This window comes from Acipenser ruthenus, chromosome 19, assembly GCF_902713425.1.
Source record: "Acipenser ruthenus chromosome 19, fAciRut3.2 maternal haplotype, whole genome shotgun sequence".
Taxonomy (NCBI): domain Eukaryota; kingdom Metazoa; phylum Chordata; class Actinopteri; order Acipenseriformes; family Acipenseridae; genus Acipenser; species Acipenser ruthenus.
In genome coordinates, this window is record NC_081207.1 from 13,989,794 (window position 1) to 14,050,876 (window position 61,083).

General features: G+C 43.2%; 1 protein-coding gene across 4 annotated transcripts; it reads right to left on the bottom strand.

Moving 5' to 3' along the window:
- Window positions 1–219: 219 nt before the first annotated feature.
- Window positions 220–57,005, bottom strand: LOC117424267 (zinc finger protein 362-like). Of its 4 annotated transcripts, XM_058992510.1 has the most exons (12): window positions 56,672–57,005; window positions 54,678–54,730; window positions 42,839–42,900; window positions 42,383–42,638; window positions 41,926–42,012; window positions 38,343–38,504; window positions 25,117–25,346; window positions 17,251–17,330; window positions 16,648–16,872; window positions 9,084–9,162; window positions 8,817–8,975; window positions 220–1,189 (listed from the first exon to the last, which is right to left on the bottom strand). In XM_058992510.1, the coding sequence occupies exons 3-12, from the start codon at window positions 42,893–42,895 to the stop codon at window positions 896–898; spliced, it is 1,629 nt and encodes a 542-aa protein (XP_058848493.1). In that variant the 5' UTR covers window positions 42,896–42,900; window positions 54,678–54,730; window positions 56,672–57,005; the 3' UTR covers window positions 220–895. The 4 variants fall into 4 exon arrangements, with proteins under 4 accessions (XP_058848493.1, XP_034784215.1, XP_058848494.1 ...); XM_034928324.2 differs by lacking the exon at window positions 54,678–54,730; XM_058992511.1 differs by lacking the exon at window positions 56,672–57,005 and having other exon boundaries at window positions 54,678–55,713.
- Between the last annotated feature and the right edge of the window lie 4,078 nt (window positions 57,006–61,083).

Below are 61,083 nucleotides of genomic sequence, written 5' to 3' on the forward strand. Positions count from 1 at the left end.
ATTACAAATTTCCATTGGGGTATGTAAACTTTTGACTACAACTGTGTGTGTATATCTATATCTATATCTATATCTATATCTATATATATATATATATATATAGATATATATATATATATATACAGATATATATATATATATATATATATAGATATATATATATATATAGATATATATATATATATATATATATATATATATATATATATATATACATATACACACACACACACACACACACACACATACTGTAATCAATAGGTATCTATATATTAGACAGTCCTCTCAGCACTTTTGTATGAGCAGGTTATACAAATAATATACAATGGGATTACAAGTTATTACACAGAAAATAGCACCCCCTGTGGTTGAGAGACAGAGAGAGAGAGTGATGAGGTTATAATAAGTAGCTCTAATATAATATACAGCTAATAACAATGAAAGAGATCAGTGGGATTGTAAATCATTAAATACCAACTCACATACCCTTTCAAACCAATGCCATGCCTCTACCCAGCCAGTCTGCTGTATGACGTGTGCTATGAGGCCCCTCCCTCTCCGCTCAGCATGTCTACACTCATTATGAATGACTTCCAATTCTGTTGTTGTGATATTGACATTTTAAAATCAGTTTTGTTATCTAATTGACTAATTATAAAATATCTTAATATTAGAGCACACCTACTGGAACCATCCATAATGGTTGCAAACAAAGGGAAGGATTACAAATATGTTTCAATGGCATTTGAAGCCATATGTATTTTAAAATCATGATTTTGTGTGGAAATCTTTGTGTTCACTGCCTTACCCTCTCATCCCCCTCCTTTCATCCTCACTCCTCTCCACCTCACTCCTCTCCTCTCTCCCTGTCTATCTCCATTCTCTATCCTCTGTCTTAAGAATTCAAATGCTCCACCACTTGGATAGCAGAGGTAGAAACAGTCAGACACAGGTCTTTATGTTGTTGGTGGTCTGACTGGTTCTGTACTGGTTTGTACTGTAGCTCAGTGGACGATACTGGTTTGTACTGGTGCAGGTCGAAAGGGCACTGGCCTGGGATGGGCTCAGACTGGTTTGTGTAGTGGGGTTGGTTCTGCTGGGAGCTACTGGACTGGGCAGACTGGTTTTGCTGCACTGGGTTACTGGGATCAGGGTTGTGCTTCCGCATGTGTTTCATCAGATACGTTTCCTGAAAAAAATTTAAAAAAGAAAATGATAAACAGCTGATACTCCCAGGATCCCCAGGTACAATCCCTCACTTACCCTCCCTCCCAGAGTCGTAACAATCCCACATTCTCCATGCCAGAGTGATAACAAACCCACTCACCCTCATTCCCAGAGTGATAACAATCCCACAGTCACCCTCCCAGAGTGATAACAATCCCACACTCACCCTCCCAGAGTGATAACAATCCCACAGTCACCCTCCCAGAGTGATAACAATCCCACACTCACCCTCCCTCCCAGATTGATAACAATCCCACACTCACCCTCCCTCCCAGAGTGATAACAATCCCACACTCACTCTCCCTCCCAAAGCGAGAACAATCCCACACTCACCCTCCCTCCGAGTGAGAACAATCCCACACTCACCCTCCCTCCCAGAGTGATAACAATCCCACTCACTCTCCCTCCCAAAGCGAGAACAATCCCACCCCCTCCCTCCCAGAGTGATAACAATACAACAATCACCCTCCCAGAGTGATAACAATCCCACACTCACCCTCCCTCCCAGAGTGAGAACAATCCCACCCCCTCCCTCCCAGAGTGATAAGAATACAACAATCAAACGGGGCTCCCGAGTGGCGCATCCAGTAAAGGCGCTCCTCGCAGGATGTGCCCTATAGCCTGGAGATCGCAGGTTCGAATCCAGGCTATGTCACAGCTGACCGTGACCGAGAGTTCCTAGGGGGCGGCGCACAATTGGCTGAGCGCTGCCCGGGTAGGGAGGGCTTAGGTCGGCAGGGGAATCCATGGCTCACCGCGCATCAGCGACACCTGTGGCCGATAGGGCGCCTGTGGCTCTGCAGCGGAGCCGCCAGATCTGTGTTGTCCTCCGGCACTATAGGTCTGGTGGCATTGCTGTGGATCTGCAGTGCGAAAAATGACGGCTTGGAAGGAGAACGTTTCGGAGGACGTGTGTTCCAGCCTCCGTTTCCCGAGTCGGCGGGGGGGTTGCGAGCGGTGAGCCAGGGATACAGATAATAATTGGGCATGCTAAATTGGGGTGAAAACCGGGGTAAAAATAATTGGCGACGACTAAATTAAAAAAAAAAAAAAAAAAAAAAAAAAAAAAGAATACAACAATCACCCTCCCAGAGTGATAACAATCCCACATTCACCCTCCCAGAGTGATAATATTAACTGATGGTTAATATTTCTATTTCAGAGAACCAGGGTTATGATAATAACCTAACATTAACCATCACTAACGGATACGTATACCCAATCTGTCGTGAGGACAGGCGCAAGACTCTTCCGAGCTAACCACGCTAGCAGTCCTACAAGGTAACAAGTTACTTACCAATCAATCCTTAGTTGAGGGGATGGCCTCAGAGGCAGCCCTCAACACTCTTGATCCAAACCCAGGACACAGCAGATCCACGATGTTCATCCTGTAGAACCTTGTGAACGTGTGGGGGGTCGCCCACACCTCTGCATTGCATATGTCCATGACAGATGCACCCTGGAACATTGCCCAAGAAGTGGCCTGCTCTCTAGTGGAATGGCCAGTGATCTTCTCCGGCAGGGGCAACTTCGCAAGTTGATACGCCATCTTCACGGTCTGCGTTAGCCACCTAGACAGGCGCTGTTTAGACAGAGCCTGACCTTAGGACTGAGAACCATAGCAAACAAAGAGTTGCTCCGACTGGCACCAACATTTTGTCCTCTCCACATAGTACGCCAGCACTCTCACAGGGCATAGCGTGTGGAGCATTCTGTCTCCGTCGGACTGGAAAGGAGGAGGGTGAAAAGCCTCCAACTCCACCGACTGATTGACATGGAAAGCCGAAATAGTCTTCAGCAAAAACGCAGGGTTGGTCCGGAGTGTCACTCGTGACCGCCCCTTCGCAAAATATAAACAGGCTTTGGCGACGGATAGTGCCTGCAGCTCACTTATTTGCTTAACAGAAGTGACTGCCACCAACAAAGCTGTCTTAAAAGACAAAAGCTTTAGCTCTGCGGAATTCATGGGTTCAAAAGGTGGTTTCGTCAGTGCATTCAGCACGACATTCAACCGCCAGTGAGGAACAACGTCCTTCCTCGGAAGACGGAGTCTCCTAGCTCCCTTCAAAAACTGTCCCTCCTGGGGAGACTGAGTCTATCTTCACATGGCAAGCTGAAATAGCTGGCAGGTAGACTTTTAGAGTAGAAGGGCTCTTCCCATCGTCCAGCAGGTCTTGCAAAAACTGCAAGATCACTGCCATCGGGCATGTCGTGGGATCCTCTCCCTTTGACAGACACCATGTCTGAAAAACGCCCCACTTGTAGCCATACTGGGAACGAGTGGAGGCAGCCCTAGCATTCTGTAAGGTGTCAATCACCCTATTAGACAAACCCAGATGGCTCAAATGGAGCCGCTCAGGGGCCAAACCCAGAGCTGTAGGCTCGATGGGTCATGATGCCACAGACCGCCCTGCGCCTGGCTGAGCAGGTCGTGGCGACTGGGCAACTGCCAAGGCTGTCCGCACAGGAGCTGTATCAGTGAGGCAAACCAGGATCTCTTGGGCCAGTGAGGTGCTACTAGGAGGACCGTGGCCCTGTCCTGTCTGATCTTCTCCAGACACAGCGGTAGCAAAGCTATCAGCGGAAATGCATACAGTGGGAGCACTGGCCACTGGTGAGCCAATGTGTCGACCCCTAGACACCCTTCGTCTCTCCTTATGGAGAACCACAGGGTGCAATGTGTCGACTCCCGGGAGGCAAAGAGGTCGATCTCTGCTCTCCCAAACCATTCCCATATGAGGCTCACAACCTCGGGATGGAGTCTCCAATTTGCGCTGTCCAGAACCTGCCTTGAGAGGAAGTCTGCGGCAATGTTTGAGTAGGTGTACCGTTCGGAGTGAGAGGAGGTGGGTGTGTGCCCAGACCAGAAGCCTGTTGACCACCTTGTTGAGACTGGGTGATCTTGTACCACCCTGGTGGTTGATGTAAGCCACCACTGCCGTGTTGTCCGTCCGGACAAGCACGTGTCTCCCCCCGATTTCCTCTAGAAAGAACTGAAGAGTGAGAAACACTGCTTGCAGTTCTAGAAGATTTATGTGTCGGCCCAGTCACGGAGACCGCCACACCCCTTGTGCACCCCGACCGTTCCACACTCCACCCCAACCATGGTTGGAGGCGTCGGTGGTGACGACTTCTCTTCTTGTGACCGCTCCCAGCCTGACGCCTAGGCATAGGTGGGTCAGCTGTTTCCACCAAGAGAGAGTCTGGAGACAATATCTGGACACTGTCACCAAACGGTTGCGGTTCAGCATTGGGTGAGGGACCATCCTGTTGAACCAGGCCTGGAGGGGCCGCATATGCAGGAGGCCCAGGGGAAGGGATTGAGAAGCTGCTGCCATCAGGCCCAGAAGTTTCTGGAATGTCACCACTGGTAAAGCTCTGCCTAACCAGAATAGGTCTAGGCAGGCTGATATGCTTAACACCCTGTCGTCCGACAGCGCTGCTGTCACGGACTGGGAGTCCAGACTCAGACCCAAGTAGTGTGCTACTTGAGCTGGCGTCAGTTGACTTTTCGCATGATTCACCTTCAGACCTAGTCTGGATAGGTGATCGGTGACAAGTTCCGTGTGTTGCTGCGCCTGACCTGGCAACTCCACACAAATGAGCCAGTCGTCCAGGTAGTTTAGAACTCTGATACCCTTCAGTCTCAGACTGGCCAGGATAGCGTCCATGCATTTCGTGAAAACATGTGGCGCTAGGGATAGGCCGAACGGCAGTACACGGAACTCGTAGCCTTTCCCTTGAAAGGCGAACCGAAGATACTTCTGGTGCCCTGGTTTTATGGGAATGTGGAAGTTGGCTGAATTGTAAGGAGTACCCCCGACGTATAGGCAGCAGTGTGGAGTAGTGGTTAGGGCTCTGGACTCTTGACCGGAGAGTGGGGACACTGCTGCTGTACCCTTGAGCAAGGTACTTTGCCTAGATTGCTCCAGTAAAAACCCAACTGTATAAATGGGTAATTGTATGTAAAAAATAATGTGATATCTTGTAACAAATGTAAGTCGCCCTGGATAAGGGCGTCAGCTAAGAAATAAATAATAAATAAATAATATAGTGGTGAGCACCCACAAATCGCGGGTGCACTGGCCCCAGTACTCCAGATGGGCTTTGGAGAAGGGGCCCTGGGCCTGTGGCAGCAAATTCCTAGGGCTGCTTCTTCGGTTTAGGCGCCTGCGGTTTCTTATCAGGCGCATTGCACTGGAACCGCCTTTGCCTACTGCGCCCTCGGGCCGACCTACCAGCGGCTGATGGAGAGTCCCGTGGACCGCCCTAAGACTGCCATTGTGGCCGAGGCGGTGGTCTCTGATACCACTGCTTCTTAGGCGGTAGTGCCGGCTTAGGGGCAAGGTCACTGAACGCCTTTGTTGCTTCCCTTGCCGCTTCAACAGCAACAAGTCGTCCACTGCAGGGCCGAATATATGCCCTGGTGTGATGGGCGCATCCAGTAGAGCAGCTTTGTTATTCTCCGTCAGCCTGGCTTGAGAAAGCCACAGCTGATGGCACACAGCCACCAATGCTGCCATACTCCGTCCTGTTGCTTGGCCCAGAAGCTTAGCTAGCCGTAGCAACATTTGGGAGATCAGCCGCAGCTCCTCTGTCTGATCGAGGGTAAGTTCCCCCTCAGCAGCGAGCTCCAAATGTGGCTCTGGTAAGCCACCAAACATGTATTGTAGTTGCCCAACCGGGCAACGAAGGCATCAGCGGAGTAAGCCCTCTTCAGAAGGACTTCCGTTACCTGACATTGCTTGTTCGGGCAAGCTGCATCTTTGGATAGAAGCGCAAGGTTCGCTGGCTGTGCCAAGGCTGAAATAGTTGACCCGACAGGGGGAAAGTGGACCAAACCCATTTTATCCCCCTCGTGAACCCTATAGGTCGTACCCGACCTAGGGACCGCAGGGGCTGTGGCCGGGTGTTGCCACGATGAGGTCAGTTCCTGCCAAAAATCTGGGTGGATGGGCGGGGCCTCAGAGGGTATCTCCTTACGCTCGTCATAAACAGAGAACCTCTCAACTGTCGCGCTCGGCCATGGCACCCTAAGTGCGTCATTGGCTCGGCGCATCAGGGGTATGAGCTCCCTAGGCAAGGGAATCAGAGGCAGCGAGTCCAGGGGGGGAGAGAGAAGCCATTTGTGAAGGTGGAGCAACAGGTGCTCGCATCACAACAGGTGCTTGCACCACAGCAGGTGCCTGCACTGGCAGAGACCGCTCCAGCAACAACTGGATCAGAGTTGACTGCTGTTGCTGGAACATCTCACACATATCCCGCCAGTGGTCCAATGATCGGGACCTGTGCCTCCTCCTCTTACTCCTCGGGGAAGAAGAAGCAGGAGAGGAAGCGGGTGAGGAGGAAGAAGAGGGACTCCTCCTCCTGTGCTTCCTGGAGGCGGACTCTTTGGAGCCACGTGCCCTGGCACCGCGCACCGGGGAGCGATGCCTCTGGCTAAACTCCCTGGAATGGTGCTCCCTGGAGCAGCGCTCTCCAGAACTGCACTCCCTAGAGCGCCCCCTACTGCTACCAGCTGCCTCCGTAGAAGGTAACTGTGCAGGGGTAATGGAGCTATCGCTCGACTGGCGCATAAACCTGGACCGTAGTGATCGCTTGCTGAAAACAGCGCACTGCGCGCAAAAGGCAGGGTCCTCCTCTGCGTGTTCCTGACCTAAGCAGCGTACACATCTTTCGTAGCCATCAGCTGCTGGCAGCTTGGCGCCACAGTCAACGCAACTGTGAAACATAGTAGTGTAGGTACCGAGGCGTTGGTACCAACATACTTAGTATAAAATAGTCTGGGTACCCAATGTAAAGTATTACTAGTATCAAGGCTAACCGTTAGCTTGGTACCGAACCTGGTACTGAGCGTTTGTTCTAGGTACTGAGGGAGTTGGTACTGACAGACTTAGTATAACTAGTCTGGGTACCAATAAAAATATTACGGGTATCAAGTCTAACCAAGTTAGCTTGGTACCGAACCTGGTACCGAACGTTAGTTCTGGGTATCGTTGGTATCAACAGACCTGCTATGAACCAGTCTGGGTACCGAGTACAAACACCTACTGCCGGTACTAAAAGATAGCGAAAAAACGCAGTAGCGTCAGTACTGAAGCATATGAAAAAAATGCGGTAACGTCAGTACCGAAGCGTATGCAAATGCGGTAGCGTCAGTACCAAGCGTATGAAAACGCAGTTGTGTGGCGCGGTACTGTCTCAATATAGAGTTAATAACAACTCAAAGGTTGCGTCAACTCTGGTACCAAGGTACAAAGAAGAAAAAAAAACCGCTAACCTTGTGCTAATGCACAACAGCAGCCAGCAATCCCACAAAAAGCAGGAGATCTCACGAAGAGATGCACGCCAGCTAACTGTACAGTCAAGAAGACTGTGTAACTGTGGAATGAGCAGCACGAGTACTACACTCAGTAGATCCACAGTTACAGGTTATCTCCAAGCCTGAAGATAACCCCTGTACTACAGCCGTAATACAGTATCCTGTGAGCCCAAAGAACTTGATCCCGTTTTCTGTAAAATAAAGAAAAACAAGGGCAAGGGTATACAGTAATGTAAAGCAGCACTCAATATACAAAAAATAATAATACAACAACAAAACTATCCCAGCCGGGATAGAACTTTTTTTTTTTTTACTGGAACAGAGCCCTGTCCAGATGAGAGTTCTTTGCCGTAATAGTGAACTAGACCCGGGGGAGGGCAAACGCAAGTCGCAGGCTCCCGCTGGCGCAAGGCCAGTTCGGGCTGACTAGATCAAAACTCGGCAGAATAATAATTATTTTAAACAACAGTAGCGACCGTGAGTAAAACACTGCAAAAAACCAGGTTAACAAGGCATATACTACTAAGTAATAAGAAGTACTTAGCTCAGATGCTTTCACTCTTAGTAAAAAAGGAAAAAGAGAATTTGCAAATGGCTGCAATGTGCTTTTGTCGGGGCAACTCACATTGCGTCATGTACTCTCGCAAGAGTTTGTTGGCATAATGCTTTTCAGTTCTTGGGTTCTTAAAGGGGAATAACCCATTAGTGATGGTTAATATTTCGTAATTGAAAGAGAACAATCCCACATTCACCCTCTCACTGTGATAACAATCCCACACTCACCCTCCCTCCCAGTGATAACAATTTCACACTCACCCTCCCTCCCAGAGTGATAACAATCCCACATTCACCCTCTCACTGTGATAACAATCCCACACTCACCCTCCCTCCCAGTGATAACAATCCCACACTCACCGTCTCTCCCAGAGTGATAACAATCCCACACTCACCCTCCCTCCCAGTGATAACAATCCCACACTCACCGTCCCTCCCAGTGATAACAATCCCACACTCACCCTCCCTCCCAGTGATAACAATCCCACACTCACCCTCCCTACCAGAGTGATAACAATCCCACACTCATGCCTGCCCTGTCTCTCATCCTTTACAGCTGCCGGAGCCACTCCTCACAGGAACTGATTACAGACCTTCAGACTACTGAAGCATTACTGTATGAGCGCCAGAGTGAGGCTTGCAGCATCACCATTTTAATAAGAGCTCATTGCTCTGGGTTGATAGAGGCTGCCTGACAAACATGCAGACTCACCGAGGTGTAGGCGCGGTTGCACATGCCGCAGGAGTACACCTTGGCATGTTTAACCGTGTGAGTGCTGAGATGCACCTCTAACGAGGCAGAGTCTGTGTACGCACGGTGGCAGTGATGACACTTGTAGGGCTTGTCTTTATTGTGCTGCCTTCTGTGGGACTGCAGAAAAATAACACAAAGAGAAAGCATTAGCCATCTTGGCTCCAGCCGCCCTATAGTTTCTGCAGGAGGTGTCAGAGTTTATGAGCAGGCTGAGAAGAGTCTTACCTGCAGGTTTGAGAGCTGGGTGAAGGCTTTCTCACAGCCGGGATGTGCACATTTATACGGTCTATCTCCAGTGTGGATTCTGAATAAAAAACAAGACAGCAACACGAAAAGAAATACTTAGGAGATAATAAATAACAATGACACTAAATGAAAGATACCTCATGTTTCAATATGCACAGAAGAGAGGTTCCCTATCAAGTACGAAATGTAACCATTACCGAATGAGTGTTTACCTATAAAAGATCCCAAACCTGAATAGTATATCAAAGCTGCGCACAAGCACCCATGACACAGTCATGCTCGCCCCAGAGAGCATAAGAGGACTGAAGACACAGATTCTAGTAATCATTTTTCTTTCAGATCCTGATGGAGAGAACATACAGATAAGTACCTGTTACTTTTATCTGCATATATTTTGCTACTAACGCGATAATTATTTTTGAAACATTGTATTTTTACTAATTACACATCATTTTGCACACAACCTGTTGCTTGTTATTTCCCAACATGTTGCAGTATGTCTCCATTGGGGAGAATAAATCGGTATTATCGGAAGTTATCTGCATGTTCCTCAGGGTTTTATTTTAGGCCCCTGTGACAGAAAGACAATGACCTGTGAGGGCGCTAAGCAGTGTGAAAAGAGTTCTTTGGACGGGCTGGTCTGACAGTTCTTTCCCAGGGTCGGGAAGTCAGCCAGTCTGGATGAAGGCGAGACTCTGTTGCAAGAACGCATGACCCAGAAGGGAAACGATGTGGCAGCCGCAGATTGGAGAGGCGGTTGCAGTCGTTTACCAAGGGGTCATGTGTGACAGCATAAAAGGGGACGGAGAATTGTAATCTGTTCCTTTGTTTTTGGTTATTAATAAGTGACGCTCCCCGTACTCTCCTCTGTACACTCCACCCCGCAGCACGGGCAGCTGCAGGTTCTTATACTCTGGCCAAGGGGTTAACTAGTTGTTAATTATCTTATTACCCCTCGGCCAGAGTCTGCACGCGTTTGGTAAGGATGCATGACTGTCAGCTAGTTAAATAATCAGTAGCTGATCAGTCATGCATCCTCACAGGGTTTTAAATTATAAATAATAAAAGACGTGGCGCTTTTAACTGCGCCGCAAACAAAAATACAAATAATAATAAATAAATACATAGGGGCGGGACACTCCGCCACACCCCCCTAGTTAACTCAACCCAATTAAAAGGGATAATTAGGGTCAGCTGTTTGAGTACTTTGGTTAACAACCAGGCCTGATTTGGGCCAGCCCTGCCCAATATAAATCTGACTAACTTTGGCCCTTACCATCAGAGTGAAGTTGTCAGCACACAGGTTCTAGAGGCACATCATGCCACGAACAAAAGAAATTCCTGAAGACCTCCGGAAAAAAGTTGTTGATGCCTATCAGTCTGGAAAGGGTTACAAGCCATTTCTAAGGCTCTGGGGCTCCACCGAACCACAGAGCCATATTGTCCAAATGGGGAAAGTTTGGGACAGTAGTGAATCTTCCCAGGAGTGGCCGTCCTGCCAAAATCTCTCCAAGAGCAAGGCGTAAAATCGTCCAGGAAGTCACAAAGAACCCTAGAAAAACATCCAGGGACCTGCAGGCCTCTTTTGCCTCGGCTAAGGTCAGTGTTCATGACTCCACCATCAGAAAGACACTGGGCAAAAATGGGATTCATGGCCGAGTAGCAAGGCGGAAACCATTGCTCACTAAGAAGAACATGGATGCTTGTCTCAAGTTTGCCCAAAAGCATCTGGATGATTCTCAAGAGTTCTGGAACAATGTTCTATGCACAGATGAGTCAAAAGTGGAACTTTATGGCCGACATGGGCCCTGTTATGTCTGGCGAAAACCAAACACTGCATTCCATAGTAAGAAACTCATACCAATGGTAAAGCATGGTGGTGGTAGTGTCATGGTTTGGGGATGCTTTGCTGCGTCAGGACCTGGACGCCTTGCCATCATTGAAGGAACCATGAATTCTTCTCTGTATCAGAGAATTCTACAGGAGAATGTCAAGCCATCCGTCCGTGAGCTGAAGCGCAGCTGGGTCATGCAGCAAGACAATTATCCGAAACACACAAGCAAGTCTGCATCAGAATGGTTGAAGAACAAGAAATTTAAAGTTTTGGAATGGCCTAGTCAAAGTCCAGACCTAAAACCCCATTGAGATGTTGTGGCAGGACCTGAAACAAGCAGTTCATGCTCAAAAACCCACAAATGTCACTGAGTTGAAGCAGTTCTCATGGAGGAGTGGGCCAAAATTCCTCCACGGTGCTGTGAGAAACTAATCAATAACTACAGGCAGTGTTTGGTTGCAGTTATTGCTGCTAAAGGTGGCTAACCAGTTATTGAGTCTAAGGGGGCGATTACTTTTTCACACGGGGGCATTGGGTGTTGCATAACTTTCTTTAATAAATAAATGAAATATGTATCAAATTTTTGTGTTATTTGTTCACTCAGGGTCCCTTTTATCTGTTATCTGTCAAAAATATGCAAAAATGCAGAAAATCAGACAGGGGGCAAATACTTTTTCACGGCACTGTACCTTCATTACTGTTTACTGTTTGTTTCGCTGTCAGGCACTGGACAAAATCAAATAAAACAAACCTTTGCACCCACTTGTTATTTTCTTCCATTTTTACACCAATGACACACAACTGTACTTGTCTGTAAATCCAGGCAAGCCCTCTATTGGGGCGCTATTAGTTGCATGCCTTGCTGATATAAAGTGTTGGATGTCTCAATTTTTTAATGTTGAATTCAGACAAAACAGAGGTTATGTTTTTGGGCAGTCAGAACCAAATAAAAAGCATTGACTTACAGGAGTTAGGGTTCAGCAGTTTTTCATCAAATCTAAAACTGGAAATGAGGAATTTGGGGGTCACTTTTGATCCAAATTTATCATTTGAGTAATATTAAAAAAATTACAAAAGTTTATTTTTATAATTTGAGGAATATAGAAACTTTGACCCATTGTCTCTGTACCTGACTCTGAAAAGCTAATGCATGCCTTTGTTTCACCCAGAACAGACTATTGTAATGCTCGGTTTACTAGTATTCCTAAACATGTGGTGTCTCGTTTGCAGCTAGTTCAAAACACTGCTACCAGTATTCTAACTAAAACCAAAAAAAATGAGCTTATTACCTCTGTCTTAGCTTCTTTGCACTGGCTCCCTTTGCATTTTAGAATTGATTATAAGATTTTGCTTTTAACTTATAAAGCCCTAAATAGATTAGCACCAAGTTATTTACAGGAATTGTTGACCCCTTACAATCCCAAGTCGTACTCTAAGATCACAGGATGTGGGGCTGTTGGTTGTTCCGAGAGTGAATAAAGATGGTGCAGCAGGGAGGGCCTTCTCTTGTAAAGCCCCAATGTTGTGGAATGCTCTACAATCTTCAGTCAAAAAAGCAGGGAATCTTTCTACTTTTAAAATAGCATTGGAAACCCATTTTTATAAAAATGGCTTTTTTACCATAATTTTAGCACTGCCTGTATCGATAATTCATATAAAACAGTGTATCGTCTTTTAAACTGTTTTATAGGAATTATCTTTGCTTTTTAAATTTTGTATATTGTAAAATGTTGCAAAAGCGCCTTGAGGTCCTTGTGATGAAAGGTGCTATATAAATGTAAATAAAAAAATAAACTAAATAAATAGCAGGCTTTTGCTGCCCCTTCCAGGGATCAAGCAGCTTAAAATCGGCTGACTTGTGCTCTCCTACAGGCTGCTAATAACTCCGGCTGGATTTAAAATAAAAAGAAATAAAACATTTAATTTTGGGAACGATATTATTATTTCTGAACTATAATTGTTTATTACTGTGTTTGTTAGAAAATATTTTATCGGGTGTTGTGTTTTTCTGTCTTGCGCAGAAGACGAGCGTAGCTGCTGGGCTCAGGAGCTCTGCATTGACTAATTAAAAATAAAACTTTGTTTGTGTACGGGTTTATTATTATTTGAATTATTATTGTGATTACTGTACTGTGAGAGTTTCTCTTGTGTGTGTATTTTTGGTTTAAAATAAATCAATAAAAAACAACATGTTGATATGCTTTGGGTAGATAGATTGTTGTCTGCCACAGTATATCACTACCGTCTTGGTGGCTGCTTGCAGCACCATTATGAAGACTGTTTAAGCTAACAGCAGGCTTCCCTCAGTTTGCAACTGTAGGTTTGTCAGAAGCTATACAGTTCCTGTATACTGCTTCTTGCGGTAACGTAGGCCGAGGTTATCGCACAAGTACTGTACTGACCCAGTGCAAGTCACCACACGTGCACAGTACTGAGGCCACAGGTACCGTACCGACCCGGTGCAAGTCACCGCACGTGTACAGTACTGAGGCCGTGGGTACCGTACCGACCCGGTGCAAGTCACCACACGTGTACAGTACTGAGGCTGCGGGTACCGTACCAACCCTATGCAAGTCACCACACATGTACTGGACTGAGGCTGGGTAACTATAATAGTATATTAGTAGCCTACCAGACCTGTTTATTGAACTTTAACAAGTTCCACCGCCAGTCACAGAAGCAAAGACCTCAGGCTAAGCCACAAACCCGGCAGCGGCCCTAGGGCCTTGCTATTATTTATTATTATTATTATTTATTTCTTAGCAGACGCCCTTATCTAGGGCGACATACAATTGTTACAAGACATCACATTATTTTTACATACAATTACCCATTTATACAGTTGGGTTTTTACTGGAGCAATCTAGGTAAAGTACCTTGCTCAAGGGTACAGCAGCAGTGTCCCCCACTTGGAATTGAACCCACGACCCTCTGGTCAAGAGTACAGAGCCATAACCACTACTCCACATTGCTGCCCTACTACTCCACACTGTTGCTACCACAAGCCCAGGGTTTCTTTTCAGGGAACCACCAGACTGGCTATTCTCTCCAATTCCAAGTCCCAACATTAGTCCCAGACCCACGAGATGTTGCAGTACTGTCTCGGGAGGTGACAGCTCTGCTGCAAAAGCGAGCTATGTGCACGGTACGTTCCCTACACTTGATGGAAGGGTTCTAATCCAGGTACTTCCTGGTGCCCAAGCGGGATGGTGGCCTCAGACCAGTCCTCTACCTCAGGCAGGTCAACCTGTATCTGAGTCGATGGAGGTTCAAAATGTTGACCATGCGACAACTGTTGCAGTTTATCAGGCCAGGCAACTGGTTCGCCACGGTGGACTTAAAGGACGCATATTTCCACATCCCCATAAAACCATGGCACAGGAAGTACCTGTGGTTCGCTTTCTGAGGAACAGCGTACGAGTTCCGTGTACTACCATTTGGCCTCTCCTTAGCTCCCTGTGTCTTTTCAAAATGCATGGATGCTGTCCTGGCAACACTGAGACTCAGAGGCATCACAGTGCTCAATTACCTGGACGACTGGCTCATTTGTGCCCAGTCTCCAGCACAGGCAGAGGCCCAAACAGAACGCGTCACCGGCCACATTCATCGGTTGGGCCTAACAGTGAATCATGCAAAGAGCCAGCTCACACCTGTGCAGATAGCCTCCTATCTAGGACTGCAATTTGACTGTAGGTCTATGCTGTCCACTCTATCGGACAACAGAGTGCAGACAATAGCCGTCTGTTTGAAGCTTTTTCAGCTCAATACAGCACTTACAGTAGTGACGTTCCAGAGACTTCTGGGCTTGATGGCAGCAGCTTCCCAGAATCCCAGACCCTTCCTTTGAGTCTCCTACAGATGTGCCCTCTCAAGCCTGATTCAACAACAGGGTTTTTCAGCCCATGTTGAACCCGGGCCACCTAGTGACAGTGTCTCGCCACTGTCTAAAGGAGCTCTCTTGGTGGACACAGCCTGACCATCTACATCTCGGCGTAACACTGGGCAGCATCACCAGAAGAGAGGTCATCACCACGGACGCGTCCAGCCACGGCTGGGGCGCTGTGTGGAACGGCAGGAGTGCACGGGGGCTGTGGAAATCCCCGTGGCAGGGTCGCCACATAAATCTTTTGGAACTGCAGGCAGTTTATCTGGCCCTGCAGAATTTTTTACAGGAGGTTCAAGGGAGACAAGTGCTTGTCCGGACAGACAACACTACCATGGTGGCTTACATAAACCACCAGGGCGGCGTCAGGTCTCCCAGTCTCCACTGTGTGCCTCACTGCGAGCGGTACACCTGCCCGGGGTGGTAAACTGAGCGGTGGACATCCTTTCCAGGAGAGTTCCTAGCGCCTTAGTGGAAGCTTCATCTCGAGGTGGTGAGCCTCATTTGGGACAGGTTCGGGAGAGCAGAGCTCGATCTCTTTGCCTCCCAAGAATCGACCCACTGCCCCCTTGGTTCTCCATAACAGGAGACGGGGCCCCTCTGGCGATAGATGCCTTGGCACACCAGTGGCCAAGGCAACTGCTGTATGCCTTCCCACCACTCGCCATGCTCCCACTGTGTCTAGAAAATAGGCAGGACCAGGCCAGGGTCTTTCAGACATGGTGTCCGCCTCGTAGGTTTGACCCCACGACTTTTCCCATGGCAGGAATACTGCAATTTTTGCAGGACCTATTTGATGAGGGGAAATCCCCATCCATGTTAAAGGCCCATCTGGTAGCCATCAAAATTGACTGTCTCCCCAGGAGCTCACTTCCTGGCGGGGCAATTTTTAAAAAAAGCTTGGCGGGTTCGGCCACCTCTGAAGGATATTGTTCCTTGCTGGAGGCTTAACATAGTGCATGAGCCACTCATGAAGCCTCCATTTGAACACTTACATTCAGCTGAGCACAAATTTTTGTCACTTAAAGCGGCTTTTTTGCTTGCAATCACCTCCACTAAATGAGTGAGTGAGATGCAAGCATTTTCAATTGCAAAAGCCTGCTACTCCCCATACCTTTACAAGATTATAGTGACTGAATGTCAAGGATCCCCAAAACCCTGGCTTTGGAATGATAGTGTTGAAGGCGGCTTCAGGGTCAACCCTTACAACATAACACAGAGGTAAGTTCTCCCTCAATCTTTAGCCCTAGCCATTTGTTACTGGGGTTCCAAATGGTAACACATAAGGCAGCCTTGTAGCAGTCCGGTCATTCTGCAATATCGCCTTGCGATGGCTTTGGTACACTCACCCATTCGGTAATGGTTACATTTTGTTCTTGATAGGGAACGTTGGGTTATTATCATAAGCATGGTTCCCTAAACTAGAAATGTAACCATTAACCTTCAAGGTCGCTGCGTCCATGATTGCAGCATGTTTGAGGGAAAAATTATTACTAGTACCTGTGTCTGCAGTCCTCTTATGCTCTCGGCGGTGAGCATGACTGCGTCACAGGCGTTTGCGCACAGCTTTGGTATACTATTCAGGTTCGGGATCTTTACAGGTAAACACCCATTTGGTAATGGTTACTATTTCAGGGAACCAACATTCTCTCCTCTCATCAGGTACCACCGGGTTTTAGTTTTTATCCCAAGATTTCTTAGCTATAATTATTATAATTAGATATTCTTGTCAGCTTAACTACATGAAAGAATTCACAAATATTTCAAAGAGTAATGGAACGCTCGCCCCAACCCTTCTGGCTTCATGGGGCTTCCCATGTTGCTACCTGGTGTGCTGCTGCAGATGGGACAACTGCCTGTATGCCTTCTGGCAGTAGGAGCAGGTGTAGGGCTTGGCCCCTGAGTGGATCCGGATGTGCTGCGCCAGGTAGCTGGAGTTGGCGAAAGTCTTGGAACAGTGCAAGCACTTGTGGGGCTTGTTCTCAGTGTGAGTTTTAGAATGGAGCTGCATCTCAGACTTGGAGAAGAAAGTCACAGCACACATCCGACAGCTAGGGGGCAACAAACAACAAATAAGCTTCCATGTTAATATACTTCAGTATGAAAGAGATTCTTTACATTATCTACGTTTCCTAATGTTTCAGTGCAATGTATTATTGAATATTTACTTCTGTTGCACGTGCAACACATAAGAAATAAGAATAACAATGACACTAATAATGAAAGCGATTTTCCAGTTGTAATAGGCTGTCAGAGAGACAGACAGACAGGGTGTGAGTGAAGGTTGGCTGTACAACTTCAGGCCCCTGATCAGTGAGTGTATTGGAGCTGTGAGACATTCAAACTGAAATAAATAAATAAATAAATAAATACAACAGGGTTAAACTAAAATTACTTATAAATAAAATTATATGAATGAGTGATCTCACCGATAGGACCTGCTGCCGTCCTTCGCTGTGATTGTCTCTTCATCTTCATTGCCAAGGTCATAGGGGTCAGAGCTGTGGTGCTGGAAAAACCAAGAAAACAAATCAACACCCTCTCCATCAATCAAGAAAACGTTAGGTTATTATCATAACCCTGGTTCTCTGAAATAGAAATATTAACCATCACTAATGGGTTATTCCCCTTTAAGAACCCAAGAACTGAAAAGCATTATGCCAACAAACTCTCGCGAGAGTGCATGACGCAATGTGAGTTGCCCCGACAAAAGCACATTGCAGCCATTTGCAAATTCTCTTTTTACTTTTGAGTCTCGCGGCTCCGCAGCGACCGCGAAGACTGATGGTTAATATTTCTATTTCAGAGAACCAGGGTTATGATAATAACCTAACGTTCTCTTTCAAGTACGAAATATTAACCATCACTAATGGGTAAGTATACCCAATCTGTCGTGAGGACAGGCGCAAGACTCTTAGAGCTAACCGCGCTAGCAGTCCAAGGTGACAAGTTACTCACCGATCAATCTGTAGTTGAGGGGACGACCACCGAGGCAGCCCTCAACACTCTTGATCCAAACCCAGGACACAGCGGATCCACGATGTTCATCCTGTAGAACCTCGTGAACGTGTGGGGGGTCGCCCACACCGCTGCATTGCATATGTCCATGACAGATGCACCCTGGAACATTGCCCAAGAAGTGGCCTGCCCTCTAGTGGAATGGCCAGTGATCTTCTCAGGCGGGAGCAACTTTGCAAGTTGATACGCAATCTTCACGGTCTCCGTTAGCCACCTAGACAGGTGCTGTTTAGACAGAGCCTGACCTTGGGACTGAGAACCGTAGCAAACAAAGAGTTGCTCCGACTGGCGCAAACTTGTTGTCCTCTCCACATAATACGCCAGCGCTCTGACAGGGCATAGCGTGTGGAGGCAGCCCTAGCGTTCTGTAGGGTGTCAATCACCCTATTAGACAAACCCAGATGGCTCAAATGGAGCCGCTCAGGGGCCAAACCCAAAGCTGTAGGCTCAATGGGTCGTGATGCCACAGAGCACCCTGTGCCTGGCTGAGCAGGTCGCGGCGACTGGGCAACTGCCAAGGCTGTCCGCACAGGAGCTGTATCAGTGAGGCAAACCAGGCTCTCTTGGGCCAATGAGGTGCTACTAGTAGGACCGTGGCCCTGTCCTGTCTGATCTTCTCCAGACACAGAGGTAGCAAAGCTATCAGTGGAAATGCATACAGTGGGCGCGCTGGCCATTGGTGAGCCAATGCGTCGACCCCTAGACACCCTTCGTCTCTCATTATGGAGAACCACAGGGTGCAATGCGTCGACTCCTGGGAGGCAAAAAGGTCGATCTCCGCTCTCCCAAACCGTTTCCATATGAGGCTGACAACCTCGGGATGGAGTCTCCAATCTGCGCCGCCCGGAACCTGCCTCGAGAGGAGGTCTGCGGCAATGTTCACCACTCCAGGTAGGTGTACCGCTCGGAGTGAGAGGAGATGGGTGTGTGCCCAGACCAGAAGCCTGTTGACCACCTTGTTGAGACTGGGTGATCTTGTACCACCCTGGTGGTTGATGTAAGCCACCACTGCCGTGTTGTCCGTCCGGACAAGCACGTGTCTCCCCCCGATTTCCTCTAGAAAGAACTGAAGAGTGAGAAACACTGCTTGCAGTTCTAGAAGATTTATGTGTCGGCCCAGCCACGGAGGCCGCCAAACCCCTTGTGCACCCCGACCGTTCCACACCCCACCCCAACCGTGGTTGGAGGCGTCGGTGGTGACGACTTCTCTTCTTGTGACCGCTCCCAGCCTGACGCCTAGGCATAGGTGGGCCGGTTGTTTCCACCAAGAGAGAGTCTGGAGACAATATCTGGACACTGTCACCAAACGGTTGCGGTTCAGCATTGGGTGAGGGACCATCCTGTTGAACCAGGCCTGAAGGGGCCGCATATGCAGGAGGCCAAGGGGAAGGGATTGAGAAGCTGCTGCCATCAGGCCCAGAAGTTTCTGGAATGTCACCACTGGTAAAGCTCTGCCTAACTGGAATAGGTCTAGTCAGGCTGATATGCTTAACACCCTGTCGTCCGACAGCGCTGCTTGAGCTGGCGTCAGTTGACTTTTCGCATGATTTACCTTCAGACCTAGTCTGGATAGGTGATCGGTGACAAGTTCCGTGTGTTGCTGCGCCTGACCTGGCAACTCCACACAAATGAGCCAGTCGTCCAGGTAGTTTAGAACTCTGATACCCTTCAGTCTCAGACTGGCCAGGATAGCGTCCATGCATTTCGTGAAAACGTGTGGTGCTAGGGATAGGCCGAACGGCAGTACACGGAACTCGTAGCCTTTCCCTTGAAAGGCAAACCGAAGATACTTCTGGTGCCCTGGTTTTATGGGAATGTGGAAGTTGGCTGAATTGTAAGGAGTACCCCCGACGTATAGGCAGCAGTGTGGAGTAGTGGTTAGGGCTCTGGACTCTTGACTGGAGAGTGGGGGCACTGCTGCTGTACCCTTGAGCAAGGTACTTTGCCTAGATTGCTCCAGTAAAAACCCAACTGTATAAATGGGTAATTGTATGTAAAAAATAATGTGATATCTTGTAACAATTGTAAGTCGCCCTGGCTAAGGATGTCTGCTAAGAAATAAATAATAATACAAGCCCTTTTCTTTAACCACTGGACCATACAGCCTCCTATGATGACAGACACATGTTCCTGCTGGAAACCGCAAAACTGGACCTCTGCCAGCTCCCACAGTTCTACAGTGGCTTGCTGACTGGAGCCTGTTTAAGGTGGAGCAGGCTGTGGAGGCAGACAGTGTGTACTAGTGCTTGGAGGAAAGCCTGGTTAATAATCCAGCCCTGAGGCTGGAGGTGCTGAACTCGCCTAGCTGGTGTGAGCAAGTGACCAAACTGAGAGCTCTATGGGGCCCGGGGATGGTTGGCTGGAGCAGCCCTGAGAATGTGGCAGCTCGACTGGGGCTGTGCTCGGTGCGAGCGTTGGGGGCGTTCCTAGATCAGCTCCGCTCAGCACTGTCAGCCCAGGCTGTGCGTGGGCTGGACGGGATGTTGTGCTTCACTGATTCAGAGGAACTTTTTTCGTTGCTGATGGCGAGTCCCACATTAGATACTCAGCCCAGACCAGGGGCGCTTCTGGACCCTGCCAGACTCAGCAGACTCTCCTTCTCTGTGGCTCAGAAGAAAAGCCTTTATGTGGTGTGTGTGTGAAGGTAATGCATGCCCTGGCCTTGCAGGGGCTCCCGGATACACATTGGAGGGAGCAGCTGGGGGTAGGGGAGGATGTGCAGCTGGCATGGAGGGCTCTGTACAAGCCTCTATTCCTAAGAGATCTGGAGATTTGCAGTGGAGGATACTCCACACCACCATTGCCATCAATTACTTTAACAGTATAATAACCCGAGAAGCACCAGACCTATCCTTTTTGTGGGGTGAGGGAGATTGTGTTCCATGCTTATAGGCCTGTTCCCACCTACAGCCTCTGTTCACACTGCTAGACACTTTATTTCAAAGACTCTCCCTGGTATGGTATTGAACTAACATAGCAATTTAAAATTGTGTTGCAACATACTGAATACTAGTTTTAATTTTCAATTCAACATCAAGCATTGCAAACATACCGACAACCTGTTAAAGATTAGGCCAGTCACTACTGACAATTACTACACTGCACGTTACCTACATGCAGCCTGTTTCTGTATTTTGTTTTTTATAGAGTCACAACTGATAATGTTGCTTCACACCGATAGGTGGTAGTGAATGGCAATAAAACTGAAACTGCCTTACCAGCGAGTTCTGGGTATTTGCCTACAAGGAGCCACAACTTCTTCAGAGGTAAATTGTTAAATGTACCTTTTATTGAGGGGTCACATGACAGATCGATGAGCTGTGACTCCAGTTAGTATGGCAAAGAGAGATTTGCTACGTCCACGGCAAAATAATCAGCAACCCAGCCGTACTCATAATGTGGGTTTCTAGGAAAGTAGCCCTGAAACTTATCGTAAAAGGGCTTTTAAATGCCGATGAATTACTCCTCGTTCTTTTCAATAAATTCCAACAGAAGTGGGAACATTTCATAACGGCATTCTGTCATTCGTTTCTGCCACAGTTGCAGCTTTACTTTGAATGCCTCAATTTTGCAGTGCTGCTCAAAAATATTACCACCTTTTTCCTGCATTGCTAAATGTAATTAATTTAGGTAAGTGAATAAATCTGCAACGTATCCTAGCTAAAGAAGCCAGTTATCAATAAAATCAGCTTGGGGGTGCTTTTTTCAGTAAGGAAGGAACGCACCTCTTCTCGAAGCTGCAGCATCTTCCCACAGGAAAGCCAATGTACTTCAGTGTGCATGAATAGCTGTTCATGATCAGCTCCTGATTCACAGTACAAAGCCTAAAAGCAATGTGCATTTAAAGCACTGGTCTCAATATAGTTCACAACCTTAACTGCTGCATTTAAAACTTCATGAAGTTCATCAAGTTTTCGTACACGGTGTAGAAAGCAGTGGAATTATTTTTTTTTTCTGCAGCACTGGCGCCCACTGGTAATATCAGTTCCTCACCAATTGTGCGCAGTTTTTTGCAATATGCATTGCAACCAGGTAGGACGCATTCATTGCCTTCTTTGAGACAGTGACCGATTTTTTTAGAATGTCTTGCTGTTTAGCTAATTGGTCAGCTTTCTTCTGGAAAAACTTGTGTGGATGCCGTGTCTCAAGATGCTGCTTCAATTTGGATGGCTTAACACTAGAACCTGCATTACAATACATGTTTTTATTTTTTAATACAACGTAAGATATTCTATTTTTTTGTAAATGCAGCAAACAAGACTCGCTCCTTCCTCCTCCTAGCACTGTTTATTTATTTTTTATTTCAAGTCTTTCTTTGTTTGTAGACAGACTACCCCTATCAGAGAGCAACGAGACAGAGATTTGCTTGTGTTTGTGGATTTGTACAATTGCACCAAGGTGCCAACTCAGTGAAAACCTAGTTGCTTTATTTCTCAATGTACCTGGGAGACATCAATCCTTCGTTTTGTTCAAGGAAAATATCAAAAGGAAATATTTCATCTTGAAAGTAGCCATTTAGATTGGAATCCTGCAAGCTGCACGCATATACACACAGCAAAGGGAAATGGCAGGTAGGATAACAACTTCTGTGCCCAATATGAAATCTATGTTATATATGTTCTTTTTATATTGCTTTTAGAAAAAAATATATATTTCGGTTTTACAGTTTTGTATGTATATAGGCCTACCTGTTTACATCTGTTTACACAATAGTGTTTACACATTTCTTCTAGTCTGCTGTGTGCGGTAACTTTGAATAGGAATTTAGTTATTTTCTTTTTTGCTTTACATAAGAACATAAGAACATAAGAAAGTTTACAAACGAGAGGAGGCCATTCAGCCCATCTTGCTCGTTTGGTTGTTAGTAGCTTATTGATCCCAGAATCTCATCAAGCAGCTTCTTGAAGGATCCCAGGGTGTCAGCTTCAACAACATTACTGGGGAGTTGGTTCCAGACCCTCACAATTCTCTGTGTAAAAAAGTGCCTCCTATTTTCTGTTCTGAATGCCCCTTTATCTAATCTCCATTTATGACCCCTGGTCCTTTTTTCTTTTTTCAAGTCAAAGAAGTCCCCCGGGTTGACATTGTCTATACCTTTTAGGATTTTGAATGTTTGAATCAGATCGCCGCGTAGTCTTCTTTGTTCAAGACTGAATAGATTCAATTCTTTTAGCCTGTCTGCATACGACATGCCTTTTAAACCCGGGATAATTCTGGTTGCTCTTCTTTGCACTCTTTCTAGAGCAGCAATATCCTTTTTGTAACGAGGTGACCAGAACTGAACACAATATTCTAGGTGAGGTCTTACTAATGCATTGTAGAGTTTTAACATTACTTCCCTTGATTTAAATTCAACACTTCTCACAATATATCCAAGCATCTTGTTAGCCTTTTTTATAGCTTCCCCACATTGTCTAGATGAAGACATTTCTGAGTCAACATAAACTCCTAGGTCTTTTTCATAGTTCCCTTCTTCAATTTCACTATCTCCCAACGTGCTTTTTTGGGTGCTATTTTTGATGTAATTCGTGTTACATACACCGGTCTTTGAATGATGAAGTAGGACCCAAATAGCCACAGCTGTGCCTCGTTTGCCTACAGCGGCACATTATTATTATTATTATTATTATTATTATTATTATTATTTATTATTATTATTATTATTATTATATTTAGCGGACGCCTTTATTGAAAGCGACTTACAAGTGTTTGAGAAGTGCAATTTATAAATAAATACAACAAATAAACACAGGAAGAAGAAATGCAGTGCAATAGGCAAACGCTGCAGCTGCTCAGGTACAGAGGCGTAGTCCGCATAGGCTTACATGCCCGGAAGTAGTGTAATATATACATTTTTATGGTACTGTAAAAAAATTGTTTCAGTTTTACATGTACATATACCCGTTTACACAGTAGTTTCTTTTGAAATGCGCTCATTTTGAAAAAAAAAAAAGTTTATTTTTTCATTTAAATACTGTATTTCTGCAGCCAAATGTTTGATATGATGTTCATGAATAAAACTATTGAGCTGTATCCGATAGTTTGTCTTTCATTTTCATATCGAAGCAGTTTAAAAATGTATAGGTCAAAATGACCCACGTGGCGGTTCTAGGTAGTTCGAAAATCCGTTGGTTCTAGTGTTAAGGCTTTCGTGAGCCCATACTACACAACAAATCACACACTGAGGACACGGATCATCCTCGTTTCCAATGTAAAAAAAAGCAAAGTTAATATAAGAAGGTAGGGAATTGCAAGAATTTTTTGTTTCTTTGAACTGCAAGTAGGATTAGACATTTGTTGTTTTGCATCCATTTTAACAACTGTTTTCAAAACTGCACATAAAATGTCCTCTTATGCTTTATTTTCCAGTTCATATTTAAAGCATAACACTGGTGATAAGAAAATACATTGTTTACATAATTACTGCTAATGATTTGTATTTGAATTACAGTCAAACCTGTATTAAGAGACCACTCAAGGTCAGTCTAATAGTGGCCTCTTAACAAAGGTGGTCTCTTAAAAGAGGGCCCATAACTTATTAATATTCTATTTGTCTCTGACATCCTTTCCTGTAATTATGTATGTCTTACATACACTGTAAAAGCCAAAGATGTAATATGAACAAAAGGAGGTATGTAATTTAATAACATTCATTTAGACAGCATTTACAAAACAAATTATTTGAATGCATGCCTGTCTCAGGTCACACAAAATGTTTTAAATCCTTTGCAGATTTCAATGCCTGTGTCTGCCTCAAGTACGTGTTGATTTATTGCATCCTGAAATCAACGCCAGCATAAGCATAAGATATTTTTCGATTACCGCTCACATTGTTTTCATACTCTTATAAGTATGGCTTGAATTTGTCTGTGTTTATTTACCTTTTAATGGTTTGGACTTAAGCTGCTACATCTGTTAAATTAGAGGGAAAGAACAAAACACGAAACTGACACATTGGAAGACACCTAGTTCCCATTTTTCAGCAGTTTTTCTGGCACTTACTGTCTTTACAAGTTTAATAACTTTAATTCTGTCATCTAAGGAGGACCTTTTGTTTCTCCACATTTTCTCTCTTCCTTTGCATGAGAGTGCTGTTGTTTTAATAATTACGGATAAAAGACCGCTAAAATGGTTACCGTATTCCTTTGAATTTCGGACGAACCATTTTTTTTATTTTTTTTTGCTTTTTGTTGATTTTTTCATAAAATATTTAAAAGACGATTTAAATAAAGTTTTGTGAAAAGTAAAAAAAAAAAAAAAAAAAGTCTCTCTCTCACCTGCCCCCCTGCTGCTAGGTGTGCCAGTATCATGGCCTGGTTGCCGCCGGTGATGGCGGAGTGTGCTGGCATGACGGTTCTGTTGATTCCGGCCCCTCCTGGCTGCTTCTTCTTGCGCCCGCGCTTGCCTGGGGTGTGGAGGGCTGGGGGGGATGGGTGGGCATGAGAGGAGGAGGGTGAGGGGTGAGGGGGTGGCTGCGAGGAGGATGGGGGGGGTTTGGGCTTCTCGCCTGGGGAGAGGAAACAGGATTAGAAGCAGTAAGGCGAAATTACATCTTTATTTGCTTCAATCAGAAAACACTGCAGCTTAAAGTCTAACAGCTGCGTGTCTTTTTCTGATAACAAGCTGAAACTGAGAGCAGCTGATTCAAATTCACCGCTGTTCTGAGACAAGGGTGAGGGGCGGAGCCAGCAGCACAACACAGATAAAACAAAAGCCAGGCAGGTCTTCCCAACGACAGCATGTGGAAGCGACAGCGTGGGAGAAGTACAGTCGTGGAAAAGCAGTTAGAAGCAGTTTGAAAGCACGTTGACAGCTGTAGAAGCTAACCAAAATTACAAAAAAAAAAAAAAAAATGAACATGGTCTTCAAATCAGTAATCTGTGACACCTGCATGATGTGGGAAATCCGAGAAAACCCAGCAGAGGTCAACCAAGTGTGGTAAAGTGCCGCACGATCCAGGACTTGCTTAAACTAGTAAATGTGCTAGAAATGGAGCTGCAAGAAATGAGACAGCAACAGGAGCTTGAGGAGCTGGCACACCCACAATTCATGGAATTCATGGAAGTCAGCACCCCTAGCAGACTGAAAGCCACCAGGGAGATGTAAGATGGTCTAAACAGGTGGGTTCAGGTAGGCAGAAGCAGGAAAAGAAACTTTGTCAAAACACAACCACCAAAATCAAAACATCCAAAAAAAAAGCCACTTCAAAATTTAGATGATCAAAATCAACATCAAGAGAATGAAAGGAACAACATCCAAGACCCTATAAACAGTGCTGGCCAGGCAGCTAAAAGAAGGGAGGTCATGATTGTTGGGGACTCCATAGTGAGAAACACAGCAAGTTCAGTTTGCAGTTTGGACCCCCTTACAACAACAGTGTGCTGCCTTCCAGGAGCCTCAGTCAAGCACATCACTGAGAACGTGTACAGGCTCCTAGAACGAACAGGAGACGACCTGGTAGTAGTCGTCCACATCGGTACAAACAACATTAGAAGAGACAGGCCAAGATCCCTGCAAAACAAATTCAGAGAGCTAGGAATGAAATTAACCCTTAGCGGTCCATTTATTCAGTGCGTGTCACACGCGCAGTTTATTTTAGACGCGCTGTTTAAAAGTATTTTTTTCACAGTAAAACAGGTTTAAGAAGGCACTGCATATCAACAGGACACCCCTTGTTCACTATATTTTTCAAATGCCTCTTAATAATATTACATACCGATAAATCATCTCTTGATCACTCGTTTTTATCACCAAACTCCTCAATAATGCGATCCAAGTCGTTATTTTATTACGATAACATCTAAAAAAAGCTCTACAAATGTCTGTGATGTTCTTTAAGCGCTGGATGCGGTAGCAGCTACTTGTTTGTTTATGTCCGTGTTATCTATGTGGTGTCGGGTCTATCAGTATTCGTGAGATATGCCCCTTTTTTTTCGGCTTCTCTCGGCTCCTATCGGTCTCACTCAGCCATTGAATGGTTTTCTCTGCTTTTTCCGGAGAAAAACGACTAGAGACCTGTTTCTTGTGTCTTTTTGATGATGTCGGTGGACCGCAAAGGGTTAAAAGACAAGACCAAAACTGTGGTATTTTCTGGGATACTGCAGGCACCTTGCAAAGGACCATACGGTCAGCTGGAAATACAAAATCAAAATGCATGGCTGAAATCGTGGTGCACACAGGAAGGCTTCATCTTTCTTGAACATTGGAGCACATTCTACAACAAGGACTATCTAAACTATATAGGCGGGACGGACTACACTTAAACTTTAAGGGAACAAATATACTCGGAGAAAGGATCCTTGAGGAGGTTCAGAAGCATTTAAACTAGAAAGGAAGGGGAGAGAAAACAAAAAAACAGAAGGAAGACCACATCAAAACAAGGGCAACAACTCTGGAAAAACAGCCATTACATGTATTTATCTAAATGTTAGAAGTCTCGGAAACAAAATGTTAGAACTTGCAGCTACTGCACTAACAAGTAACTACGATGTGATAGGAGTTACAGAAACTTAGTTGTCAGTGATGGAGACGAATATAATATTAGTGGGTACACACTGTATAGGAAAGACAGGCAGGACAGAAGAGGCGGAGGGGTAGCGCTATACATAAGAAATAGCCTTGAAGCCCAGGTGTTAAATCAGGACAAAGAAAACAATGCAGAATCAATATGGGTCAGAATAATGGACACAAATTCAAAGGGCATAATAACAGGAGCATGCTATAGACCGCCAAATTCAGACGCCGAGCAAAATAATCTGTTATACAATGACATTAGAAATGCGTGTAGCAAAAAAGAAGCCATACTAATGGGGGATTTCAACTTCCCCCATACAAAACGGTAGGGAGTACGACGGATGAAATTGAAATGGTGGAAATGACAAATGACGCAATTTGTCAAGGCACAGACTTGAGGGGAGGCATGCCTTGATTTACTCTTTTCAAATTACAAAGACAGAATAACTAAAACAGAGGTCAGACAGCCATTGGCAAACTCAGACCACAACATGGTCTCATTTTAAGTGATTTTTAAAACCCAAAAAGTAATGACTAAAGCTATGGTTTACTATTTTAGAAAAGCAAACTATGAAAGTATGAATGAAACAGATACTAACAGAAGTAGATTGGAGTAAAATAGAGAAAACATCCACAGAAAAAGGATGGCTGTTTTTTAAAAATGTAGTACTAGAGACGCAAAACAATTACATCCCAAAAGTAGACAAATCTAAATCTAAAACAAAATGGCCAAAATGGTTTAATAGATCAATTAAAAAAAATATTAAGCGAAAAAAGGCATTTTATAGAGCGTTTAAAAGGGACCAAAAACAAAAGTACACAGAAAGAGTACTTGGAACTACAAACGCAAGTCAAAAAGGAAGTTAGAAAGGCCAAGAGAGAGATAGAAATCAATATTGCTAAGGGGGCCAAAACCAATTACAAAATGTTTTTCCAATAATATAACAGCAAGAGAACGTTAAAGAGTATGTTAAATGTCTAAGAGACACAAATGGCAAAATCATAGACGAAGAAAAAAAAATAGCAAATATATTAAATGATTACTTTTCACAAGTCTTTACAAAGGAGGATACGGACAACATGCCCCACATGACGACCTGTTCCTATCCAGTTTTAAATAACTTTAGCATAACAGAGGCAGAAGTGTTAAAGGGGCTAGGAGCTCTTAAAATAAACAAATCCCCTGGGCCAGATGAGATCCTCCCAACAGTACTCAAAGAAATGAAAGAAGTTATTTACACACCGCTAACCAAGATCATGCAATAGTCTCTTGACACAGGGGTTGTACCGGCAAACGTAATACTGATTCACAAAAAGGGAGACAAAACCGAACCAGGTAACTACAGACCAATAAGCCTGACTTCTATTATATGTAAACTTATGGAAACTATAATAAGATCTAAAATGGAAAATTACCTATATGGTAACAATATCCTGGGAGTCAGCATGGTTTTAGGAAAGGGAAGATCGTGTCTAACTAACCTGCTTGACGTTTTTGAGGATGCAACATTGACAATGGATAATAGCAAAGCATACGACATGGTTTATTTAGATTTCCAGAAAGCTTTTGACAAAGTCCAGCATAAAAGATTCATTCTCAAACTGAATGCAGTAGGGATTCAAGGAAATGCATGCACATGGATTAGGGAGTGGTTAACATAAGAACATAAGAAGAAGGTCATAAGAAAGAACATGTAGAAACCAGAAAGTACTGATTAGAGGAGAAACCTCAAAATGGAGCGAGGTAACCAGTGGAGTACCACAGGGATCAGTATTAGGTTCTCTGCTATTCCTAGTATACAGTACTGTGCAAAAGTTTTAGGCAGGTGTGAAAAAATGCTGTAAAGTAAGAATGCTTTCAAAAATAGACATGTTAATAGTTTATATTTATCAATTAACAAAATGCAAAGTGAGTGAACAGAAGAAAAATCTACATTAAATCAATATTTGGTGTGACCACCCTTTGCCTTCAAAACAGCATCAATTGTTCTAGGTACACTTGCACACAGTTTTTGAAGGAACTCGGCAGGTAGGTTGGCCCAAACATCTTGGAGAACTAACCACAGTTCTTCTGTGGATTTAGGCAGCCTCAGTTGCTTCTCTCTCTTCATGTAATCCCAGACTCGATGATGTTGAGATCAGGGCTCTGTGGGGGCCATACCATCACTTCCAGGACTCCTTGTTCTTTTTTACGCTGAAGATAGTTCTTAATGACTTTCGCTGTATGTTTGGGGTCGTTGTCATGCTGCAGAATAAATTTGGGGCCAATCAGATGCCTCCCTGATGGTATTGCATGATGGATAAGTATCTGCCTGTACTTCTCAGCATTGAGGAGACCATTAATTCTGACCAAATCCCCAACTCCATTTGCAGAAATGCAGCCCCAAACTTGCAAGGAACCTCCACCATGCTTCACTGTTGCCTGCAGACACTCATTTGTGTACCGCTTTCTAGCCCTTCGGCAAACAAACTCATGGTGTATAACTTTTGACAGTAAACTGTCTTCAGCAACCTCACCTTGTTAGCTGAGTTTGGCTGTTCCTCACCCAGTTTTATTCCTCCTATACAGCTGTTTCTGTTTCAGTTAATGATTGTGTTTCAACCTACATACTGAATTGATGATCATTAGCACCTGTTTGGTATAATTGTTTAATCATACACCTGACTATATGCCTACAAAATCCCTGACTTTGTGCAATTGTACCTAGAACAATTGATGCTGTTTTGAAGGCAAAGGGTGGTCACACCAAATATGGATTTGATGTAGATTTTTCTTCTGTTCACTCACTTTGCATTTAGTTAATTGATAAATATAATCTATTAACATGTCTATTTTTTAAAGCATTCTTACTTTACAGCATTTTTTCACACCTGCCTAAAACTTTTGCACAGTACTGTACATTATTTAGATTCTGGTATAGTAAGACGACTCAAAAATAGGAGTGGCAAACACTGTTGCAGCAGCAAAGGTCATTCAAAATGATCTAGACAGCATTCAAAACTGGGCAGACACATGGCAAATTACATTTAATAGAGAAAAGTGTAAAGTACTGCACGCAGGCAATAAAAATGTGCATTATAAATATCATATGGGAGATACTGAAATTGAAGAAGGAATCTATGAAAAAGACCTAGGAGTTTATGTTGACTCAGAAATGTCTTCATCTAGACAATGTGAGGAAGCTATAAAAACGGCCAACAAGATGCTCGGATATATTGTGAAAAGTGTTGAATTTAAATCAAGGGAAGTAATGTTAAAACTTTACAATGCATTAGTAAGACCTCATCTAGAATATAGAAAGAGTGCAAAGAAGAGCGACCAGAATTATCCCGGGTTTAAAAGGCATGTCATATGCAGACAGGCTAAAAGAATTGAATCTATTCAGTCTTGAACAAAGAAGACTATGCGGTGATCTGATTGAAGAATTCAAAATTCTAAAAGGTATAGACAATGTCGACCCAGGGGACTTTTTTGACCTGAAAAAAGAAACAAGGACCAGGGGTCATAAATGGAGATTAGATAAAGGGGCATTCAGAACAGAAAATAGGAGGCACTTTTTTACACATAGAATTGTGAGGGTCTGGAACAAACTCCCCAGTAATGTTGTTGAAGCTGACACCCTGGTATCCTTCAAGAAGCTGCTTGATGAGATTCTGGGATCAATAAGCTACTAACAACCAAACGAGCAAGATGGGCCGAATGGCCTCCTCTCGTTTGTAAACTTTCTTCTGTTCTTGTTATTCAAATAAAAACACTAATTATGAGAATATATATATATATATATATATATATATATATATATATATATATATATATATATTGTAGCACAGTGGGGGATGGGTTGGAAATCATCCCTGCAGTAAAATGTGTGGTTTGGTTTAAATGTTATTTTTTGATTGTATTGCTGTATTGTTTGTTTGATGGTTTTGTTAATTGTTTTATTGTTTAATTGTTAGTTATTCCCTGCACCTGGAAACAATTGTAAATTAGGACCAGGTGCAGGGTATTTAAAGAAAGCAGTTAGTTTGCTCAGGACTGCTAAGAAGAAGGAGGCAGAAAGTTGTACTCTGCGTCCTGGCAGTCACGAGTGGAAAATAAAAGGTGCTGCATTAAACCTGTGAAGTTTTTGTGTATTGTTTAGTGGGGAAACAGCCTAGCTGTCCCACTTGTAGTCAGGGTGTTAGTTAGTGCTCGTAGAGAGCTAGGTGTTTATTTTGTGTTTGTTTGATTTTGTTCTGCATTAAAAATTAGTACAAAAGCGCTTTCAAACCCTCCATCTCTGTGTCTGGTCGGTATTTTAAAGGGCAAAACGAACCCGAGCCGCAAGGCTCGTTTACTATATCTATATATATATATATATATATATATATATATATCAGTGTATTGTAGTTAGGCTTGCTACTTTTAAATTTTAACCGGTAAAGCTTGTTAAACGTCGAATTCCCCAAAAATATGAGTTTGACTGAATAAATTTATATAGGATGAACGTCTGTAAAACCACTCGCTATTTTTTTTATTTTCTTACCAAAAATAATCATTTAGATGCTGTCAGTCATCTCAGTGGTCCCTTATAGGCTACTGTAGTTTCACTGTAATTTCATCCTCTTCTGACAGATCTCATTGATTGAAGCAGTGCTAGAATGTTCTCATTTGTTTAAATGACCGTCAATCATCAAGACCTGCACCGACTGTGCACTTTCATTTGCCAGCTATAGCACCTGTCATTCAAAGCGCCTCATTTGAAAATAGCGGGTTATGGTGTAGGTAAGCTGTTGCTATAGGTATACGGTGACAGTTACTAGTTTGATTTAAAAATGGGGCGCAGAGGAAAACCCTTAATGAGTATTGCGCACAATACCCTGAAAGACACTGAACTGAAGCCTCTGCAGCAGGACGAAGTGGGCCTGTCTGCCTTGCCTTCCAGTGACTCTGAGTCCAGCTGTGCTGAAACAGGAGAGGGGTGAAGCTCAGACTCTGAATAATAAGTGCAAGTTAGTTCTGTTTAACTATCTAATGTTTTGTTCTGTGCAGGGATATAAAATAACAAAATTGTGGTACTAGTCCAAAAGACTAGTACCTTTTGAAACTTGCTAGTCCTGATGTAAACGTAATAGTCCTTATGTGAAGTTCCTAAATTGGAATCAATAACAACAGTTGGGGTCCCTAAAAATATTAGGCTTGAATTTTATTTTCCAAAAAAATAAAACAGTCATAAATCCTACAGATTGATCAATCAATCATCTGTTTACACCTTGTTACTGAGCGATTACTGACAGCAACTAGCGACACTGACAGCACCAGATGTGATGACAGAGAAAAAGTTCTCTCAGCTGCCACCTTGCCAACCATGAAGCTCTGCATGAAACTGACACCGATAACACAAATAAAATGTTTATTTTATTGTTCATTACATGTGTAGCTATTTACAAAAATGCTGGCTGGTTTGTGGAGTCAGGGGTTACATCCTGTGAGTAGGGGTGTTGCGATATGATGATATAAAGAAAATCGCAATATACATTCTAACATTATTCTATCATCAACCGTTTTAATTATCGCAGTCATTTATTTATATTTTATGACTTTGCACACTCTGAGAAAGACGCATCAACTTTCACTGGATTTTATATAGCCACAAAAATCAACAAGAGCAGCGCACAATAAATATGGAGGATAGCAAGAACGACAGAAACAAACGGTTTCCTCCTAAAAAACAGATATAATCAGTTATCTGGGATAATTTTGGTTTTAAAAAAAGACTGTTATTGAAGAGAGGGCCAATTTGTAAATTGTCGAGCTGTTCTTTCAAAGAGCAGCAACACAACGAATATGTTCACGCATTTAGATCACTACCAAGCACTTTGTAAAGAAGCAACACCGTTAAGGAACACAGAGCTTATTAAAAACAGTCTTAATAAAGCCAACTGCGTGTATAATAATAATAATAATCCTAATGGCTTTAAGTATTCCCGTTTTATGATTAAAAACCAAAATTATATATATTTTTTAGCTACATAGCTTAAGGAGGACAAACATTTTAAGACTATTTAAAACAGACAAAAGGATATAGTGAATATGGTGTGTACTCGAACAGGAATGTCAATATACAGTGCCATGAAAAAGTATTTGCCCTGTCTGATTTTCTGCATTTTTGTTATAGAGGGAGTCTGAGAGAAAAAATCACACCAAAGTTTGGTGCTTCTTTCATTTGTTTGGTGTGCAAGGTAATCAAACATGCAATCTTCAGGTGTGAAAAAGTTATTGCCCCTCTGTGGCAATGTGCCCCGCCCCGTGTGCATTTGTGTGTTATGTGTTGTATGTTGCGTGTGGTGTGTTAAATGTTGGTGTATAGAGATTGGTACACGGGACATAAATGGGTCTGTGTTTCACGTGTATTTTAAAATGTAGATTTGTATTTAGGCACGAGGAGGGCACAAATCACTTCACGTGCTGGTTAAATGTAATATGTGAGCACGGGGTTGCACGTAATTCATTCACGTGCTGGGATTCAAGTGAATAATTAATTAGTAATTGAATCCCAGCACAACAGTATATATAGACACATTTTCATTCACTCGTGGTTGGGTGTTCGAGAGTGGAGAACGGGTGAGGAGAAGGAGGAAAGTAGTAAAGGAAAGTAAATTAAACTAAAATAACCATTTATTTTACTCACCGTGTTTGTTTGTCTCCGTGCACCGTTTGTCTGTGTAGTCCGTTTTGATTGTCTATTTATTTTGGCGTGAAGTGCCGTGTCCTGTGTTTTTGTATGTTTACAACCTTTTTATTTTCTGTCTGTTAATTATTAAATGCTGAGCGCGATCACGTGACTCAAGAGTCACGCTCAGCTTCACCAAAACCTCACTGTCTCTGTCTGTTACTTCCTGTTTCTGGTCTGACGTCACCCACTGCAGCCATCTTTGTGACACCCCCCTAATTAACTCAACCCAATTATAACTATTATCACTATAACATCTGAAAAAAGCTCTGCAAATGTCTGTGATATTCTCTGAGCGCTGATGCATTAGCAGGCAGCTTGTTTCCTTATGGCCGCCGTTATCTGATGCCAGGGACAAGTATGACTATTCATGAGATATTCCCTTTTTTTTTTTTTGGCTTGTCTCGGCTCCTGTCGCTCCCACTCTACCATTGAATGGTTTTCTCGGCTTTTTCCGGAGAAAAAACGACTAGAAACCCGTTTTTTGCGTCTTTTTGATGATGTCTCTATCACTATTTAATCATACCCTGATGTAACTATCACTATTATCTGCTGTATTATTGAATTGTGGTTTGTCACACTTATACTTTGCTTGAACAAAAGTTATTGTATTTCTTGCTCTTATTGTATTACCTGTATTGTAACACTTGAAATGTATTTGCTTACGATTGTAAGTCGACCTGGATAAGGGCGTCTGCTAAGAAATAAATAATAACAATAAATGTCGGACAGGGTCCGACATTGGACCGGATAGGAATAATTGCAATGTCGGACCAGGTCCGACATAGGACCGCAAAGGGTTAATAAATAAATGAAATATGTATCAAATTTTTGTGTTATTTGTTCACTCAGGGTCCCTCTTACCTAATATTAGGTTTTGGTTGAAGATCTGATAACATTCAGTGTCAAAAATATGCAAAAATGCAGAAAATCAGACAGGGGGCAAATACTTTTTCATGGCACTGTATCTGGCTACTCTCTAAACGCTCAGCACACACTATATCCTTCCGGCTGTTTTCTAATTATTTATTTTCAACTAAATATTAGCATTTTCAAACATTCATTTAATTAACGTTTAACATTTCGTTGATATACAGGCTAGCAGCAAACTCCTAGCGTCGTTGTTATTGTGGTCCTAAATCTGTTGTCTTAACACAGTTATTTCACCTTTTTTTTTTTTTTTTTTTTTTTTTTTAAGAACATTTTAAACGAGAAACATTTTAAAAAGCTGTAAGGGAGGTTCACCACAGCTAGTCTGTATTCACATTTTTTCTATTTATTCATTTTCATATTCTGAATTACTGGTACTGGGGTAAAGCTTAGGGCAGGCTGACGTGACCAGTTCCATTTAGAAATGCATTTAACCCAATAATAGTGTAGCAATTGGATATGCGAATAACACATTTTTAACATCCTTAAAAGCAGAAACACTCAAACTAATCAAGTAAAAAACAAAACAAAACCCTTTTTAAAAAAAAATAAAGACCAATCTTGATTAAAATGGCACTATAGGTATCAATTACTGTAGATAAACTTGTTTCATAGATGTTTAAAAACGGTTCAAAGAGTTCTTTATTTAAAATATTAAGGCACAAATTTATAAAGGGGAAAAACCGTCCGCAAAAAGCCATGTAATGTGCGTTACGGCCGCACTCAGCATCAAAATAACGACCTATTTTATAAGACTAATTAGGTGAAGCAGGCGATTCCGTAATCAAAAAAATTTAAATACCCCTCACCGCAATTAGTGGTGGAGAATTACACACCTCTCACAATAAATAGCAGGTTTGGGTCAACTCTGCGTGTGTAGGGTACACATTCCAAAAGAAAATGAATGGCACACAAAGACATTGCGGCCGCAAATCACGTCTTAATTGCTGTTTATGCCATTGCATGTGTTTTATAAATCCCATCCAAGAATTCAGAACCCTCAGCGCCCGTTTTACGGTCATAAAACATGCGCAATCCTTTTATAAATCTGGGAGTTTTTTGTAAATATTTGTTGTATTATAATTAAACACCATATTTTTTTCAATTTGGTTTATAATGTTGTAAAACATGTTTTAGCTTAAAAAATAGTTAACATTTTAAATCTGTAAGAATTCATTTTTTGTAGTTCTTTGTAAAATATCATGCTGTATCGCAATTATCGTGATTATACCCCACGGAATAATCGTCTGAGAGAATTTTCATATTATGACATCCCTACCTGTGAGCGATTAAATAACTATGAATTACTACTTACAATAATAAATGTACTCACGTACACACACGGTCTTCACTGAAGTCCCAATTTAAAAGACAGTATGTTTCACTGTAGCCCTCGGGATGAAATTGTTAGCTAGGTGGCTACATTTTTTTAAATTAGCAGTGGGAGAAAACCACTTCATCAAGTACAGAAGAATCTGCCAGACGCGGAATCTACTAGGTTGGATAATAATGAGAGCATAACAAATACAAAAGAAATACAAGGGAAACACAGTATGTGAAGGATCGCCTTCCGGGTTTGTCAAAGCCGTCAGTGTGTTTTACTTTTTAAACGTGCAATAACAGTTCTGATTGTGATAGTTCTAATTGTGTGCCCTTTCGTAAATGAGGCCCTTTATCTCTCAACGCTAGAGCGAGTGTGGTACATCAGATTTAATGGGACTAGGTACGAGACTTGCCCTTAAAATATATTTCTGGAAACACTGAGGTTTCCCCACAATTTAAATACTGGTATGTAAGATAAATACAGTTGTGCTATTACAATGGTACTGAAGTACTATGTTGGTATAAGAAAAGAATGTTTTAAAAAAGTAATTTCAGCTTCCAATCACTTAAAATGTGCCGACGTTACTGAAAACACCAAGCTACAGACAGCAAGTCCCAAACTTTAAATGTGTTACTGTTGTTTATAGGCAAGAACTCAGCTTTATGATGAATATACTGTGTTATTATGGTAATTGTTTATTTATTAGTTTTAAAAAGTTTAGTAAAACTGTATTTTTTGATCTCGTTAGTACAAATGGCCCCCTTTGCTAATCACATCTTCAGTCTTTTTTTTCCTTTTGTGGTACAGGGTCGCAACACGGTATAAATCTCCACATTCTTGTAAAATTACTTTACACTTACTTCAAAGATGCAACGTGTTTCAGTAAAATCAAACACTGAATAAACTTTGCAACCTGTGCAGAGGTAGAACACAAATTTACGTCATTAAGTGGGTTTGGCACTGCAGGGGAGATGAAGGGAGGTTTTTCTGAGTGACTGTTTTGTAAGCAACACTCTGAACGTTAGAGTTTATGTGTACATGTGTTTTAAGCACTCGCCCAGTGGACTACTGAGACACAGACATCAACTAGATCAGATTTAATTTGCCTCAGGTTTCTAACCCTGCTGTGCATATTAGTTTTATTCGTAAATTAGTTTTCTACAGTTTATTTGAGACAGTTTTTTAATTTGTGTAGGATCGTTATCTTTACAAGGTAGAGCTCCACTGTGACCAAACGTTATTTCAATTAGAATGTTTCAATTAGAATGTTGGTAACCATGGTTTCGTTGCATGCTGAATATGATAAACGGTTTTGCTAAATGAGACGTTTCTCAATGCCAGATTTCACACATTCTCTGCTTGAATTGAAAAATAAAGATAAAAAAAAGGTAAATCCTTTCTAAAATAAACGTCGATATTAATCATCAATTTGGCAAAAAAATAAAAATCAAATAATATTATTTATTATTTGTTTATTTAGCAGACACCTTTATCCAATGCGACTTACAGAGACAAGGTTGTGTGAACTATGCATCAGCTGCAGAGTCACTTACAACTATGTCTCACCTGAAAGACGGAGCACAAGGAGGTTAAGTGACTTGCTCAGGGTCACACAATGAGTCAGTGGCTGAGGTGGAATTTGAGCCGGGGACCTCCTGGTTACAAACCCTTTTCTTTAACCACTGGACCACACAGCCTCCTAGTAGCAAGCCTAATTATAGCACTGCGTAATTACATCAAGGGGTCTGAGGGAGAAATAAAACAATGTGAATGCTGCTGGTCCTTGGCTAGGATTTCAGCATCAAACACTTCCTATCACTTTTGATTCTTTATAATATTTACATTTTTTTATTCTGTCTTTCAAAAACCCTTTGCTAATTTTTTAGAGAGCAATACAGGTTCCATACACAGTGGCGATAATAATAATAATAATAATAATAATAATAATAATAATAATAATAATAATAATAATAATAATAATAAAAAAATCAGTCATGTGATGCTGGGCTGATCTTTCTTTGACCTGCAGGTGGCGGTGTGTCAGGGGAGGGGTGCAGCGCGGACACTATCATGGTGGCAGCTGAAGGATGACCAGTGACTCCGGACACCGAGAAGGACTGACCGGCTACTGAGCCTGGCGGGGAGGAGGAGACGATCGTTCCCTGGGGAGTGGTGATCACCAGACCTGCAACACAGAGACACAGCAGCACAGCGAGATGAGCTCCCTGCACAGATACTCACAGCAATGCAGAGACGAGCTCCCTGCACAGACACTCACAGCAATGCAGAGACGAGCTCCCTGCACAGACACTCACAGTAACACAGTGAGACGAGCTCCCTGCACAGACACTCACAGCAACACAGTGAGACGAACTCCCTGCAGACAGACACTCACAGCAACACAGAGACACAGCAACACAGAGACGAGCTCCCTACAGACACTCACAGCAACACAGAGACGAGCTCCCTGCACAGACACTCACAGCAACACAGTGAAATAAGCTTCCTGCAGACAGACACTCACAGCAACACAGTGAGACGAGCTGCCTGCACAGACACTCACAGCAACAGAGACGAGCTCCCTGCAGAGACACTCACAGCAACGCAGAGACGAACTCCCTGCAGAGACACTCACAGCAACAGAGACGAACTCCCTGCACACACTCAGTTTCACAGAGACAAGCTCCCTGCAGACAGACACTCACAGCAACACAGAGACGAGCTCCCTGCAGACAGACACTCAGAGCAACACAGTGAGATGAACTCCCTGCAGACAGACACTCAGAGCAACATAGTGAGACGAACTCCCTGCAGACAGACACTCAGAGCAACATAGTGAGACGAACTCCCTGCAGACAGACACTCAGAGCAACATAGTGAGACGAACTCCCTGCAGACAGACACTCACAGCACCAGTGAGACGAGCTCCCTGCACAGATACTCACAGCACCAGTGAGACGAGCTCCCTGCACAGATACTCACAGCAACACAGTGAGATGAGCTCCCTGCAGACAGACACTCAGAGCAACATAGTGAGACGAACTCCCTGCAGACAGACACTCAGAGCAACATAGTGAAACGAACTCCCTGCAGACAGACACTCACAGCACCAGTGAGACGAGCTCCCTGCACAGATACTCACAGCAACACAGTGAGATGAGCTCCCTGCAGACAGACACTCACAGCAACACAGTGAGACAAGCTCCCTTCACAGACACTCACAGCAACACATGAAATAAGCTCCTTGCAGACAGACACTCACAGCAACACAGTGAGACAAGCTCCCTTCACAGACACTCACAGCAACACAAAGACAAGCTCCCTGCACCGACACTCACAGCAACACAGTCAGATGAGCTCCCTGCACAGACACTCACAGCAACACAGTGAGACGAGCTGCCTGCACAGACACTCACAGCAACAGAGACAAGCTCCCTGCAGAGACACTCACAGCAACGCAGAGACGAACTCCCTGCAGAGACACTCACAGCAACAGAGACGAGCTCCCTGCACACACTCAGTTTCACAGAGACGAGCTCCCTGCAGACAGACACTCACAGCAACACAGAGACGAGCTCCCTGCAGACAGACACTCAGAGCAACACAGTGAGATGAACTCCCTGCAGACAGACACTCGCAGCAACACAAGGACGAGCTCCCTGCACAGACAATCACAGCAACACAGTGAGATGAGCTCCCTGCAGACAGACACTCACAGCAACACAGAGACAAGCTCCCTACACAGACACTTACAGCAACACAGAGACGAGATCCCTGCACAGACACTCACAGCAACAGAGACGAGCTCCCTGCACAGACACTCAAAGCAACAAAGTGAGATGAGCTCAATGCAGACAGACACAGCAACACAGAGACGATCTCCCTGCAGACACTCACAGCAACACAGACGAGCTCCCTGCAGGCAGACACTCACAGCAACACAAAGATGAGCTCCCTGCACAGACACTCACAGCAACGCAGTGAGATGAGCTCCCAGCACAGACACTCACAGCAACAGTGAGACGAGCTCCCTGCACAGACACTCACACCAACACAGTGAGACGAGCTCCCTGCAGAAAGACACTCACAGCACCAGTGAGACGAGCTCCCTGCACAGATACTCACAGCACCAGTGAGACGAGCTCCCTGCACAGATACTCACAGCAACACAGTGAGATGAGCTCCCTGCAGACAGACACTCAGAGCAACATAGTGAGACGAGCTCCCTGCAGACAGACACTCAGAGCAACATAGTGAGACGAACTCCCTGCAGACAGACACTCAGAGCAACATAGTGAGACGAACTCCCTGCAGACAGACACTCACAGCACCAGTGAGACGAGCTCCCTGCACAGATACTCACAGCACCAGTGAGATGAGCTCCCTGCACAGATACTCACAGCAACACAGTGAGATGAGCTCCCTGCAGACAGACACTCAGAGCAACATAGTGAGACGAACTCCCTGCAGACAGACACTCAGAGCAACATAGTGAGACGAACTCCCTGCAGACAGACACTCAGAGCAACAGAGACACAGCAACACAGAGACGAGATCTCTACACAGAGTGGAGGGCAGCAGTGTGGAGTAGTGGTTAGGGCTCTGGACTCTTGACTGGAGGGTTGTGGGTTCAATCCCCAGTGGGGGACACTGCTGTTGTACCCTTGAGCAAGGTACTTTACCTAGATTGCTCCAGTAAAAACCCAACTGTGTAAATGGGTAATTGTATGTAAAATAATGTGATATCTGTATAATGTGAAATAATGTATAATGTGATATCTTGTAACAATTGTAAGTCGCCCTGGATAAGGGCGTCTGCTAAGAAATAAATAATAATAATAAATAATAATAACAGACACTCACAGCAACACAAAGACGAGCTCACTGCACAGACACTCACAGCAACACAGTGAGACGAGCTCCCTGCACAGACACTCACAGCAACACAGTGAGATCAGCTCCCTGCAGACAGACACTCACAGCAACACAGTTAGTTCAGCTCCCTGCAGACAGACACTCACAGCAACAGAGACACAGCAACACAAAGACAAGCTCCCTGCAGACACTCACAGCAACACAGTGAGATGAGCTCCCTGCACAGACACTCACAGCAACACAGTGAGATGAGCTCCCTGCAGACAGACACTCACAGCAACACAATGAAATAAGCTTCCTGCAGACAGACACTCACAGCAACAGAGACGAGCTTCCTGCACAGATACTCACAGCAACACAGTGAGATGAGCTCCCTGCAGACAGACACTCGCAGCAACACAGTGAGATGAGCTCCCTGCAGACAGACACAGCAACACAAAGACAAGCTCCCTGCACAGACACTCACAGCAACACAGTGAGATGAGCTCCCTGCACAGACACTCACAGCAACACAGTGAAATAAGCTCCTTGCAGACAGACACTCACAGCAACACAGTGAGACGAGCTCCCTTCACAGACACTCACAGCAACACAGTGAGACAAGCTCCCTGCAGACAGACACTCACAGCAACACAGAGACACAGCACTGGCTTGTCAGTACTGCAGCTCTGAGTGTGTCTGTATGTGTTGTGCAGTGGTATTTAGTTGTGTGTTGTACTGTGTAGTTGTACCTGCGGTTGTGTAGTATTGTACAGTTGTATTGTGTACTCGTGCGGACAGGCACTGCACGGCAGGGGAAGTGATGTATTCTGGGTAATCTAGCGAGTGGGAGACACAATGGAGCCTTTTCATAAAACAGGAAGTTATCAAAGAGGTCATACAAGCAGTCAATCAAACACAGGGTCATAGTGCCAGGGGTGCCTCAAAGTCTAGTAACAAACTCCTGGCAGCTGTGGAGTTACAAGGGGGAATCAAATTGAGTGCACTTTACTCAGCAACACAACTGCACTGAGCAACACAACTGCACTGAGCAACACAGCTGAAGTACAAAAGCACAGGTTTGGACTTTTGAGAAACAGAAGTTAGTAAACTGACTCTAAAAATCACATTTTCAAACCAATCTCCTTCACTGCAGGATGCAAGGAGCAGTTCTTAAACCAGTGTGTGTCACCGAAATATAAAACTCACCAGCAGCAGTCATAATCCCAGTGGATGGTACTGGGACCACAGTGATGTTCTGCTGGGAGGTGGGAGGGGGGTGGAGGTGCCCCCCTGACTCCTGAGGCTTTCCCCCTCCTCGGCTCGTCTCCATAGTAACAGCGGAGCCTTGCATTGTGAGCACGGCGGTGGGGTAGTGACAGGCGGCGCTGGGGGGAGCGAAGCTGCCAGCCTTGTCTAACGGGACAAATTGGTCCTTCTTATTGATAAACACTGCGTTCTCAATCTGAGGGGAAACAACACTGTTAAAGACAATTCCCTATAGTTTATAGTGGTTGCTGAGGTGACTGAATGGTTCTATTAGTTTATATTAAGAGTTATAAAAATACAGAATCTGGGGACTTCTCATTAGACTCTGTACTGTCCTCATGTGAACAAGCGTGTGAGAAACATTTCAGAGCATCAGAGTCGACGACTGTGCCCTACCTGCCCTGTGGAGACCGGAGACCAGAAATATGAAGAATTAAAATGAGAGTCTTCCATCGCTCCTGAAAAAAGAGAGAGAAATGAAACCCTCCAGCACAAACACGAAGAATCACACCTCAACTATCTGTTACATTTGCACTGTGTTCTGTGCACAGCATGACAGCTGTATATTGACAAATCCTTGACTGTGTTTGCATTATTTATTATACTTGATTTATAATTCCATCAATTTCACTGGTGAAGACAACCTAAAGAGGTGTTGGGTAACTGCTGTAGTTCTGTTCAGGGTTTTATATTATTGTTATATAGTGTGGTCCTGCCAGCATTGCTCTGTGTACAGGACAGTGCAGTAAGGGGACAGCCTGGCTTTAACACTGGGGTCTATGGGGGACACCAGCCTGACTTTTCACTCAATGAAGTGTAGAAGTGTATGCTAGAAAAGGACAAGCTGACAAAAAAAGCTAGCGCCCTGTTCACACTAGTATCGGAACGATACTGATAAAATGAGTTTAGATTCAGAATATACAAGTATGATAACACTTTCTGTCCTAACTCACTTTTTTTAACACAACTACAAGACTGATACTGTTGCAATATACCCTGTCCACACTTACATAAAGGATATTCTGTATTACACCAAGATACTCAACTCCACTGATTCTCAATGTGGACCTCAGTCATGCTGCGTGCAAAGGGTTGTGGTATATAGAGCTCAGGGAGAAGATTTTCTATTGACAGTCAATGGGGCGCTATTGGATTGAGCTGCTCTGAGCTTTTAAGAAACTTGTGAAAAGTCTATTTTACTACTATCCAGGGTGTCTTGACGAAAAATATAACCTGTGGTAATGATGACATACCGTAAATGCCCTTTTCTGAACGCAGTACCAGAGATGGCATGTGCGCAGGAAACAGAGATGAGCATGTCACATATTACAGTACTAGTAGACGGGTGCAATTATAACACTGGATTTATTGGTATTAGCTGTCAGTTCTTACTCATAAGAAAGTTTACAAACGAGAGGAGGCCATTCAGCCCATCTTGCTCGTTTGGTTGTTAGTAGCTTATTGATCCCAGAATCTCATCAAGCAGCTTCTTGAAGGATCCCAGGGTGTCAGCTTTACAACATTACTCTGTGTAAAAAAGTGTCTCCTATTTTCTGTTCTGAATGCCCCTTTATCCAATCTCATTTATGACCCCTGGTCCTGGTTTCTTTTTTCAGGTCAAAGAAGTCCCTTGGGTTGACATTGTCTATACCTTTTAGGATTTGGAATGTTTGAATCAGATCGCCGCGGTGTCTTCTTTGTTCAAGATTGAATAGATTCAATTATTTTAGCCTGTCTGCATACAACATGCCTTTTAAACCCGGGATAATTCTGGTCGCTCTTCTTTGCACTCTTTCTAGAGCAGCAATATCCTTTTTGTAACGAGGTGACCAGAACTGAACACAATAGGTGAGATCTTACTAATGCATTGTAGAGTTTTAACATTACTTCCCTTGATTTAAATTCAACACTTCTCACAATATATCCGACCATCTTGTTAGCCTTTTTTATAGCTTCCCCACATTGTCTAGATGAAGACATTTCTGAGTCAACATAAACTCCTAGGACTTTTTCATAGTTCCCTTCTTCAATTTCAGTACCTCCCATATGATATTTATAATGCACATTTTTATTGCCTGCATGCAATACGTTTAACTTTTCTCTATTAAATTTCATTTGCCATGTGTCTGCCCAGTTCTGAATCCTGTCTAGATCATTTTGAATGACCTTTGCTGCTGCAACAGTGTTTGCCACTCCTCCTATTTTTGTGTCGTCTGCAAATATAACAAGTTTGCTTAATATACCAGAATCTAAATCATTAATGTAGATTAGGAATAGCAGAGGACCTAATACTGATCCCTGTGGTACACCACTGGTTACCTCACTCCATTTTGAGGTTTCTCCTCTAATCAGTACTTTCTGTTTTCTACATGTCAACGACTCCCTAATCCATGTGCACGCATTTCCTTGAATCCCTACTGCGTTCAGTTTGAGAATTAATCTTTTATGCGGGACTCCTGTAACTTATCTGTAAATAAAAATAAAAAACAACACAATAATTAAACAAGCATGACAGACAATATCCTTGGTGTAAGCATGTGCATGCCTCAGACTCATCCACTCCGTTGTCGTTCCGATCAACCTGACCACACTTGATCTGTTCCGAGTCATATCGCAACTGTACCGGTAAGAAACATACTCTAGTCTGGGTTTCGTATCGTTACAGTTATACTGGTACGACGCCGTTACAACTCCAGTGTGAACAGACGTTGCCATACTGTTCCGCAATGATACCATGTGGCGGAGTGTCCCGCCCCTATGTATTATTATTTGTATTTTTGTTTGCGGCGCGTGTAAAAGCGCCGTGTCTTTTATTATATATTTAAAAACCCAGTGAGGATGCATGGCTGATCAGCTACTGATTATTTAACTAGCTGACAGTCATGCATCCTTACCAAACGCGTGCAGACTCTGGCCGAGGGATAAGATAATTAACAACTAGTTAATCCCTCGGCCAGAATATATAAACCTGCAGCTCTCTGCACTCGGGGTGGAGTGTACAGAGGAGAGTACGGGGAGCGGAGAGAGCGAGCAACATCTAAAAACAATTGCTAAAACGTGCTGGATTATCCAGCACGACACTTACTTGTTTGTTTGTTTATTCGTTTGGCCCTCGTGCCCTTTTGTTTGGTGTTTTGTTAAATCTTTTGTTTTTGTTTTGTTTATTAATAAATACGGCGAGTGCCGTTGCACTCAGCTTCAACCGCCCATCTATTGTTTTGGTTTCTACTTCCTGGTCCGTGACGTCACCACTGCAAGCCAGACTGCCACATATGGTGTCCGAAGTGGGACAAACAACGCCTCCAACAGCCGGACCAGGAAAGGATAAGGACGTTTTTTTTTGTTTTTTTCAAAAAGTATTTTTTGTGTGGGGTTTTTTTGGGGGGGGAAAAAATATATAAATAAATAAATAAATAAATAAATAAATAAATAAAATAAAAATGGGGAAAAGTAGCCGGAGGAGAAAGCAGCAGCAACAACAACAGCAGCAGGAGGCGCAGCAACAGCAGCCTTACCTTACCACGCTGGACGTCTGCCTCACCTGCCTGAAGGGTGAGGAGTGGTGCTTCGCGGTTGGTGAGGTCTGGCACGTGGCACCAGACCAACCCCCTCCATGGCAGGAGAGGAAGGAGCCTGAGCATCCAGCAAGGGTGAGAGAGGACCCACATCCTCCGAGGCGGAAGAATCCTGTCTCCTCTGAGGGGATCTGGGACTGGCTGGCGGAGCCTGAGAGGGATATAATGGTGGCCCTCCCTGCTGTGATCAACCTCCTGTGGGCGAGAGATGGGGAGCGCTGGGAGGCCTGGGAACAGAAACACCACCCAGCATCCCTCCCAGACATCGCAGCCATGGTGCTCAACTACCTGGCTGCAGATATGGGAGGGGCCCCGCTGCAGTTTCCAGCGCTAGAGGGAGAGGAGCCATCGCTGCCGTCTCCAGCGCCAGAGGGAGAGGAGCCATCGCTGCCATCTCCAGCGCCAGAGGGAGAGGAGCCATCGCTGCCGTCTCCAGCGCCAGAGGGAGAGGAGCCATCGCTGCCGTCTCCAGCGCCAGAGGGAGAGGAGCCATCGCTGCAGTCTCCAGCACTAGGAGCAGAGCAGCAGGAGCTGCCTCTGTCTCCACCACCACCAGGAGCAGAGCAGCAGAAGCTGCCTCTGTCTTGACCACCACCAGGAGCAGAGCAGCAGAAGCTGCCTCTGTCTCCACCACCACCAGGAGCAGAGCAGCAGGAGCTGCCTCTGTCTCCACCACCACTAGGAGCAGAGCAGCAGGAGCTGCCTCTGTCTCCACCACCACCAGAAGCAGAGCAGCAGGAGCTGCTTCTGTCTCCACCATAGCCAGGAGCAGAGCAGCAAGAGCTGCCTCTGCCTCCGCCACCTCCACCAGCAGAGGATGAATGCCTGCTGGTTCTGCCTCAACCGCCGTGGGAGGACTGCCTGCCCGTCCCACCTCCACCAGCAGAGGGTGAATGCCTGCTGGTTCCGTCTCAAGCGCCGTGGGAGGACTGCTTGCCGCTCCCAGCTCCACCAGCAGAGGGTGAATGCCTGCTGGTTATGCCTCAACCGTCATGGGAGGACTGCTTACCGCTCCCAGCTCCACCAGCAGAGGGTGGATTCCTGCTGGTTCCGCCTCAACCGCTGTGGGAGGATTGCTTGCCCCTCCCACCTCCACCAGCAGAGGGTGAATACCTGCTGGTTCCGCCTCAACCGCCGTGGGAGGACTGCTTGCCCCTCCCACCTCCACCAGCAGAGGGTGAATACCTGCTGGTTCCCTCCACCTCCACCAGCAGAGGGTGAATACCTGCTGGTTCCATCTCCACCGTCATGGGAAGGACTGCTCCTGCCCTGCCTCGCACCGCCCAAGGATGCCTGCCTCGCACCGCCCAGGATGCCTGCCTCGCATCGCCCAAGGATGCCTGCCTCACTTCGCCCAAGGATGCCTGCCTCGCTTCGCCCAAGGATGCCTGTTGCTCCGCATCGCCTGGGGCTGCCTGTTGCTTCGCATCGCCTGGGGCTGCCTGTTGCTCCGCATCGCCTGGGGCTGCCTGTTGCTCCGCATCGCCTGGGGCTGCCTGTTGCTCCGCATCGCCTGGGGCTGCCTGTTGCTCCGCATCGCCTGGGGCTGCCTGTTGCTCCGCATCGCCTGGAGAGCCACCAGCTACAGGGAACGAGGGAGAAGTGGAGCTCCCGCTGCCGCCTCCATGGCCAGGGGCTCCCCTCCCGAGTTCACCTCCCGAGGGTCCGCTGCTGCTGCCGTCGCCTCCCGAAGGTCCGCTGATGCTGCCGTCGCCCCCCGAGGGTCCGCTGCGGCTGCCGTCGCCCCCCCGAGGGTCCGCTGCTGCTGCCATTGTCTGCCGAAGGTCTACAGCTGCTACCTTCGCCTCCCGAGGGTCCTGTTTTGCCTGGGGTCGCTACCAGTCCTGCCATGCGGCAGGAAATACTGTGGCTGGAGCCCCATGAAGGGGAGCTGCCGGCCACGGAAAAGTGGGGGGAGGTCAGGAGACCAGCTTCCCCAGCCACACTTTCGCGGCAGGAAATACTGTGGCTGGAACCCCATGAAGGGGAGCTGCTGGCCATGGAAAAGGGGGGGGGGAGGTCAGGAGACCAGCTTCCCCAGCCGCACTTTCGCGGCAGGAAATACTGTGGCTGGAGCCCCATGAAGGGCAGCTGCCAGCCATGAAGAAGGGGGGGGGAGGTCAGGAGACCAGCTCCTCCCGCAGCAATTTCACTGCAGGAGAAAGGGTGGCCGGAGCCCCACGGAGGGGAGCTGCCGGTCATGAAGAAGGGGGGGGCAGGTCTGGAGACCACCCCCAAAAATTTTTTGGCCAGAGGAGCTGGCCGGTGCGCAGGCCATTGGAACGCTACGGCTGTTTGGGTGGGAGGAGGACATCCCACCGTGGCCGCCACCTTTGGTCCGTTGCTGCCCCTGTTCCTGCGCCGGGACTGCTAACCGGGACTTTGGGGACGAAGGGGGGAAGTGGCCGAAAAGGCCATGTGTGCTGCGCACAAGGGGGGGCATGTGTGGCGGAGTGTCCCGCCCCTATGTATTATTATTTGTATTTTTGTTTGCGGCGCCGGTAAAAGCGCTGTGTCTTTTATTATATATTTAAAAACCCCGTGAGGATGCATGGCTGATCAGCTACTGATTATTTAACTAGCTGACAGTCATGCATCCTTACCAAACGTGTGCAGACTCTGGCCGAGGGATAATAAGATAATTAACAACTAGTTAATCCCTCGGCCAGAATATATAAACCTGCAGCTCTCTGCACTCGGGGTGGAGTGTACAGAGGAGAGTACGGGGAGCGGAGAAAGCGAGCAACATCTAAAAACAATTGCTAAAACGTGCTGGATTATCCAGCACGACACTTACTTGTTTGTTTGTTTATTCGTTTGGCCCTCGTGCCCTTTTGTTTGGTGTTTTGTTAAATCTTTTGTTTTTGTTTTGTTTATTAATAAATACGGCGAGTGCCGTTGCACTCAGCTTCAACCGCCCATCCATTGTTTTGGTTTCTACTTCCTGGTCCGTGACGTCACCACTGCGAGCCAGACTGCCACATACCAGCATAAAAACGCTACTGTGTGTTCTGCATTAAAAAAACATTATCTACCAATATTAGCTAAATTATTATTCGTACATGACTTTCACAACAAAACATTCCATACACAACTTTAAACAAACACTCAACCATACAATATACAGCACTGTAGTGCAGCACTTACAAATGGTTCAGTCTTGTAGATCTTTGTGTTTACTAACATCAGGGCAGACACACAGACTTCTGTATAATTCGAGAACTGACTTTTTCTTTAGTATCGGTACTAGTACTATAATATATACACACACATGAATGAAGGCTATATCTGCATCCTGAGCCATTCGAAAAAAAAGGCATAATACCACAGTAGTGACATCAAAAAGTGATAATTCCTATAGAGGAAAATATACTTGAACTTTGACCCATTCAACTCTGAGAGCATCACTTTCAATTCAAACACAATATGTCTTGTTTTCAATCACCCGACAAAAAAAAAGTACAGAAATGTTAATTAATGATCAACAAAAAATGAAAAAAAAAAACCTGGTACATTCCTATCTCAGAGAAACTGGAGAAATAGATGACATAGAACATCTGTACAGCACTGAAACACTAAGTTTAAAAAAAACGAATTGTACTGCTGAACCTCGTCTTCTTTAATATTAGCATCACAAGGGTTTCCATGAATTATAAAAAATAATAGATGGGCCTCTTCAGTGAGTTACAGGAAAACAATTCTATCTCGGGTTTCTGTGACAGTTTATAAATTACTCGACCTTCTGTCTCAATTTATGACGTCACAGAAACCCTAGATGAAATTATTTTCCTTTAACTCACTGCAGCCCATCTATTATATTACATATATATACAGATGTGCTCAAATTTGTTGGTACCCTTACAGCTCATTGAAATAATGCTTTATTCCTCCTGAAAAGTGATGAAATTAAAAGCTATTTTATCATGTATACTTGCATGCCTTTGGTATGTCATAGAATAAAGCAAAGAAGCTGTGAAAAGAGATGAATTATTGCTTATTCTACAAAGATATTATAAAATGGCCGGGACACATTTGTTGGTACCCCTTAGAAAAGATAATAAATAATTGGATTATAGTGATATTTCAAACTAATTAGTTTCTTTAATTAGTATCACACATGTCTCCAATCTTGTAATCAGTCATTCAGCCGATTTAAATGGAGAAAAGTAGTCACTGTGCTGTTTGGTATCATTGTGTGCACCACACTGAACATGGACCAGAGAAAGCAAAGGAGAGAGTTGTCTGAGGAGATAAGAAAGAAAATAATAGACAAGCATGGTAAAGGTAAAGGCTAAGGCTACAAGACCATCTCCAAGCAGCTTGATGTTCCTGTGACAACAGTTGCAAATATTATTAAGAAGTTTAAAGTCCATGGAACTGTAGCCAACCTCCCTGGGCGTGGCCGCAAGAGGAAAATCGACCCCAGATTGAACAGAAGGATAGTGCGAATGGTAGAAAAAGAACCAAGGATAACTGCCAAAGAGATACAAGCTGAACTCCAAGGTGAAGGTTTGAGCGAAAGTGGGCTCCATGGAAGAAGACCCAGGAGGACTCCACTTTTAAAAGAAAAACATAAAAAAGCCAGACTGGAATTTGCTAAAATGCATATTGACAAGCCACAATCCTTCTGGGAGAATGTCCTTTGGACAGATGAGTCAAAACTGGAGCTTCTCGGCAAGTCACATCAGCTCTATGTTCACAGACGAAAAAATGAAGCTTTCAAAGAAAAGAACACCATACCTACAGTGAAACATGGAGGAGGCTTGGTTATGTTTTGGGGCTGCTTTGCTGCGCCTGGCACAGGGTGCCTTGAATCTGTGCAGGGCACAATGAAATCTCAAGACTATCAAGGCATTCTGGAGCGAAACGTACTGCCAAGTGTCAGAAAGCTCTGTCTCAGTCACAGGTCATGGGTCCTCCAACAGGATAATGACCCAAAACACATAGCTAAAAGCACCCAAGAAAGGATAAGAACAAAACATTGGACTATTCTGAAGTGGCCTTCAATGAGTCCTGATCTGAATCCTATCGAACATCTATGGAAAGAGCTGAAACTTGCAGTCTGGAGAAGGCATCCATCAAACCTGAGACAGCTGGAGCAGTTTGCTCAGGAAGAGTGGGCCAAACTACCTGTTAACAGGTGCAGAAGTCTCATTGAGAGCTACAGAAAACGTTTAATTGCAGTGATTGCCTCTAAAGGTTGTGCAACAAAATATTAGGTTAGCGGTCCCATCATTTTTGTCCATGCCATTTTCATTTGTTTTATTATTTACAATATTATGTTGAATAAAAAAATCAAAAGCAAAGTCTGATTTCTATTAAATATGGAATAAACAATGGTGGATGCCAATTACTTTTGTCAGTTTCAAGTTATTTCAGAGAAAATTGTGCATTCTTCGTTTTTTGTGGAGGGGTACCAACAAATTTGAGCACGTCTGTATATATATATATATATTATATATATATATTACACACACTTACATGCCACAGCCGCATATCCGTTTATTTATTTTTCTGCTTGGCTTGGCCTGAGTTTAAATTATTTCACACCCTCTACAGTTAATCTTACATACAAATAGTGTACCCTTTGCAGTCAAGCGATCTGTGGTAAATACAATCTGTACAATATAATAATATCATACTCTTTCATTTATATAGCACCTAAATGCAGAGCATCTCAAAGCACTTTATAATATAAAACACAGTAACAATAAAAACACAGCAAAATGTGTTGTAAAAACACAGCAGGTACACAGACAATACATATTTTTACTTAAAATATAAAATAAAAGCAATAAATAATTCCAAATTACATAAAAACCTAACTCTGATGGAATGCCAATAGATAAAAATGCATTTTTAGTTGTTTCTTAAAAATACCTACGGTTGTAGAGTCCTTATTGCCTGCAGGAGATCATTCCAGAGCCTGGGTGCATAACAGCAAAATGCCTGATCACCCACAGAACGAAGCTTACTTCTGGGAATTCTTAACAACCAGAGGTCAAACAGCGCAAATTAAGTTCAGAAATGTACTTTTTTTAACAGGTCTGAGATGTAGCTGGGAGCCAGACAGTTAAGGCCTTATAATAAGTATCACTATTTAATCATATCCTGATGTAACTATCACTATTATTTGCTGTATTATTGAATTGTGGTTTGTCATACTTGAATAAAAGTTATTGTATTTCTTGCTCTTATTGTATTACTTGTATTGTAACACTTGAAATGTATTTGCTTACGATTGTAAGTCGCCCTGGATAAGGGCGTCTGCTAAGAAATAAATAATAATAATAATAATAATAATAATAATAAAAGTTAACAATAACATTTTAAAGTTGATCCTACTCTTAACAGGCAACCAGTGCAAAGAAGCCAGAACTGGTGTGATATGACACACAATTTGGATCCTGTTAAAACACAAGCAGTGGAATTTTGGACATACTGTAGCCTGCCTATCGCAGCCTTTGAGGCACCCGCAAGCAAGGCATTGCAGTGGTCAAGTCGGGAGGAGACAAAGGCGTTCACCAGCCTCTCCACATCAGACAGAGAAAGAATAGATTGCAGACGGGATATATTCCAGAGATGGAAAAAAAGACAACTTAGTGACATTACAGTCATGAGACTCAAAGGTTAAACTAGGGTTGAAAACCACACCTAGATTCTTGACTAGGAATGGCAAATTTTAAATGTTTAAACTCTAAATAAGTGGTTAAACATTGAATAATATGCTAGACGTGTAACCGGTCACGTGACAAATTTCACCAAACGCATATTTTTTTATGTATTCATTTTCGTAATTTATCATCATATACAGGAGTCCGTCATGTATCTGACTTCTGTGGTGCCACAGTAAGGGTGGATATTATAAAAAGGAAGGCGTTTGGCAATTGCCTCCAAATAGTTTTTGTAATTGATGCCACAGAAAGATTGATACTGGGGTTTTATTCTCGGTCAATCTCATGTCATCTCTAAACAAAGGAACGAGGCAAAGCCACATTTGGAATTATTTTGAGGAACTGGATGAGAAAACCGTGGTATGTAAATAATTATGCCAAACAAAATTGCCGTACCATAAAAACACAAGTTCAATGTTTCATCATTTGAAATGAAAATATTCAGAATTACTGTGGATGGAGTTACTGAATGCAGTAAAAAGCAAACATCCATAATAAACAGAACACTTGGTGACTGTGAATACATATAACACGATTTTAAAAGGATTTTTTTTTTCAATATTAATTCAGAGAACGCATAAGTGTAAATGAATGATGTATAGGCTTTAATTTACACAAATCTTTTTTTTTTTTTAAACTCCTTGATATCTATGTAATATTTACCTGTTTGTGACACAGATCCCTGAACAGTAGAGTTAATATAACAATGTATTGGAATCTGTGCATTTCATAGATTCTGTAACATATATAAGCTGTGTTTTTTTTTGTTTTGTTTTTTTTTTTTAATTATTTGTTTTGTTCTTTGAATATAATATAAAAAAGGCATAGCTTAGTTTATTCACTTTGTGCCCACAGGGCCAGCAGAGGTACATCTCAACAGCGCAGTACAAATACAAAGAGAGACATTTACTAAGATAAAAATAATAAAGACCAAATTTCCATTAGGATTTTTTTTTTTTTTTTTGATTCTATTGATTTTCTTAGTATTACTATGCAGGACAGTCACTATAAGATTGTTACCTTTATTAAAGATGTGCACGGATGAATCTACCAATTGATCTACAGGTTAATCAACTAATGCCCATAAATTAGCTGATCAAAAATGTTAATCTATTGACAACCCTAATTTCAATATATACTTTGGTGTGGTATGTGTTTTTTTATTTTAATTTATTTATATTACTTTGTAGTTAAGTCTTTGCGATGTTAAAACATTATTTGCTTATTTAGGGGTTCTTTGTGTGGAAAATAGGAACCAGGGCTGTCAGTATACATCAGAATGTAATATAAAGAGCGTGTGTGTGTATGTATATATGGTTTAAACGTTGACACCTACATAGCATTTAAACGTTCATAAAAATGTACCAAAAGCACATCCCTATTCCTGACCTCAGAGCTAGATTTAACTTCAAGCCCATCAATCACCCAACTGAAATAGTCAAGACTGCTCAGTTGTCAGGGAGAGCTGAACAGCATTACCTCTCTTTTATCACAGTTTAACTGCAGAAAATGTTGCCGCATCCATAATTTAATCTCTGTCAAGCAGTCAGTAAGAACAGAAACGGACATGTTTGTATCAGGTGTAGTCTGTAAATATATTTGTGTGTCATCCGCATAAGAATGGAAACTCACACCATGACGACATACTATCTGTCCAAGTATGTAGATGTTAAATAGAAGGGGTCCCAATATAGAGATGGTTCTGTAATTGATAAGCCACCACACATTCCACGATTTTTGCCAAAAATGGCAGATTCAAAATAGGCCTATAATTACAAAGAGCATCTGGATCTAAGGTTGTTTTTTTTAACGGGTGTGTTTTTTTTAACGGGAGTCACAACCGTATATTTAAATGCAACAGAACTACGCCGGTGCTTAGAGATTAATTAATAATACTAGTCACCAAAGGACTAAGGACTAAAAAAATTAACACAATGAGTGATGTAGACACTGGATCTAAGGAACAAGTAGTTTCATTTTACTAACCGCTTCAGCCAGGCTAGATGGAGTAACCGTGGCAAAGTCATCCAAGTTGGTTCCTATAAATACAGATGTAACAGGTGACAAAACAATGTTTTAATCAGAAGATAACAATTGATGCCTAATGGTTTCACTTTTACTTCAAAATTCATCAAATTGATCTTTGGAACCGAAGGGTGTAGACGATTTGGTTGCAGCATGCGGTTTATTGTAGAAAAAAGGTGCCTGGGGTTAGCGAGTACCGTCCTTAATAAGGTTAGAGAAAAAGGACAATCTAGCTGAATTTACTGCAGAGAGAGCTAACTGTAGCCAGAACCAGTCATTGTGTGGATGCTAGGTTTCAGTAAGACATAAACAATCTAGAATTCTGGTCAGAGATAACTTCACTCAATAGCAGAGACTCATTTGCGAGTGCGCGAGTATTGAACAACGCTACTTTGGCAGACCAGGTAGCAAAGACTGGCTAAGATGAAGTGACTCCAGAGTAGCTTTAGGCAAACTGCATACATATCATGGGAGATATATTGAACAGATCAAAAAGCCCCTAAAAGAAAACAGATGGACGAAGACCAATTATCTAAAACCGGAGATAAAAATAAAAAGGTTTGCCACAATGAAAAGTGGAGAATTGATGACAACGGACAAACTCAGGAATGGCTTGTTTACGACAATACCAACCAGAACATGTACTGCTCGGAATGTCGCTTGTATATATATATATATATATATATATATATATATATGATAAAGTAAACGTATTTGGTATTTATGGTGAATTTTGGTGAACGTTGGAATTTACTATGACTGGAATCAAATTTATCTTGAACTGAAACTTGAAGAAAATTTTACATTTCCATTGTAATACAACACTTACATTTTCCCATTAAATGTTGATTGTTTTAGCAGTTTCTTTTGTTCCCTTATTTAATATATTAAACGCACATTGTAACACATGCTAAAACTATTTTAGTGAACTATCAACAAACATTATACTGGGCCGGTAAAATGTCCGGTGGATTTTTCCATCCACACTTTTTCCCTGGTGGCTAGTAGTTATTTCAAGCCCTGTATATTATATATATATATATATATATATATATATATATATATATATATATATATACACACACACATATATACATATCTCATTTGTGTAGCAAAAGGAGCAAACTCAAAAAGAAAAAAGTACAAGAGGTACACAAAAATGTGAAGAATTGATATAAAAATAGCAATATATCAGGACGTTTTGGACTACAATTCCTTAATCCAATATGTGTGTGTGTGTGTGTGTGTGTGTGTGTGTGTGTGTGTGTGTGTGTGTGTGTGTGTGTGTTGTTTGTACACTAAAGGTTTAAATGGTTACAAAATAATATATTACCTGGCGGAAATCGTGAGGATATTTTATTATGTATACTGTATGTATCAAAAGTAGCAGGGTCGTGGGTTTAATCCCACATGGGTGACACTGCTGCTGTACCCTTGTGCAAGGTACTTTACCTAGATTGCTCCAGTAAAAACCCAACAGTATAAATGGGTAATTGTATGTAAAAAAATAATGTAATTGTATGTAAAAATAATGTGATATCTTGTAACAATTGTAAGTCGCCCTTAATAATAATTATTATCTATCGCTACAGTTTTCAATACGTTTGTAGCATATGCTGTACTAATCACCACACACACATACACACATATGGACAAAGTCACCAGGACTGGATTTTACGAGTACATTTATTGTAACAAAAGCACACACCACCAGTGTTATTAAAATACAATAACGTCAATAACTTTAAAAAAAAGTGTTAAAAGCTCTATTGTTATTACTCGGTGCTTCAATTCATTTTCTGTAATGAAAATGTAAATCAATCCCCAAACTCGCCCGTAAATCGTGTTCAGTAAACCCGCTTTAAAGTTGCTGAATATGTTATTATCGACATTATTTATTCTGTGAAAATACCTGCTACGTTCGCCCAATAAACCCCGCGCATTCATTTACTCACCCCGTTTGTAAGCAACCAGGGGAAACTTCCGGGTTTATGTCTTCTCTCTGAAATAAAAAAAAAAAAAAAAAAAAAAAAAAAATTAAGCTCGAAAAAAAAAAAAATCCAAACACCGAAGAGAGCGAGAGTAACTCGGCCAGCTGAGGTCCTTTCCGGATCCGGGAGGCAAACGCGGGTCACAAAATGAGATTGAAATAATAAAATAAGGATATAGAGTCAGATTTAATCAGGGAATCGATCAAAATGAAAAAAGTTTAACGACAATAGTTTAAGCAATCCAAAAGAGGGTAAAATGGTCAACATGGAAATGCAAATTTGAGGGTTTTCTGTCACACTTCCGGAAGGTGAGGTCAACATTCCCTAACACTGCTAAATGGTATGGGTACAATTCCGCCTCTGGCCCGTGAGGCCAAATTGCTTTGATAACATAACCAATTCATTAATTTAAATAAATACAATCCAGAGAATCCTGAAGGAAAACATTCGTTTGATTATATATTTGTAAATGTGTCATACTGTTACTATATAATGGCTAGTCAACATTTTTCTATCACATTTCCGGTAGATGAGGTCAAAACTCCCTCACGAGCTACTATTTCCGGGAGGTGAGGCTCAGGTAAAACGGAAGTGTACTTCCAGTTCTATTAAAATGCATGCTGTGGTGGTATGTTTTTAATAGAGCAGTGACACATGGGTTTAAAAATACTTTTGCCACCATAATGACCAGGGCCGGATTAACCCATCACTGGGCCCTAGGCCACACATATACATACAAACACACCTTTATATACATTATAGCCTTTATAACTAGCCCTTCACAACAGGTATAATTCTCAGTTTTAAGTTATTATGAACGACTGAATGAATCTGACAGAAAATTAAACTGTAGGGGATATGATAAATACATTTCAGAATAAGACCGGAAAAAACTGAAGCCTGCGTTAAATCCTGCAACACAGCTCGACAATGACTTCCTGATATACTGAATAAAAAGGCAACAGTTAAAACAAACAAGGAACACCATATGAAGTTGAAAAATGTAACATATAGAAGGGTGATCAAACTTTCTACACTCACGGTAGCGCCACAATAGTCGAAAATAAATAGTAAAAAACGAACATACGAACATGGTTATGTTGTAGTCAAATATGTTACAAATCGTCAATAATGTTTCCTTTTTTTTTTTTTGATCGGGTGGGGGTTGACTCGCTTCATTAAATAAAATACCTTTTTCTCCAGAGCAGAGAAATCGTCAATGTTTTGACATACAAGTAACTTCAGGTGTTACATGTGGTAGATTTCTGTACCCTATAGAATTCTGTACTCTTGATGATTCCCCATAGCACACAAACAATGCTATTGAGACCTCTTTTTTGTCTCCTTTCTTGCTCAGAGACAGAAATGAGAAGACATTAAGAAGAATTTCATACATAGCTTATGTCTCCTATCTCTCCTTCTTTTCTCCTGAGACAAAACTAGAATAAATCTCAACAAAGGATGCTTATGAGTTAAATAACATATCTGACAGTTGCCTTGATCTCACTGTCTCTCTATCTCAAAAAGCTCTCACACATTCTCTCCATTCAAAATTTTACATTCCAATCAATTTACTGTTACCGCCCTAACTTCTTTGATTGAGCATGCATATTTCTGAAACAGTCTCCAGTTAAAAATCACAAAAAGAAAAGAAAAGCAAATTTGCTTTTTTTAAAAAAAATATATCACAACAGCACAGTTTATAAATGTGGCGTTCAATTGTAAAATGGTTTTATTGAAAGCATCAGTTTTTGTAGTATTTTATTTTTTTTAACTGAAAAAACATTTTACAAATAAAAAATATTTTAATCCTATTCCTAAAATGCATTTATTTATCAGAAATCCTGATCGCTGTGACATAGCCCAGTTTCTAATATTAACCTTTCTCATGTTTTTGTTGTTAAGCCTACTGCAGATGTCATCCTTTTTCCAAAGAATTTGTGAAACGTGCAGCTCACTATACCAGGTGTATCGTGCATGGGGGAAGGCAGCAGTAGGGCTGGTAGGTGACGTAATCACGCACAGAGACATAAGCCTGATATACGCTCCTTGGAAAGGAGCCGGCTCTGTTGTACAGCGTTATCGGCGCTATGCTTTAGTGCGACAAGTCCCGGGTTCGCGCCCGCCCTACCTCCGCCTTTGTGTGGATTTCTTCGCTCTGTGTGATGCGCCTGCCTGCGGGAACCGAGATCGCTACACAGGCACTGTAGATAAATCCAGGAAAATAACTTTGCCTATAACCTTCTCAGTGTACCTCAGAAACCTGCAATTAAGCGGTACAGTCAGCTCGCTGTCGCTGCGCAAGTAGCTGTTGCCATCGTTTAATTTTGAGAGATAAACTACAACACCCAGGGCTGGTCCAATGTCGCAAAATAATAATAATAATAATAATAATAATAATAATAATAATACAAAAATAAAAACATTTTATGTATGTTCATTTTTGTACTAGCCATTTACATACCAGAATTAGATTTTCCCCTATAGAGATTATTAAATTATTAAATTAATCATATATTTTTTTGCTGGGACTTGTGTGTTCAGTGGAATTTTTAACTATGCGACCAACTACGTGGTGTTAAAAGTTACATTTTAAATTATGTTTTTTGTACTAGCAGGTCACATTTACCAGAATTAGATTTGTTCCCCCATAGATTTATTATTAAATTAAAAGTTAATCATAATGTTCAGTCCACATTGACATTTTTTTTTTTTTTTTACAGCGAGCTCATCCAACACTGTATACTTGCAAGACAGACGTCACACCCCAACCCTGGTACTCTTATAACTCCGCCTCTAACTCCAGCTCAACAGTAACGCAATTTCCAAGTCCTCACACAGATCCCACAAATGTAAAGTCGTTTTTTTGTTTTTTGTTTATGGAATCTACTTTTCTCTGTATTGTCAATGTTGTAACATGTAATATGCCCATTTTATTTATGTTTTTCAAATACTGAATACATCGGCATTGCGTTCTAAATAAACCATTTTAATTATCTTTACATTTATAAAGGCAGTATGTGGCGCTGTTATAAGGATATATATAGGCATACTTAGAAAATACTGCGAGAAGTTGAATAAGATGGCGTTGCAATAAAGACTTGAAATTTATACAGCCTGCTACTTGCTTTAATAAAATACTAAACACCACAAATTGGCGACGAGGATGGCCAGTGCTACTGTTCCCTTACCTGCTCCCTTTCTGCCTTGCCTGGGAGAACCTACAATTCAGTTTAAAATATGGAAAAAAATGTTTGAAAACTACTTGCTAGTGATTGATGCAATCGCAGCCGCATGGCCTGAAGTCCGACAGCGTGCTGTTTTACTTCACTGTCTGGGAACTGAAGGACAACGGATTTTCTATACGCTACCCGACACAGGTACAACTTACGGTTCGGCTGTGACTGCTTTAGAGAAGCACTTTAGTCCGAAAATTAACGTTGTTGCTGAACGCTATAAATTTCACCAGCGTGCTCAAAAGCCTGACGAAACCTTAACCTGGTACATTGCTGCCTTGCGTGAGTTAATTACACTCTGTGACTTTGGGGATATGGATGATGAAATGTTAAGAGATCAACTTGTGGAACGTGCTTCAAATTACAGAATAAAGGAAAGGTTACTGTTGGAGCCAAAACTTACCTTAGAGAAAGCTCTGGAGATGGCCTGCCAAATCGAGTCAGCTATTCAAAGCGGCAGTTTGCTAAAAAAAAAAAAAGAGGACTCCGTTCCAGTGCAAACGCTCCATGCCAGATATTCAAATAAACCTACACGTCAGCGAGATAAGGACACATCTACAGCCTTAACTAAACCTAAAGGCGCAGATTATCCGGCTAAGCAAAACCGCCTTTCCTGCTATCAGTGCGGTTCTTCGACTCACCTGGCAAATGCTTCCACCTGCCCTGCTTCAAAAGTTAAATGCAACAACTGCGGCAAAATGGGACATTTCGCAAAAGTGTATCGCACTGCCAACAGACACGTGGTACGTGAAATTGTTGTTCCTGAACTTACAGTACTATACATGAATAATGCTGTCTCATACAAAGACAAACTCATAGCTACAATATTAACCTCATTGTGGATACAGGTTCGTCAGTCTGCCTCAGGACTTATATCAGCAATACTTTGCCAACTGTCCTTTAAATGAACCCAAAGTGAGACTGGTAACATACTCCAAGGAGGACTTACCTGTACTTGGATGTTTGTCTTCTTGTGTTCTGTACGATGGTATGACTGCCTTTGCTACCTTTTACATTGTTAAATTTGGATCGCCTTTACTGGGCATGGACTTGATCAAAGCTTTACGGTGCCGCATAGTAGGCGACACAGTTTTGACCTTGGAGCAAAACTTACCTGTGCTAGAAACGTCTGCTGGGACC

Bases quoted from the DNA above. Each gene is read 5' to 3' on its own strand.
- LOC117424267 (XM_034928324.2), bottom strand. From the start codon at position 42,895: ATGGAAGACTCTCATTTTAATTCTTCATATTTCTGGTCTCCGGTCTCC. The intron at 38,505-41,925 runs GTACAACTACAC...TCTGTGTTGCAG, and splicing joins ACAATACTACACAACCGCAG to GTCTGGTGATCACCACTCCC. The intron at 1,190-8,816 runs GTGAGTCTGCAT...AATTTTTTTCAG, and splicing joins GCAACCGCGCCTACACCTCG to GAAACGTATCTGATGAAACA.